Here is a 72,089-nt window from a genome sequence, read left to right as displayed (position 1 = left end):
TTTAGGAGGTGTTAAAGCCTGGTTTTGACAGCTGAGTTTTGCCATAAGAGGCTGCTGTTGACAACCTGCTTTAGGAATTCACGTCATCCTAATACACTGCACAAATTCCAGTCCTGCCTAAGTTGTGCTTGCCAGAATAGAAATGTCAAAATTGTATATGCCTATTACTGGAGCAATAATTCAAATCCAACTAAACTCACCAAATATTTATTGAGCATTTACTCTGTGACAGACCTCACATTCACAGCTGGGGAATCACAAGGGTCAGATATGGTTCTGACCCTGAAGGAGCCCACAGTCTTGTAGGATCCACTGAAGAAAAAAAAATGACAGTAGAGTGATGGAGAGTATATGTGAGCAGAACAGGGGGAAAAAAAGTTAGGAATGGCAGAAGCAAGGGAAGCTTCTAGAGAGTGGCCAGGCTGCACCATGATCTGCAGAATGAAGAGAAGGTCTAGAAGCCCACCAGGCGGTGGTTGGGGGAAACAGTGTTTGCAAAATCAGCTATATCTTCACCCTTTTTGTGAATTAGGTAGGCCCCAGGTAAGTAAGGGAATAGATAGGGGTGCCCACACACTATTCCATTCAAGGAAAGGTAAGACATGGGAAAGAGGACAGAGAAGTGGTCATTCAGGGTCATTCTCAGGCCGTTCTAAGGCACTTGGGCTTCATCCTGAAAGGAGGAAGGTGGATGCTTGGATGGAATTACGCTGGCCAGTGTAGGCTCTTCCTGCAGGTAAGGAAGTGGAGGACAAAAAGGCAAGCACCAGTGCAATGGCAGTCGACTGCCAGGAAGAGTTCCAGCCAGGGAGGAGGGAGAGGAAGGAGGAGGGGGAGGTGGGAGCCTCCTCATGCTGCTCTCCTGGTCCCTCCTCCGCTCTCCTGGTCCTTCCTCCTCTCTCCTCTGCTTTTCTGGTTCCTCTTTTGCTCTCCTCCTTCTGTCCAGCCCCTGCCAAGCTGGCTGCATGGCCATTTGGGGAGGCATCCGTGGAGTCCCCTCCTTCCTGGCCTGGCCTCCACATGGCAGTATCCAAAACTTGGAAATAGGCAAGCAGTATGCAGGTGTTGCTCCATTCATGATGGTTCGACCTCCTTCCTGGCCTGGCCTCCACATGGCAGTATCCAAAACTTGGAAATAGGCAAGCAGTATACAGGTGTTGCTCCATTCATGATGGTTCGACTTTATGACAGGGCAAAACAGTTCAGTAGAAAGCAGGACCATAGGGCTGGGTGTGGTGGCTCACGCCTGTAATACCAGCACTTTGGGAGGCAGAGGCGGGTGGATCACCTGAGGTCAGCAGTTCAAGGCTAGCCTAGCCAACATGGGGAAACCCCGTCTCTACTAAAAATACAAAAAATTAGCTGGACGTGGTGGCGGGTGCCTGGAATCCCAGCCACTCGAGGCTGGCAGGAGAATCAGTTGAACCCAAGAGGTGGAGGTTGCAGTGAGCTGAGATCGCACCATTGCACTCCAGCCTCAGTGACAGGGCAAGACGCTGTCAAAAGAAAGAAAGAAGGAAGGAAGGAAGGAAGAAAGGAAGGAAGGAAGGAAGGAGGGAGGGAGGGAGGGAGGGCGGGAGGGAGAGAGAGAGAGAGAGAAAGGAAGGAAGGAAGGAAGGAAAGAATGAAAGAAAGAAAGAAAAAGAAAGAAAGAAGGAAAGAAAGAAAGAAAGAAAGAAAGAGAAAGAAAGAGAAAGTAGGGAAAGAAGGAAGGAAGGTAGGAAGGAAAAAGAAAAGAAAAGAACCATAATCGCTGCAGGCTGGACAGTCATGAGGGTAAGCAGCAGACACCCTAAAGGGTACGGTGTTGCCGGTGTTTTTGTCCAACTGCAGGCTAAGGTAAGTGTTCCGGGCGTGTTTAAGGTAAGCTAGGCTAAGCTGTGATTGGTAGCTTAGGTACATTAAATGTATTTTAACTGAGGATATTTTCAGTTTATGATGGGATTATCAGGATGTGGTCCCATCATGAGCTGAGCAGCAACTGTTACGGGTGTTTTCTCTCTTCCTGCTGGGCCAGCCCTCCACTCCTGGTGATTTCGCATTTTCTAGACCTGTGTCCTTTGTCCAACTTTCTATTTTCTATTGTTCTGGATAGTTTACAATTCTGTGAGGGTAGAGGTTACATTGTAGAAAACTGGGAATAGGTCAGATGGTTCTTGTCCAGCAGCAGGGTAAATCATTTCCACGGGGTAGAAAAGCTAACTCCGGAGGGTGGAATTTGTTGCTTTATATCTCTTAATGCCTCGGTTTGTTTGCATCTTTTAGGAAATTCATTTCAGTGTTTGTTTGACTGAAAAGCTCTAAAATGTCCTCCTCGAATTCTCTTTTGAATCAGGATTAACATCTCATTAGTTCTTTCATCATTTAAAGACTGAAAATTTTGGACTCAGTTTCATTTGATATCTGTATGAGAGTCACGGGTTTGGTTTTGTTTTGAAATTAAAGTTACACACTGTCTTCTTGAAGCCAAAGAGGAGAATCGGAATTCCTTATCATCATACATAGCCAAGTATTTAGCGATTGCCGCCTCTGTTCAGTGGTCTCCCTCTCCCCACCATCCCCAAGCGTCGTAGCCTCAGCTGTGACTCAGCTGGGAACTGGTTCCTCAATCAGCAGGAGTTAAAACACATCCTGTGATCTGACATTGCCTAGCAACTTTGTAAGCTCTGTCCTGGAGGATTTCAGGGAAAGGTAGCCCTTTCCTTTTCCTAATGTGTCCAGGCCTGAACAGGTGCCCCTCTCCCTCTTCTCCCACTCCCTCTCATCCTTCTCCCCTCCCTCGTTGTAAACAACACTATAGGAGACTTTCATTTATCTCCCTGTGCACATGTGTGAGGCTTTCTCTGGGAAAATATCAAAGTTTGAAATTTTTAGATCTATATGTGGACATTGCCATTATTTTATATTGCCGACTTGCTATGCAAAGTAGCATACTCCTGTATTAGTCGGCTCAGACTGTGTAACAAATACCATGGACTGGGTAGCTTAAATGATAGACGTTTTATTTCTCATAGTCCTGGAGGCCAGAAGTCCAAGATCAAGGTGTTGGCAGGTTTGGTTTCTCCCGAGTCCTCTCTTCTTTGTGTGTTGATAGCCGCCTTCTCCCTGTGTCCGCACGTGGTCTTCCCTCTGTGTGTGTCTGTATCCTAATCTCCTCTTCTTATGTGGACACCAGTCATATTGGATTAGGGCCCACCCTAAAGACCTCATTTTAACTTAATTAGCTTCTTAAAGACCCGTCTCCAAATACAGTCACATCCTGAGGTCCTGGGGGTTAGGACTTCAACATATGAATTTTGTGGCGTACACAATTTGACCCGTAACACTCCTCCATCCTAAGTTCCTATTTTTCAACATCTTTGCCAACACATAATTTTGTCAGACTTTGTAATTTTTGCAAATCAAGTGAATAAAATAAATAAAACCTAGATTATTCTGGGTTTAATTGGCATGTTGTTAAGATATAAGAAAAAAATACTCAGTTTTTCCTGTTACTCTCACAACAATCAACACAGAACGCTTCACCTCTCTGGTCACCAAAATATGTGTGGGGATTTCTCCTTACCGGCAACCAATCAATTCTGCGGCAGACACCAGCTGAGTGTCCTCTAATTTAATTCTGTCACTGTCTACCTAGACATAGCATCAGCTCCCGCAGGCTGAGGGCTCAGTCCCACAAAACTACCCCCACTTCAAATGCCAGTCACAAGTCTAGACTTCCATAACTTCTGACCCACCGGCTATAAATCAGACTTCCACAGTCCCCCCTCGGGTTCGATTAATTTGCTAGAGCGGCTCACAGAACTCAGGAAAATACATACGTTCATTTACAAGTTTATTATAAAGAATATTACAAAGCACACAAATAAACAACCAGATGGAAGAGATGCATAGGTGAGAAAAGTGGGGGTGGTGAGGCTTGGTGTTTCCATGCCCTCTCCGGGGGCACCACCCACCAGAAACCTCCGTGTGTTCTGCTCTTCAGAAGCTCACCCAAACCCAGCCCTTTTGGGTTTGTATAAAAGTTTCCTCATGTAAGCATGTTTGATTAAATTACTGGTCTTTGGTGATCAACTCAACTTTCAGTCTTCCCCAAGGTGGGAGGGTGGGGCCGAAAGTCACAACCATCTAATCCTGCCTTGATCTTTCCAGTGACCAGCCCCATCCTGACGCTACTTAGAGGCTGCCAGCCATCGTTCAACTTGTTAGTGCACAGAAGACACTCTTAACGCTCTGGAGATTCCAAGGATTTTGGAGCTGTAATCAGGAAACAGAGAAGGAAGATAAAATACATATTTCTCAATATATAACATCTAACATTGAACTACTTTTCTGTTTTGCCCATTATTTTATTGGGTGGTTTATATTCCTCTTATTGGCTTATAGAAATTTTTAATGTATCCGGATACAAACCATCTGCCAATTGTATATGTAAAAAGAAAATAAAATTTCAGAACCTTCCAAATATGCCAAGGAGAAAACTAGACACTGAGTCACATGAACAAACTGTTCCATGGTGTGTGATCATTGCTTCCCAACTTTTGTGTTGACATTTTTTACATTAACTATACTCCCTATCCTCACACAAACCCAGACTAAATGCCATGGAGATCGCCACCCCTGTGAGTGCTATGTCTTTACAATAGAATATTCAGCAACTCCCTTAGAGTGGAATCAATGGTAGCCAATCAAATCTTCTTTGTGTATGTTATCCTTTGTATGAAAAATGCAATTCTGTTTACCACCTTCATTTTTTGCCTACATTAACAGTCTTCATTTTTCCCCACGCTTTGGGCTTGAATGAGCCCTTTTAATTGGCTCCTGAGCCTTGTGATTATTGTAAGTTGACGTGTGTTCTGCATTTACCTTCTACTAATCTATAACTGACCTTTCCACTTGTTAACTGGTGTCTTTTAGTGAGCGTAAGTTTAAAATATTAATATAGCCAAATGTATCTTTATGATTTGCTCTGTCTCTGTTGTATAACTAAACGTCCCCTGCTTAGAAGTATTAAATGTATTCTCTATGTTTCTTTCCCCATGGATTTTAAAGTCTTGCTTTTTATATTTAGATATGTAACCAAAGTACAATTAATTTTTATGTGTGATGTGAAGATCCCATTTTCCCCCATAGGAATAACCAATTGCTTCAGCTTTGCTTATTACATAGCTAACCACCTCCTTTCTGATTTGCACTATCATGTCTTACACACGTTTTCCACTTAAGTTTTATGAGCAAAATCGATTTCCAGTTTCTATTTTCAATTTCTTTTCCACTGGTTGACTTTTTGTCTCTGCATCAATGCTATCTCGTTGTTGTTGCTGCTGTTTACTGAGGCTTTGTAAGTCTTTATATCCAGAACAACTTTATTCTTTGTCTAAGCAATCTTTCGTCTAGTTCACAGGAACCCCCGTGGAGATTCTGATAGCCATTATTTGGAATACACAGATAATCTGGGGAAGAATTGACATATTTACACTGTTGATTCTTCTTATCCACCAACCTAGGAATTCGCTGCATTCATTTAGGTCTTCCTTAATGCCTTTTGATAAAATTTCTTTTTTCTTCTTTCTCTTTCTTTAATACCAGTCTCACCTTGCACATCATTTTTAAGATTAATTCTTGGGTACTGATAATTTGGAGGTTCTTACAAATGTTGCCTTTTTAATAACATTTTATTTTCTAAATAATTGTTGCTGTAGTATAAAAATACAATTGATTTTCTTTAATTTTAGTTTATAGGCAATCCCCTCGCTAAATCTCTCTCTTTTTTTTTTTTCTCGAGATGGAATTTCACTCTTGTCACCCAGGCTGGAATGCAATGGTTCGATCTGCAACCTCTGCTTCCTGGGTTCAAGCAAGTCCCCTGCCTCAGCCTCCCGAGTAGCTGGGATTATAGGCACCCGTCACCACACCCAGATAATTTTTGTATTTTTAGTAGAGATCGGGTTTTGCCATGTTGGCCAGGCTGGTCTCAAACTCCTGACCTCAGGTGATCCACCCACCTAGGCCTCCCAAAGTGCTGGGATTACAGGCGTGACCCACCACGCCCAGCCACTAATTCTCTATTTCTAATAATATGTGTGTAGATCCTTTAAAGTTTTCTGTTTAAACAAGGATATTGTCTGCAAATTGATAGATTTATGTTTTCTATAACAATTCTTCTGCTTTTATTTCCTCGTGCCTTATTGAACTAACCAGGACCTTCCATACAAGATTGCAGAGAAGCAGCAAAAGTAGACATTCTTTTCTTATTTCTGTCATTCTGCATTTAGAAAGATGTAAATGATTACATAGATAATTACTACTTTTCAGGTTACAGAAGTTTCCTTCTATTTCTAATTTTAAGAAAATATAATTTTTAACTTATTGATGCTGAATTTTATCAAATGCTGTTTGCCCTTTTTTTAATCCATTGAGTTGATTATATATTTGCCTTTGGTTTCTTAATATGGTGAATTTTATTTATATATCTTCAAGTGTTAAATCTTATGGTATTCCTGGGTTAAGCTCAATTCATATTATATTATTTTTCAAATCACTGATGGATTCATGTTGCTATTATTTTGCTTAGGATTTTTGCATCTAAGTTTGTGAAGACTGGTCAGTAACGTTTTCTGTCTCATACTGAATTGAAATCAAGATTTTACTGGCCTTTTAGAAAGATTCAGAGAATATTTTCTATGTTTTTATTCTCTGGAATATTTTTATAATATTGGAATGATTGTTATTTGAAATTTTAGAACTTGCTACTTAAAATCCTCTGTGTCTGTCTTCTCAAGGAAAGATTTTAAATTACTGATTCAATTACATTAATACATATGAGGCTACTGAGGTTTTCTATTCCTTTTTAAGATCATTTTATTTTTTTCTAGATGTTACTCATTTCAACTAAATTTTCCAATTTATTGGCACACAGTTCTTTATAGTATTTCTTATTTATCCTGGTACTTAAAAAAATTTGTCTATCTATCTTGAAGTAAAGCATATATACATACCAAAAAGCACAAGAATAATAAGTAACTGCTCGATGGAAATGTGCAAAGCAAAAACATCAATATAGCCAACATTCAAGTCAAGAAGCAAACCATTCCTGGCAATAAGAAGATCCTTTCATTCTCCCCCGTCACCCCGTCTTCCTTCCTCCCCAAATATAATGATTATCCTAACTTTTTTTGTGTGAGACGAGGTTTTGCCCTTGTTGCCCAGGCTGGAGTGCAATGGCACGATCTCGGCTCACTGCAACCTCCTCCTCCTGGGTTCAAACGATTCCCCTGCCTCAGCCTCCCAAGTAGCTGGGATTACAGGCATGCGACACCATGCCCAATAATTTCTTTTGTATTTTTAGTAGATACGGGGTTTCACCATGTTGGTCAGGCTGGTCTCAAACTCTGGACCTCAGGTGATCCACCCACCTCAGCCTCCCAAAGTGCTGGGATTACAGGTGTGAGCCACCAGGCCCAGCCCCTTAACTTCTAATATAATAGATCAGTTGTACTTGTTTTTGAACTTTATATAAATATTACCATGCAATATGTATTTTTGTATTTATTTTTTCTTTCAATATCATATTTGTGAGATGTATCCTTGTTGATTATAGCAGCAATTTATTTTATTGCTATACAGTGCTGCTCTATATGCAAACACTGCAATTTAATTATCCATTCTAGTATTGATGGACATTTGGGTGGTCTCCAATCTCGGGGGGGCAGGCATTAGAAATAATGCTTCTGTGAATGTTCCTGTGCATGTCTTTGTGCATGGATTGCTGTGTCATAGGTAGGAGTATATCATATTTGATATTGCTAATCTTTTAAGCGATAGGCATTTAGGTTGATGTACAGAGGCATCTAATTTGCTTTTGCTGTTTAACTAATGAGGTTGGGCATATACTCTCATGTTCACCGGCCTTTTTGAATTTCCTGTTTTGAGAAGTGTGTCTTTCTATTGGGTTATATGTCTTTATCTTACTGGTTTTCATGAATTTCCTTTGTCAGTTATGTCTTGCAAATTTCTTTCATTCTGTGACTTGCCTTTAATCGTTTTCCTTGTTGAACAGAGGTTTATAATTTTAATGTGGCCTATTTTATCAGTATTTCCTTTTTTTCTTTTTGGTTAGTAGTTTTTATTTTCTGTTTAATCTCTCCCTAGATCTAGGCCATGAAGACATTCTCCAGTGATAACTTCTAGAAGCTTTGTTGTTTTACATTTTGTATTTAGACCTATTATTCACCTAAATTATTTTATACGTGGTATGAGACAGGCATTGATGAATTTTCTCCACATGAATATCAAGTGATCCAACATTATTAATAAAATGTCATCCATTCCTCACTGCATTACTGAGAGCTTCTTGTCAAAAATTAAGAGAACATAAACCTTAGAGAGATTTTTGCTTTGTTTTGTTTTCCAGAAGCCAACACTGAAGCAGGGATTTGAGGACAAGTATATTGGGAATGAGAGACTGAGAATGGGAAAAAGCCAGTAAAGGATGTGGTATTAAACAAGTTACTCTATGAGCAACTGAAACTCGGTCCTGCTGGGAACGTTGGGAGAATGCATAAAACATACACCTCAGAGAGCGATGGAGCAGGGTGCATACCCACCATCTCCTGTCAGCCTTTGGCTGGGGGACACCTGGGAACATTAATCCCCTAAAGCCTCTGGTCTACCCCATGCACAGACAGAGCCGGTCAGGTGGCTGAAGAAAGTCTCTCAGCTGGTGGGAGTTAAGCTAGTGAACAAGGCAGTGATAAGCTGAGAAGGTCCAAGCGAGTACCAACACATCAGCTCTAGTGACTGATGACTCCCATGTTGACAAATCCAACAAGTGCTTGTTACTTTATCCTTGTCTCCCTCAACCTCCTAGCTGAGCTCACTCTAGCCAGCTCAGAGCATCTGCAAGCCTCTGGCTTTCCTCCAACCCAGAGGCTTTCAACCATGGGAGATGTTGCCCCCACCCCAGGAGACATTTGGCAATGTCTGGAGATATTTTTGGTTGCCAAAAGTGGGGAGAGACTACTACTGGCATTGGTGGTTAGATGCTAGGGATGCTGCTAAACACCCTCCAGCTCCCTCAAAAGAATTATCCAGCCCAAAATGTCAACAGTGCCTAAGTTGAAAACTCTGGCTCCCATCTCTCTACTGATCTCTGTACTCCAGTCTCATCCTGTGCAATGCTCCCTCCTACATCAGTCAGAGCCCAGCTGGGATGAGGGTGAAGCACACAGGACATGGAGGGCACAAAATATATGAGAAGCTATTAGGCTATTTTGCAATTAAACAATGCCTGCAGGATGCTGTATGTTGCTTGATTTTCTTAAGTCATGCAGTAGTGGTTATGAAAATGTTAAAGTTAACAGAACTATTTTTGAATAATATAATTTTCTATAACAATCTGGAAGGCTTTACTGTGGTAATGCCTAATCTGTTTCACTGCCGTTCTAGGTACTGTTGTTCTTTGGAAACCTCCGTTTAAGCACTATCTTAACTTTAGAATCTCACGACATTGAAGTGGAAGGGGTCTGTCATGGACTAAATTGTGTCCCCCAAAATTCACATGTTGAAGCCCTAACCCCCAGTCTCACTGTATTTGGAGACTGGGCCCATAAGCAGCTAATTAAAGTTAAATGAAGTCCGAAAGGTGGGACCCTAATCCGATGGGACTGGTACTCTTATAAAAGGAGGAAGATATACAGGATCTCTCTCTCTCTCTCTTTCTCTCTCTCCCTCCCTCCCTCCCCACCATGTGATGACACAGTGAAAAAGTGGCCCATCTGAAAGCCAGGAAACAAGCCCTCACCCTCACCAGGAACCAACCATGCTGGGACATGTAGCCTTAAGAACTGTGAGAAAAGAAAATTACATGTTTAAGTCACCTGTCTGTGATATTTTATCATGGCAGCCCAAGCAGACTGGGGCAGGGTCTCATGGGTCCTGTAGCCAAATTCTCACAGTTTGCCCATGAAGCAACTGCTCCAGGACACTACTTGACTTTCTCAGGGCTGCATGGTGACTGCTTGGTAAATACATGGTTCATAGTTACTTCCCACTGCTACACACCTGATTCCACCATCCCCATCCCAAGTTGAGTGCTGGTGTAGAGAAAGGCCACACAACCCACTGACAAGGACAGTCCAAACCATCACAGTGGGGCAGCAGAGAGGGGTGTAGGGTGGCCTCTAGAGCTTCTCTAAGACCTTGTCAGGATGATGTCTAAGCCATAATTGTCTTTCTTGCAAATCTAACACTGGGTTCTGCAGATCAAGTTTCAAGAAAGAATGTGAACGGGCAGAGGTAGTCGGGAGCCTTGGGTATGGTGTGTCCTGCACTGCTCCATGCTCTTGGTTGTCTGTGATGTGAGACGCATGGGGGCAGAGCCAGGAGGGCAGTATGAGACAACCCAGAGGGACACTGGAGCTTCCTGAAGCACAGACAGGATACTCCCTGGCCCAGGTGGCAGCACTGCATCACACCCCCATGGGTAGGTGCCGGTGGACTCTACTGGTACCTACCCCACATCTGTCCAGCAGCCACTGAGATGATGACTCTGCTCTGCTTTGCACCTGAGCTGACTCCCTTCTGTCAGCTTTCACGTGGAGGTGTAAAGAAAAATCACATTTTGCCTATCCTAATGCCTAGACCTTAAAAATCCCTTGGCAAGTCATAGAAATTCCAATTGTTTGCTTTCAACACAATTGAAAGCAAGCACAAGGATATTATCAGCTTATAGATCATTAGAAATTCTGTGTGATTTTTGACACAGAAGTTTAAAAGAGTTGAAATAATTGAATAACATTACTTGAAAAACACTTCTCAGTTCCAACTAGTTAATTATGTGAACAGTTTCTCAGGGCTTACTTCCATAATGAAGAAAAATAAACATTTAAAACATAGGTAATATTTAACCATTGATAGATGAACAGATAGAAAAAAAACAGCTCAAACCTGTGTATCTCATTAAGAAATACATATTCGTCCAGGCACAGTGGCTCACACCTGTAATCCCAACACTTTCGGAGGCCCAGGCAGGTGAATCATGAGGTAAGGAGTTTGAAACCAGCCTGGCCAATATGGTGAAACCCCATCTCTACTAAAAAATACAAAAATTAGCTGGGCTTGGTGGCGCATGCCTGTAATCCCAGCTACTTGGGAGGCTGAGGCAGGAGAATCGCTTGAACCCGGGAAGCAGAGGTTGCAGTGAGCCAAGATCACACCACTGCATTCCAGCCTGGGCAACAGAGACTCCATCTCAAAAAAAAAAAAAAAAAAGGAAGAAATACATTTTCACTAATATTTTAATGTTTTGGGTTTAATAAATATTTAACAAAAGGAATACATTTATGAATGAATGTTGAAAAAAATTGAAAAAATTCAATACCTATTCGTGATTTTTAAAAAATTTCTCAGAAAAACAGGCATTGAGGGAAAACCTCTCAACTTGAGAGAGAATCCAAAAAGTTTACAGCTAACATAGTTAACAGTGGAAGACTGGAAGCTTTTCCTCTCAAATGTGGAACAAGGTATACATGTCAGCTCTCTCTACTCTTAGTCATAACAACACTGGACATTCTAGCTCTAAGGCAACAAAATAGAATTAGAAAGCACACCAATCAGAAAGGAAGAAATAAAACTGTCTCTATTTGCAAGTGACATGATCATCTACACAGAAAGCACCAAAGAAGCTACACAAAACTTCTACACTAATGAGTTCAGCAAAGCCACAGGATGTAAGATAAACATTCAAAAATCCATTGCTTTTATATACTAACAAAGAACACATAGAAACTAAAATTAATAATATAATGCCATTTACAATTGCTCAAAAATAAAAGAAACACTTAGATGTAACAACATGTCTAGTACTAGTATGCTAAAGACTACAAAATTCTGATGAAAGAAATAAAAGATCTAAATAAATGGAGAGATATACTGCATTCATGAATTGGAGGACTCTATATAGTAAAGATGTCACTTCACCCCAAATTCATGTACAGCTTTAATGCATTTCCTATCAAAAGCCCAGAAAATATTTTTTATTAAATATAGACAAGATTATTTTAAAATTTATATGGAACAGCACAGGCCCTAGAATAGCAAAAACTATTCTGGAAAGAATTAAGTGGGAGGACTCTCTCTATCTGATATTAATTCCTACTATATACTATGGTAATGAAGAACATGTGGTATGGGCAGAGGGATAGACATAGATCAGTGGAGCAGAAAAGAGAATTTATAAATAGACTCACACAAATATGCGCAACTGATTTTTGACAAAGTTGCAAAAACAATTCAGTGGAGAGGAATAGCCCTTCCAACAAATGATGCAAGAGCAATTGAATAGCCATCAGCAAGAAAAAGACCTCAACTTTAATCTTATAAAAAAATTAACTCAAAATATAGCATAGACTTAAATATACAGCTTTCATAGAAAAACAGGAGAAAATTTTAGTAATCTAGCACTAGGCGAAGTGTTGTTAAACCTGACACTAATAGCACTATCCATTAAAGGAGAAAGTGCTAAATTAGACTTAATCGAAATTTAAAACTTTTGCTCTGCAAAACAGCCTCAGAGAATTAAGTGCCAAGCTACAGGCTGCAAGAAAACATATGGAAACCACATTTCTGACAAAGAATTGGTATCTAGTATATCTAAAGAACTCTCATAACTCAAAAGTAAAAGCCAAATAATCAATTTGAAAGCATGTAAAAAATATAAACAGACATTTTACCAGAGAGGACATAAATATGTCAAACATGAAAGGATGCCCAATATCTTTAGCTATTAGAAAAATCCAAATTAAAATCACAATATGATATCATTACACATTATTACAACAGCCAAAATACACATTAGTAATATCACGAAATTCTGGTGAGGTTATGGAGAAACTAGATCTCTTACACATTGCTGATAGGAATGTAAAGTAGTACAGTTACTCTGGAAAAGGGCCTGGAAATTTCTTGCAAACCTAAACATGCAACTATTACGTTTTGTGTGCTGTTACAGCCCAACAGTTGCACTCCTGGGCAATCTCAGAGCAATGAAAGTTTGTGTGCACACAAAAACCTCTACATAAATGTTCACAGCAACTGTATTTTTAAGCCAAAAACTGGAAACAATTGAGGTGCCCTTAAGTGGCTGAGTCGTTAAATACACAGTTATATTCATGATAGGGAATACCAGCCAGCAGTAACAAGGAATGAACTGCTGAGACTCACAACTTGATTGAATCTCAAGAGAATTATGCAGAGTGATAAAAGCCAATTTCAGAAGGTTGCATATTGTATGATTCCATTTATATAGCACTCTTAAAATGACAAAATCATCAAATGGAGAACAAATTAATAGTTTATCAAAATGGAGAACAAATTAGTAGTTTATCAAAACAGAGAACAAATTAGTTGTTGCCAAGAGTTAAAGGAGTGAAAGAGCAAGTTGGTTGTGAAAATATTAATAAAAGGGGAACCTGAGAGGTACTCGTGTTGATTAAAATGTTCCGTATCTTGTCCATATCAATGTCAATATCCTGGCTGTGCTACTGTACTTAATTTTGTAAAATGTTACTTTTGGGGGAAACTGTTAAAGGGGCACAAAGGAACTCTTTGTATTAATACAATGGTACATGAACATCAAATTACCTCAAAATTATAAGTTTAATAAAATAAATATCAAAAAATTATTTGACCATATATGTCTGGGGTTTTTTTTCTGGACATTCTACCTATTCCATTGATCTATTTTAATGCCAATACCACACCCAGGCTCCTCCTGGCATCCCCATCCCTGTGCCATGGCCTGGAAACTGTTGAAGGGCTGTGAACTTGGGCAGTCAGGGGCTTATCTCTCTTATTTTCTGCCTCTCAGAGATCACTGTCTTACATTACTTGATGTCTGATATAAGACAATGGCTTGAAAATCAGCGTTGCATACATTTTATCTGGTTTTGTTGTTGTTGTTGTTGTTGTTTTGGTGTGGGGGTGTTGTTTGTATAGGAGAGTAGGCTGGTCTTTGTTACTCCATCTTTACCAGACACGGAAGTCTTTCCATACATTTCCAGATGGATAAATGGTGCATATCTAAATGCTATTGTATTCCTATTTCATCAGATATGTTTGAAAATGATGTCACAGTTTTACTTTAAAATGTTAATATTTACATTACTCCAAAAATTACATTCTTTGCAATATTTAACCTTATGATGAATGTTTTTATATGTCAACCTAAAAAAAATTCTATCAATATTATTCTGAGAGTACATAAACAAAACCGTGTGAAGTCCGTTGTTTTAATTACTCAAGTGGTGTGTCAGTTTCAAACTAGTGACATTTAGAAATATAATGGTCACATAGGGGCTGCTGGAGGTCTTAGGACCTGCTGGACTTGAAGTCCCATTTAAAGTCCATATTGTATGTCATAACAGGACCTGCCTTGTCCCAATTCCTTCCTCTTAGTCCAGGCTGTGTCTTGAATTTCATGAAAAGGAAGTCTGCACCTAGGGTCACCAGCAATACTGCAGTAGGTGTCCGTTTTCCCCTTTGCTTTTCCTGTATGCCGTTGGTGATGGAATGCTGATGTTTGCAGAGCGAACATTGGAGATTCGTGCAAGTTCACATATCTTGGTCTTGGTCCTGATGTACTTAGCTGCACACTCATGATGGATGAGTGTAAGCTTAGATCATGTTCAGAATAGTTGCTGCAGCAAGGCACAGTGAGATGACATGTCCAGTGTCACCGTTATCAGCAGTAGATCCAGAATCGGAGTCAGAGGCATCTGATTCAGCATCTCCTGTCTCTCCTCCACACCAGAGTCTTTAACCTAAGTGGTACAAACAACCCCATGACCCACCTACCCCATTATTCCTACTTTCATGTAAAGACAGAACTTGAGTAAAAATTGTCACTGCATAAATTAAATTTTGCCAATAAGTTATTTATTATTTATGTTGTATCAATAAAAGATGATTCATAGTTGATCTGTGCATAAGTCTTTAGTCTACTTATTGAAAAATAAACCAAAATGAAGTTGATACAACAATGCACCACTATATACTGTAAAGTTAACCAAACAAATGTAAACAAATTAAGTCAATAATCATGTAGCAATATTTTTAGTAATTTAAATTTTAAAAACAAGAATATCAAAGATGGGCATGGTGGCAGACTCCTGTAGTCCCACCTATTCAGAGGCCAAGCAGGGGAGTTGCTTGAGCCCAGGAGTTCAAGTCCAGCCTGGCAACATAGTGAGACCCTATCTCAAAAAAAAGAAAAAATCATGAAATTCATGACCAACATAAACTGGCAGTTATTATAAAGCATTATTTCCTCAACTTTTAGTAATTTCAACCATGCGCGTGCACACAGAAGGAAGCGTGCATCTATTTAGGAGAGTTCCTGTAAGTGCCCACTAAAAGAATGAAAATTTATAGAATTTCACGTGATTTTTTTTTCTGTGAGAACCAAAGAAAGACCTAGAAAGTAGGGGATTAAAGAGGAGTTTGAATTTTGACTCTGGTGGTGTGGTGGATTCAGTACCCCAAATGACCTTTCTGACCGAATCAACTAAAATACTAGATAAAATATAAAAATGAAAAATTAAAATTAAAGCAACAATAGCATAAGTTGGGCAGGGCTGATACGCAATAAAATATTCTAAAGTCCTTGAATTATTAGGGTGAAGGTAATTAATGTTGCACTGTAAAATTAAGTATACATGTTAATATACCTGGCATAGCCACTTAAATAAGAGGGACAGAACACACAACTGCCAACCTGGTGGTAGGAAATAAATGGAACCAGAAAAAAAAAAAGAAAGAAAATCAATGAAAATGATGGCATGAAAGAAGGAAATAGAAAACAGAACAGACCAAAAAAAAAAAAAAACTTAAGATGATAAAATTATATACAAATATATAAGTAATCAAAATAAATGTAACTATATAAACTTCAGTTACAAGACAGAAATGTCAGACTGTGCCTTTTTAAAACAAGCCTAACAATTTTTCACTTTATGAAAAGACACAACAAAAACTTCAGGACACAGAGACAGTTAAAACCTAAGGATAGAAAAAATGTATATTAGACAAATACTAACCAGAAGAAAGCTGATGCAGTTATTTGAATATCAGACACATTAGTTTTTGAGAAAAGTTTCAATTTAGCAGTAAGATATAACATCTCTAAGCTTGTAAGTGCCTGATAAAATAGTCTCGAATTGTACACAGCAAAAATTGTCGGGAAACTAAGAACATTTGACAAATGCACTATCAAAATGGAGGATTTAAACCACTTTTTTCATTAATAGGTAGATCAAGCAGGCCAAAAACTCAGCAGAAATGTAGATCTGAACAACAAAGTTAACAATCTGGATCTGATAAACATTTATAGAACATTGCACTTAGCAATTACGCAGTACGCATTCTTGTTAAGCACTAGCTAACTTCAATAAATTCCAAATGGTAAAACCCATTCTCTGACCACAATTCAATTAAGTTAGAAATCAATAGCAAAAAGAAAATGAGAAAAACATCACGCATTTGGAAATAAAACCTCATACAATATCTGAATTTATGGACAAAAAAGGAAATAATGAGAACAAGATCATATTTAAAACTGAGGGAGGATGAGAATGACATTTATCATAATTTGTGGGTTGCAGTTAAAATATGACTGACGTGGAAATTTATAACTTCTGTGCTGACTTAGTAAAGTTGAAAGTGCACATATCCCCAAACAAGGTCCTTCTCATCCTAGCTCTAGACGCCAGACACAGAAACTCTTGCACATGCGCTGCACCAGAAATTATCTTTAAGAAGGTTGTAGAGGCCAGTTCTCTCCTAGAAAAGTGTGATAGGTAAAAGTGGTTGTGGTATTTACAGTGACGAGAGACAATATTTAACAACTTGCATGGTATAAGTTATTAATACATAAATCTAAGTAAAAATTCCCTTTTTTAGATAGAACAATATTATATTACATAGTGCTTACCAAGCAATGTAAATTAGACTGCAAACTTTTTATCAACTCTAATAATTTCTAATTGAAAAACAAATTTTAATTGTGGTAAAATACAGATAGCAAAAGTCACCATCTTAACCCTTCTCAAGGGCACAGTTCAGTGTCATATTATTGTGCAACCATCACCACCATGCATTTCCAGAATTATTTACATCTTGCAAAACTGAAGCTGTGCCCATTAAACACTAACTCCCTAGTCTCTCCTACACCCAGCCCCTGACAAACACCATTCTACTTTCTGTTTCTGTAGGTTTCACTACACTAATTACCTTACATGAGTGGAATCATACTGCATTTGTCCTTTCATGTCTGGCTTCTTTCACTTAGCATAATTTCCTTGAGATTCTTCCACGTGCTTTCAGTTCTTCTGGGCATATGCCCAGTAGTGGAATTACTGGATCTTGTGGTAACTTTATTTTCAATTTTTTAAGGAATTGCCATATTGTTTTCCACAGCAACTGCACCATTTTACCTTCCCACCAATAGTGCACAAGAGTTCCCAATTCTCCACAGCCTCACCAACACTTGTTATTTTCCTCCTGTGGTTTTTGTTTGTTTGTTTGTTTTAATAGTAGCCATCCTAATCGGTGTGAGGTAATATCTCACTGTGGTTTCTAATTTTTTAAATAAATTATTTGTTCAATATTTTGTCTGCTGAAGCTGTTAGAAGCAAAATGGTGCCATGATTTAACTTGGAAATTTTTCCAGCTCTTTCACTAATTTCCCCATTAAGTTGGTAGCCATTAGGTGACTTGTAGTTATAAATAGTAGAAATTTTCTCTTACCATCAATGAAATTACTTATGGTTCTGAATAATTTCTCTGTTTCTGTGGCATAATAACTGTAAAAATGACATTATACTTAGTAAAATAAGCCTGGCACAGGAAGATAAATAGTGCATGATCTCACTTTTATGTGAAATATTAAAAAAAAAAAACTCATAGAAACAGAGAGTGAAATGGTGGTTGCCACAGGCTGGGGCAGCAGGGAGCCAGTTGGGGAGATGTTAGTTCAAGGGTGCAAAGTTTCAGTTCGACAGGAGGAATAAACTCAGACATCTATTGCACAGCATGGTGACTACAGTTAATAGTAATGTATTGTCTACCTGAAAATCAGTAAGAGAGTAGAAAATATTCTCATCATGAAAATAATAAATATGTGAGGCGATGGATATGCTAACTAGCTTGATTCAATCATTCCACAATATATACGTATGTAAAAACATCATGTTTTACATCATAAATATATACAATTCTGTCATTCATCAATTTAAAACAATTAAATATAATTTTTTAAAATTCCAGTCCTTATATAACTGCCTGTGATTTTTGTATATCAGTTTGTCTTTTATCAGCTAAGTCTTCAATATCATTATTGAAATAGTATATCTAATTAGCTGATTTTTGTTAGTTTTTGTTAACTTTCAAACGCAAGCTTGACAAGTCTTAGAATTCATTACATTAAATATCTTAAATGTGTATTGTATTTTTTTTTCCTTTTCTCATCAAACAAAACCTGTATTTACCTATAATTTATTAGGTATTTGAAAATGTTATTTTGGATTTGACTTTTTTTTTGTTTCAACTGGTATTCTAAATACCAGTGGTGGCTGGGGCCCAGCTGGCTCCAAGTTGGCCTCATTCTGGGACCAATAGCCCTGTCTTCACACATGGGTGACTGACCTGCAGCAAGACCAAATGCACAGTTGCTATAGGCACAGGTGTGGAGGGCTGGAAGAGACACAATGTCCCTAAAAGAAGCAAGTCGCACAATAATCAATACAGTATGAGTCCATCCAGGGAAGGTCAAAAGCAGGCAAAACTATACAACATGCTGCTCAGGGACTCAAATACAGGGATTCAAAAACTATAAAGCAAAGAAAGGAAAAAAGATTAAGACAAAATTCAGGAAGCTAGTTAGCTCCATAGAGGAAGACAGTGATGTGACTAGGGAGACCTAGAAGGGGTATAAGGGCATATCTCACATTATAGAATCTTTTGTAAAATAAGATAATCTCTGCAGGTCACCATGCGCGTGCCATGTCCGTGCTCGAATGTTCACTGCCCTCCCTGTTTTATAGCAGGGCCCCGACACTGACTCATTTATTATCTAGATAGGACATTTTCACTCCTCCTGACTACATCCTACAAAAGGAGGGATTAACTAAGTTATTTGGAATTATCATGATTGGCTTAGCTGGCATTACCAATGTAGGGTAATTAAAGGCCAACAGGGAATAATAATGAATGAGAAATGTTAAAATTTTCTGAAGCCGTAGGATTGCTTCACCAATTACATTGGATTATTATTTTTAATTTTTTGGAGCTGTTTCTGTTGCTATAGAAATAAACAATAAGGCACGTGATTGTGCCCTTTGGAAGAAGTCTTGCCAGCAGCCTCATTCTAAAGACAGCATCTCATCTCTGGAAGACAGCATTTCTGTGGGCATCAAGGGTCTGGAGGAGGCATTTTTCTCTTTCCAGGGCAGCACCAGTCACCTCACTATGGTTTCCAGAGCCGGTAGCTGGTGCCCGTTTTATGAATGCAATCTGGACCCTAGTCCCACCTCCTTCTTGTCCTGTGCAACCTTGGGCAGCATGCTCACCCTCCAGGAACCTCAGGAAAAGCCAGTAAACATGGCAGGAGGAAGTGAACAGTGAACCTGGGCTTTAGTGCCTTCTTAGCTCCCAGGAACACTTTGGAGAGCCCTGAATCAGTAGCCAGTGTTTCACGTTAGTTCTGCATCCAAATTCCTCATAACCATCTTCCTAGCTGATTGTGCAATGTTAGCATTTGTCTCTGAACCCGACCCCATGGTGGGTTCAGAGCACAGAGTTACAGGCACAGAGCTGAGCAAGGCACAGTGCTGAATTACAGGCACAGAGTTACAGGCACAGAGCTGAGCAAGGCACAGGCTGTGTGTTAGGCTATTCTTGTGTTGCTATAAAGAAGTGCCTGAGGCCGGGCGTGGCGGCTCACGCCTGTAATCCTAGCACTTTGGGAGGCCAAGGGGGTGGATCACGAGGTCAGGAAATCGAGACCATCCTGGCTAACACAGTGAAACCCCGTCTCTACTAAAAATACAAAAAATTAGCCAGTGTGGTGGCGGGTGCCAGTAGTCTCAGCTACTCGGGAGGCTGAGGCAGGAGAATGGCGTGAACCCGGGAGGCGGAGTTTGCAGTGAGCTGAGATCGCGTCACTGCACTCCAGCCTGGGCAACAGAGCAAGACTCCATTTCAAAAAAAAAAAAAAAGAAGTGCCTGAGGATGGGTAATTTAGAAAGAAAAGAGGTTTAATTGGCTCATGGTTCTGCAGGCTGCACAGGAAGCATGATGCCAGCATCTGCTGAGTTTCTGAAGAGCCCTCAGGAAGCTTCCAAGCATGGCCAGTAGAGTCAGGAAGGCCCCCTGGAGGTAGTGATGTTTGATCCAGATGTTGTCAGATCCACATCTAGTCAGATGAGCAAACAGGGCATAGGGAATTCCAGGCAGAGTCAACCACATGAACAAAATCAAGGAGATGTGGAAAAAAACACACAGTGATTTCCAGAATTTTCCATTTTTACGTGGTTGGAACCAAGGCACCAGAGGTGCTTGAGTGGATCTTTTTGGGCCCCATATGTGACAATGTTCATGAGGACATATTTGAAGGCTCCACTGGAACATACAAGACAACAGTTTTGCCTACAGAACAGCTGGATTTGTGTCCTGGTTTTGTCACTCACTAGCTTAATAATCTCAAGCACCCATTGGTTTTCTAAGTCTCATTTTCCTCCTTTGGATGGAGATGTAATCACCCCTCCCTTCCCAGCTCCCAAGGCTGTTGTGAAGATTGGGTAAGATCGTGCATGTTTTTGTGTTGGGGAAGCATCCCACTACAGAAAGACACAAATTGCACATTTAACTGGATCTTGCTGCACGTGAAGACATCTACACTCACATATACATACACACACTCACCTAGGCACATGTACATGCTAAGCCACATGTTCCATACATGTGCACAGGTGACCAGGCAGACACACACCACAAGCACACACGTGCACTGCAGAGTATGATTGAGCATTAAAAGTCATTATTTGCAATGAGAACTAACAAAGAAATGTATTAAAATGTTAGGTGGAAAGTGTAGGCTTCAAATTGTATCAAAAATGTGATAAAAAATTATGTAAAAATATGTGTTGTGGAATGAATTGTGTCCCCTCAAAAATATGCAGTCTTAACTCCTGTACCTGTGAATGTGACATTATTTGGAAACGGGATCTTTGCAGATGCAGTCAAATTAAGATGAGGTCATGATGGATTAGAGTCGGCCTAGTCTAATGACTTATGAGAAGAGAGAGATTTGGAGACATGCAGAGGTGTGGACACATATAGGGAGAAGGCCCTGTGATGAAGGAGGCAGAGATTGGAGAGACACATCTACAAACCAAGGAACACCAAAGACAGCTGGCAACTGCCAGACCCTGGAAGAGGTGAGGAAGGAACTGCCCCTGGAGCCTCCAGAGGGAGCATGGCCCTGCCAACACCATGATTTTGGACTTCCCAGCCCCTACAACAGGAAATAAGAGTCTGTTACTTTAAGCCACACAGTTTGCGGTCAATTGTTAGGGCAGCCCCAGGAAACTCATACAATAGAGAAAGAAAAAGCAGTCTGCCACCTGTGGTCCCAGCTGCTGGGGAGGCTGAGGTGGGAAGATCGCCTGAGCCCAGGAGCTCGAGGCTCCAGGGAGCTTGGATGGTGCCAAATAAGGAGTTAGACAAAGGAATTAACCAAGTAATAGCTCCTGTTCTTTCATCTCTGAACCTCTATAATCATAATTATCTGAAATATCAATATTCAGCTTCTTCTACTACTTACATTTTTCAAACCCAAGCCAGATGGAACTGGCCATGCTCTGAGTGCTTCTATCTGCCCAGAAGAGTCCTGTGAGGCCAGTCCGGATGTGACAGTCTTGAGTTGGAAGGAATTTTGTTGTGTTCGGAGCTCTCAGGTAGTCCTAGTTAGCCAGCTTCCTGGGGGCGATGTTTCCTCTTTGGTCCAATGCACGTCAAAGATGAGGCTTAGATACTGTCTGATGCTCAAGCAGTTTATTCTGGCATTGCTCTTACAAGATGGATATTGGGAGCAGGCTGATGCCTGGGCTAGATTCAGTCAAGGGTCAGATGACCAACTGACTGACAGGGTCTCTGTCTGCAGACCATTCTCTGAGTTTGGGGTAATCTCCACCTCACACCTTTTTTTTAAGAGGTGGGGTCATGCTATGTTTCCCAGGCTAGAGTGCAATAGCACAACCATAGCTCACTGCAGCCAAGTTCCTGGGCTCAAGAGATCCTCCTGCCTCAGCCTCCCAAGTAGCTGGCACTACAGGTGTGTGCCACTATGCCTGGCTTCTTCCATCCCCCTTTTTTTTCTGGGGGGATGGAGTCTCACTCTGTCGGCCCAGGCTGGAGTGCAGTGGCATGATCTCGGCTCACCGCAACCTCTGCTTCCCAGGTTCAAGTGATTCTCCTGCCTCAGCCTCCCAAGTAGCTGGGACTACAGGTGTGTGCCACCACATCTGGCTAATTTTTTGTAGTTTTAGTAGGGACGAGGTTTCACCATTTTAGCCAGGATGGTCTCAATCTCCAGATCTCATGATGCACCCACCTTGGCCTCCCAAAGTGCTGGGATTACAGGCATGAGCCACCATGCCTGGCCTCTTCCCCCTTTCTTAAGCCTGTATTCAGTCTGGGTCCATTACCAGGTATTTCTTTCATAAAGGCAGCTTAAGCTATTTCTGTAAGGGTAAGATTTGTTTCAAGGTTTATGAAAGCTTCATCTGTGCTGAGGTGGCCTTATCTCCTAGAAATCCTGGGGCCAGGGTTGGAAATCCCCAAGCCAAGTTGCCTCATACTGCTAAGAAACACATAGCGTCAGCCCCGCAAGATGTTTCAGTGGGCCTTATGGCTATTGTTAATCTTACAGCCACAATATCTCTTATAGTATCCTACAAATCCACCAAAGATCTTTACAAACAAAAGCATAGACCTTCCTGTAGAATAGAAGGTCTAGGAAGGTCTAGGAAGCACAGACCTTCCTAGTCTAGTTAGGGAAAGTGCAGGAGGTAGCTGAGTGTGGTGGAAGAAAACGCTGTCTGAGAGTCCCAACTGAATGCTCCCAGCCCAGTCTATACTGCTGGCAGGTGACTTAGGCCGTCACCCAGCTCCTACCTCGTCCTGCTGGGGTGCCCCTGTACCTTGCCCACATGTCCCCAAGTCCCTCCAGGACCAGTGCTGTTCCACAGAGAGGTCTGTCTGCAGTCACAAGAAACTTACCAGTCCTCTTCCCATTGTCTGACTCTCTTGGCAATTTCACCTAATGAAAATTATACCAAAGGAGATGAGAATAAATAAAGCAGGGTGGCCAATTACAAACCGAAGCCATGGATACTAAATCAAAGACAAACTGAGAAATTTCTTTGCATTTAGTGAGCCTTAAAATTTTTGTGATGGTTAATGGAATTCTGCTGAGTTGAAGGCACTGTCTTTGATGCTTAGACCTCATGAAAATTCATTTGTGTGCTCAATGACATTAGAAAATACACTGATCTTTTTATGGGGTGTGCTTTATACAGATCCATAGCTGGTCGGACACAACGTCCCTGTTCCTGCAGACTTGTACCAAACCACGCATGGCGATGATTCTTTTAAAACGTCTTACCTAAGAGTGAAATGACTGCCTTTTCGTTGTATTTTCAATTTATTTCTGCCTCTTCCTTTTATGGTTTCTTTTGTTCAAAAATCAGCATTGCCTACAGAATAGAAAGATGCAAACATTGGCATTGTGAAGCACTGGGTTCCAGTACCAGGCAAGTCTGAGCTCCCATTATATCACCTATGAAAAGTGGCAAGAAATAACCGTGTATTTGAGGGAGTTTTGTAAGCCTCGCGGGAGGAAATGCCTGTACAGCGCCATGTCCATGCATCTGCCTGAGGTTCTCCTGCCCTTTTTCCCTTGTCATTTTTGTCATTTTTAAACAGGAGATGGTCACCCTCATCTCCTTTCACCCCAGACAAAAGAGACGATACAGGAAGAGGAGGACCAGATAGGAGCAAATTGGAAAACAGTAAAGGCTGAAAGAGGAGCGCACCAGGCACAGTGACGCGGCCAGTGCGCAGCTCTGGGGACTCCCTCAGGCTGCATGGAGCATGGCGGGCCTGGTGCAGAGGAGGCTCCCAGGAGAGGCAAAGGGGTGTTGTTTTGATAAGGGCAGGGGTTTGGGGGCAGTTGCCTGGAGGGAACTGGAGGGGGAAGGGGAATTCAGCAGAGGCTGGACCGGCTCCCGCTTGCTAGCTACGCGCAGGAGGCTGTATCTCAGTTACTTGGAAGATGGAAGGATTGGCGAAGAGGCTGGAGGAACGCTGGGCTGCGTGCACCAGCCATCTGGAGCAGTAGCTATTCTGGGCCTGAAGCTGAAGAGACGGGGAGCAGGGTGTCCCCAGAGCCATGGAAGAGAGGGTGCTAGCAAGTGGAGGAGGTTGGAGGGAAGGGGCAGAGGGGCGGAAGGCGGAGGCTCCCGGGGCTTGGAAGCAGATGGGTCGTGCGGAAAGGTAACCAGTGTTTGTTGGTTTCTGCGGAGGTAGCCTGGTGCAGCCAAGTCCTACCGAGGCCCCGCATGGTCACAGCATCCCCACCAGGCAAGAGCAGGGCCTGTGGAGCCTCTCCTGCAACTCCACAGCGACGAGAGTGCTCCCTCTACCTTTGGGACGCGGAAGGGCTGGGGGAGGGGGTTCTGCCTTTTCAATTTATAGGAAACACATTAAATGCCCCTGCCCGTGGCAGCCCTTTGAGGAGAGGGTCGGCCATGTGCTGTCCACGTGCTCAGCGCTGACACTGACCCAGGAGAAAACAAGACCAGGGAGTGGCAGCGGCGGCGCCCCTGCTGAAGAAGTCCCTGATGGTGCCGCAGCTCTGGCCCATCTCAAACTCCACCCTTGTGCGACCAGAGAGCAGAGCCTGCTATTCGCCCTTCCTATCCCATCTCATTGCCTTCTGATCACCACAAAATAAAAAAGCAAATAAAATGAAGTTGAGCCTTCTCAGAAATAGCAGATTAGAAGATGCTGTTAAAATAAAAGCTTTAAATACATGAAGAAAACAAGCTTAAAGATTCATAGTGAGTGATGTAAGTGGTTTAAATTCCATTTTTATTTAAAAAAATACAAAGAAATGCAGCTTTCTGCATGAAATGTCACAGATACTCACTTTCAAATCTTCATTTAAGTCGTCTCTTCCCGAAATACCCTGTTCATACTGCTACCTGCATTGCAGTATTATGTTTCTGGATGAGCAAATTCCATAAAGATATGCAGTCTTTCTGAATTAGCATAGAGATTTAATGCAATTGCACTCCAATGGAATTTATTTGAACTAAAAAATGTGCTCCTAAAATTCATCTGAAAGACTAAATAATGAGATTGCTGAGAAACTTTTAAAAATGAAAAGTAATAAGAGAGCTCGTCCTTTACAATAACTTTAAATGATTAGTTAAAAAACCGAAAAGACCTTTTTTTTTAAAAAAAAAAAAATAGCATTTAAAGACTCTCAGTTATGTCCAGAAGGGTGCTGCAAACCTCTGCCTCAGGAAGCAGGTGTGCATCTGGACTCCCTCCTCTGCGTCTGCCTGGTTGTAAGTCCTGCCTCTTTAGTCCCCGATGGCGAATGTCCTCTGAGTGGTCATGGATGCCGGAGTGTCCAGATGTGCCCCATAGACAAGATACAGCTGCTGTTTCCCTTGATTTCAATGCAAATGCACCCTTGTATTCACACTGCTCCCTACTGTGCCTATTTTAAGGTGGGAGGTTGTCCTTATGGACAGAATGGAGAGGTTTCAGCCTAACTTTTGAGTTCCAGAAAATTCCTTTGAGTTTAGTATTCTGAAAACAGGTGATTTGGAAACAAAGCCCTATCCTCACTTGCCCTGCCAAGTAGGATAGTCTTTCCATGGTTGGACAGAGCTTTAGGGAACAGATACTGAGCTGTAATTCTGATTTCCAATCTAAGGGGGGGTAGTGTTAACATTAATTGTGTCCAGACAGTACCCTAGTCATTTTGTCACTGTTACGGTGACTGTGTGAAACGTACATACATGTTGAGTGGTGTTGGATGTTTGGGCTCTGGGCCTTGCAGGATTTGCCACAGGGCATCAGGGGGAAAGGGTTAAGTATGGGGTCCAGAATGTGCCATTGCCTTGAGGAAGGAGTATTCACCTCAACACTTGGGAACCCTGCTTTACAAGAGACCTGTCCTTTCTCACCCATCTATTCATTTACCCAATCATTCACATCAGTGTGGACTCAAGGTTATAAATATTATACTTTGGATTAAAGCACATTATTTATTTTGTTGCACAAGTTGTTGCAGCATTGGCCATTGGGAACTCTTTTGGAGTCTAGAGTACTAGCCACTACACCGTGGAACCTCACCATTGGGAGTTATTTTAGTTGGCCCCTGTGTCCCTTTGACATGCCTCCATTGTTTTTCTTTGTTTCATTTTGCTTTTTGAAGCATTTCCTTGATTTTTCAATGCAAGACACTGCAGGAGAATCTTGTATGTTCCCTGCCCCAGCCCTGGTGTCATCCATTCCTTTAAGGATCCCTGATTGCTTTTCCTGAAGAGTGATATCAGAAACCAAGAAGTGGGCACTGGGTGTGCTTGTTGATAAAGAGGTATCATTGCTTCTAGACCTTCTTAGGAGACAGAGCTAGGAATCATGTGTGTGTAATCCATGCACACACATGTACACATGCATCCATCCACATCTTTCTTAGGCTAAACAAGAGTTCATAATTATGTCTTCAATTTTTGTGCAGTACCACTTGGCTTATTCTAACCATCTCCCCCAGCTTTTCAGGGACATCTAACTCTGTAAGAAGTCTGCTCCCACCATCTACCATCCATTGACTTAATTCTTCAGGTCTGGTGCCCATGTGTAGTGGCTTTAGAACTGTTAACCCATGTCACCTTGTGAGAAACAACTGCACCAATTAAAATGCCATCCTTATATACAGTTCCTTTTGACTTTAGCCTTACAAACTTCTCTCATTTCCAAAGTTTCTTAGATAGCACCTTTGCCCCACTCCCTTCAGTGAAGTTGTTTCAAACATTTGTAATCTAGCCAAATGATTATGTCATATTCTGCACTTCCTCCTGGGGAAAATACACCTGAGCTGTGATCCAATATTAGAAGCCCACTGCTGTTACTAAAGTCCTGCCTCCAAATATCCATAAAGCTGGTAAAAGGACCCTGGACTACTGCTATTGAAAAATCTCCCATTTTTTGCCAACAGAAACAGCTGAAACAAAAGAAAGAGGACCCCTGAATTTCTTTTGTACCTTGCATGAATGCATCTAATTGGTGGAAACTAATTTGCACTTGGAACAGGTGCAAAGCAATGTAAAAGTTTAATTTTTGCTTCCCAGGCTCTGTAATAGAAGAAGACATACCTGGCAAGAATTGGAATGACTGTGGGTGTCAATTCACCATCTCCACCACAGGTAACCAATGTGTAGTGGGAACTCCAGGCAGGAGGCAATTGTAACAATCCAGGTGAGAAATGATGGTGGCTTGGAATAGGATGACGACAGCAGGTGCAGAGATAGTGAACAAATTCGAGAATTAAGTTGTACATTGTAATCCTAGCACTTTGGAAGGAGGATCACTTGAGCCCAGGAGTTTGAGGTTATAGTGATCTATGATTGCACCACTGCACTCCAGCTTGGATGACAGAGCAAGACTCTGTCTCTAAAACATAAAATTAAAATTTAAAAAACTCTCCAGTTGGCAGGTGTTGCAACTCTTGAGTCTAAGATTTTATCACTTTAGACACTTGTTCTATTGCCCAAGTCATGACCGTGTGCCTGGAGCATGCACCTCATTCCCAGCTCAATTGTGCTTTGGCTCCCACAAGACCAACAAGAAATCTCATATATATCTCGGTGATTCCTATTTCAAAGATGAAAAATGTCTTGTGCAACTGAGTAAGGATCCTTGGAGTCTGCCTCTGGAAGTTTCATACCTTCCCATGCTTGCCTTTGCTTCCTTCCTCCCACAGTATCCTTTAACTTCATTTACAATACATGGAGCCTGCTAAGTCCTTTCAATGATCTAACGCCATGAAATTGCAGCACCTGCAGTTAAGTTTCAGTTGGGGCCACTGAATCTCTCATACAGGTGTTTTTTTCTTTCTTTTTTTAAACCTTCGATTCAAGGAGGGAATTGGGTAAGAGCAGAATTGAAATCCCTTTCTTCCCAGAAGGATCTCTTCCATACAAATTTGTTTATGTGTTTTGGGGGAAGGGGCCATTTAGTCTTATCTGTTAGCAACTAAGGCCCCAATTCCAAAGGAAATGTTGGATGATGGGGTGATAATTCACCCCCAGCAGGGTCTGAATCTCAAGCCCTTACACAGCAGAAGGTCCTGCTTCTCCATGTGATCAGTGGGGTCCCACAGGCAGTGGGATATTTAGGCAGATTACGTTTAGGAGGAACAAGGAGAACTTATAGCTGCTGATAAAATGATCTCTGAAGCTGGCATTTGTTGTGGCAAGTTGGCTATAAAGGGACCAGGAATCTGGTCTCTTCCATGTCCCACTGCTGATCTGGCTCAGGCTAGGTGTAAAAGATGATGCCAGGTTTTAGTGTCTGCAGCTGGTTATGGAGTTCAGTTTCAGGCTGCCATTTACTGAGACAAGAATGGCTGTGAGGGGGTAGGGAGCATAGGAAGGAGGTGTGGAGACAGCTAAAATTCAGAGATTAAGTGTGAACACTTATATGTGCAGTGTGTCTCAGGGTTCCAAGTGGAGATGGAAGAGTGGAGTCTGAAGTTGGGAAGGAGTTCAGGTAAGTGGTATAGATGAGTGTCATCATTGCAGCTGATAGTGTTCAAAGCCATTGGATAGTATGAGATCACCTGGAAGGTGAATATGGAAAGAAAAGAGAAGAGGCCTGAGGACTGGGCTCTGGGGACCTCCACCTTTTTGAGGTTAGTAAGTTAAGAAGAATCTAAGACATTGATAACGACAGTGTTACAAGTCCACCAGCTTTGTATGCCCACTGCCCAGTAACAAACCAATACACCGAGACGGCAGGATTTGCAGCAGAGGAAGAATTTAATGGTCATAGAGCAGCCAAACAAGGAGATAGGAGGGACTCTCAAATCCATCTCCTGGGCTGGGGACAGTGGCTCACACCTATAATCCCAGCACTTTGGGAGGCCAAGGCAGGTGGATCACCTGAGGTCAGGAGTTCAAGACCAGCCTGGCCAACATGGTGAAACCCTGTCTCTACTAAAATACAAAAATTAGCCAGGTGTGGTAGCACACACCTGTAGTCCCAGCTCCTTGGGAGGCTGAAGTAGGAGAATCGCCTGAATCCAGGAGGTGGAAGTTGCAGTGAGCCAAGAAAGCACCACTGCACTCCAGCCTGGGTGACAGAGTGACTCCATCTCAAAAAAGAAAACAAAAAAAAAGAGAAATCCATGTCTTGGAGGAGTTCTGGGCTGGGGGTTTTAAGAGGGCAAGGGGCTAGAAGATTGGAGTCATTGTTGGTCAGGCTATGGGGAATAAAATCATCAGGATGTGGAAACTGCGTTGTTTGGTGAGTCAGCTCCTTGTGGGGTCCTTCAGACCACTGGTGTCAGTAGTTTCACTATTATGCAAGACCTTGAAAGAATATCTCCTTGAAAGAAAACTTCACATTTCACAGTGCTTAAGTTGTTATGTATAGGGCAGTTAAGGTGAACTCTAATCTCTTGAGAGGGTCCTCATGATTCTGGGGCAATGGGCACTGAACAACCATGAGGAAGCAGGTCAGAGAGCAGGCTGACCTATGGATTAATGCTGAATGTGCTGCAAGCTTGGTTTATTTTTATTTCTTCCCCTCTTTCTTCCCTGATTAATCTTGTAAAGTTTATTGGGATGGTTTCAGTAGTGCAGAGGGCAGTGATGGTGGTTCAGCAGGTTGTGTGCTTCTGAACTTCGTGGTCCTGGAAATGGGACTGAGACAAATTGATTCATAATCTAACAACTTTATTACTCTCTCATTATGTCCCACAGCATGTGAAGAACCCTCCAAATTGAGTTACATAGGAGTCTTTCTCGTAGCTCTCTGATCATAATTTTTTCCATACTTGAATGAATTTTTAAATACATGCAATAAAAAGCATGGCTTGCTACCAGACACTGGGAGATCAGCAGACACTGGGAGATCAGAATTATATTTTTGAGTCTGCTAACATAGACTCTTGGGGTGATCCGTTAGCTTTAATTTTGTCTCCAGACACCAGACACCTCTTCCTCCACCCTGCAATACACAGCTAATTCTTTAAATTACATCTGTTAATCTGAGATGATTATCACAACTGGTTAAAATGATAAGGAGTTATCCTAATGAAAGTAAATATCCTGCCAACAATAGTTTCCTTCTTTGAATGCAGTGCTTGGTTTTCCCCTACTTGGATTTCACAGTGAGGATTGGCCTGTTTGGAAATCCAACATGGCAGGGGAGAAAATTATTTTGGGTCAAGTGGTATCTACCCTGTGCATGGCTGTGTCCAATTGGGAATCATTTCCAGTAACACAGCCATGCTAACTTCCATAACTGGAAAAGGGGCACAGGAAAGCACAGATGTTGTATAGATGCTGTGTAACAGAGGTCTCACAGACTTGAAAATAAGTGTCTAAAGAAACCAGCCCACAACAATGTAGCCCTTTGGAATGTGTCTCCTGAAATAAACAAGCCATGAAAAAAATAAAATTATAATTACAGAATCTGTGCTGGCCAGAGAGGTATCTTGAGAAATTAAATTTTGAGTGAGTCCTGAGCTACATCACGATGCTTCTGTAGACTCGGGGATGGTAAGTGTGAGAAGAAAACTCTGATTTTAGGCAGCTCTCTCTCTCACTTTCCTGCCAGCTCCTTTAGTGGGAACCCCATGTCCTCCCGGGTCTGAAATGCCAGAGGTGTGGCTGGTTCCACACTCCATTGCCACTGGCCGCAGAAGCAGCCTGGCCATTTTCCTCCATGTGCTCTCCAGCGCATCCACATAGACCAAGCCAGGGTCTCCTACCTTGTTCAACACACTCTTCTCTATTGTTGCAACCCAGGATCTATTTGGACTGCTCAGCAACTTCCTCTATGGGGGGACCACACATAAGCCTATGGTTCATGGAATTTTCTGCTGTTAAGCCACACCTATTCTTGCCCATGACCATGTGATGCTCAGGGCCCTGGTCCTCAGCAGTGAGATCAGGGTATCAGGACCAGGAGTAAATCTGGGCTTGCTCCAGGGTCTGGCTTCACCTGTCTACTGCCACCCCAGGTTACACAGATGGCTTATCTATAGAGTGAAGTGCTTGGGGTTGATAGCCCCTAAGTCTCCCTCCTGCCTTGATCTGCCAGGCTGGAGGCCATGCTCAGGACCCAGGGTTGAATGATTTGGTGGCCCCCCTCCACCATCCTCCTGCACTGAGCTCCGTATGATGACCACTTGGGGATCTTGCCATTTCCTGAATATGTCTTGTTCTTAAGTCCTGCCACCTTGGCTTCTGCTATTCTTGCTGCCAGCATTGCTATTCCACTCACCTTTGTTCTGATGAAATTTTACTCTTCTGCAGAGCCTGGAGTCCGCAGCAGAGTCATGCTTTATCCCTTCCATGGATCCCATTGTCATGGGATCCTTGGGGTGTTGCTTTGACAGCCAGAAACCTCTGTGGCCGGCAGCACCTTCTGCCTGAGTATTCCTCACACCTGCTGTGCCTGTTCCTCCCACTCAGCCCAGCAGGCTGCACTCGGCTGGAGCTACTGGCCTGGATCGCATACCTGCCAAGGGCGAGCCAGGTAGAGTGGTGAGGGGTGTGTGGGCAAGCAAGTGCTGGGTCAAGCCACAGGCATGCCAGCTGCTGTAGGAGGGCAAGCAGCTCCAAGAGCCAGCACACGTACTGGCTCCACGTAAGGCTGTGGCTGGACCAGATGTACTGCACACAACTTCTGCTGCAGGCACCCCTATCTGGATGAGAGGAACGCAGTGGTACCTGGAAGCTTGGAGCCACCAGGAACCACAGAGCCCCAAAGAGGATGTCGCAGCCCTGGCTCAGGGAGGCCCTAGGTCTAGGCTCCCTGAAAGGCCGCAGCTCTTCTCTCCTTCTTATCACCTGAACGTGCTGAGGTGGCAGAGTGAGGGAGGGGGGTATTCAGTCCTGTTTGTGTTACAGCTCTTTCAGTCCTGCCATTTGGTGGGTCCCAAGTTCTTGGCCCGGGTCCAGGAAGAATGAGGTACACAGACAACTGGAAGGTGAGCAAGGCAGAAAGGAGCTTCATTGAGCAACATAACGGCTCTCAGGAGACCCAAAGTAGGTAACCTTTCCACAGGCAGGTCATCCCAATGTCTGTAGCCCTCAGCAAAGAGGAAAACCAGAGATAGGTAGCTCCTATCCACAAGCAGGTCATCCCAACATCTCTGTGTATCTGGCTGGTTGGGGTCGGGGGGTGGTTGGGGAGGTTTATGGGCCTCAGAAGGGAGGAAGTGTGTGCTAATCGGTCTATGGGTGGCCATGGGCGGACCTGGAAAAAGCACCGTAAGTTCTCACTCTGGGCCGCAGACTCCATGGGGAACTAACATCCCAGCCCCCATGCTTCAGGCCATCCCTGGCCTGAAGGTGGGGCTTCACCGGAAACCCACTCTTTTCTTTTCTTTTCTTTTTTTTTTTTTTTTTTTTTGAGAAGGAGTTTCGCTCTGTCGCCCAGGCTAGAGTGCAGTGGCGTGAGAGATTCACGCCATTCTCCTGCCTCAGCCCCCTGAGTAGCTGGGACTACAGGTGCCCGCCACCACACCCAGCTAATTTTTTGTATTTTTAGTAGAGACGGGGCTCACCATGTTAACCAGGATGGTGTCGATCTCCTGACCTTGTGATCCGCCCGCCTCGGCCTCCCAAAGTGCTGGGATTACAGGCGTGGGCCACCGCGCCCGGCCGAAACCCACTCCTTTCTACCCAGGAGCCTGTCTGACTCCTGCCGCCATCAATCCTGTCGTCCATGGTACCCAGGCTGTTCGTTCTGAGGGGCACCTACAGGCCGGTGAGGAGCCTCCTTCAGTTCCTCTCGGCCTTTCTCCCATGCTTGTCAGCGCCCAAAGTCTGGAGGAAGCCAACGCAGCAGGGGGCTGGCGTCTCAGCACCACCCCAAGTACGCGTACACCTGGCAGGATCACAACAGTGCCCAGGCTCCGCCTCAACTTTGCTCCAAAATCAGAGCCGCAACCGGGAGTGAGGAGAGGCCAGGCAGTGGGAGCAGGTACTTCTGAGCCTGCAGGGGGAAGGGGTGCTTCCTGGGTCCCCCAAGAGTACAGGGATGCCCAGGTCCCCAGCCTGGGCTGGGTAGCTGCAGTTGCTCCCGGGAGGGCGGGGCTCCCAACCCGCCAACTTGGAAGGAGGCGGGGCTCTGACTTGTTCCTGGCTCCCCCCGCCCCGGCTCCATGGAGCACACAGCCCTGGCCGCACCTTCCCCACTGCAGCCAGCATCTTCTCAGTGGCTGCTCCAGACGGGCCACCGCTGCCGTCATCACTGTGCCCTCCATTACTCATTCATGGGACTGCTTCCTCTACATGCTTAACCACATGGGGACAAGTTTTTTGTCTTGTTTTCCTCCCTGCTTCCAGCATAAGGCTTGGTGTTCATCTCATGAACTTGAGATGAGTGAATGAAGGCACGAATAAAAAATAAATACTAACAATTGACTAGTTGGCACTGTTTATCTTGTCCAGGAAAGCCCAACCACTGTGAAGGTATCAGAGGTTCAGAAGCCCTTCTTCCTGTCATGACCCCAACTTTGGCCTCCTCACCTTTAAAATAGGGATAATAATCCCTGCCTTGCCAGGTGCCTTAGGGATGAGTGGTAACGTGAACATCACCTGGTTCTTGGCAGGTTACTCCAACCTCAGAAGAAACAGTAGAGGAAAGGGAGTTGCTATCATAATCTTGTGGGGCTGAGATTGTGAGAGTCACCCATGGCCTCAGAGCAGCAAGAAGGCTTACCGACCCACAGAAACCCCCAGAGACTTGCTTCTAAGACCAACACTGGGCTCTATTTTAGTAGCAGGAATCTGAAGGTACTGTTTAAATTGCTGGTGAGCAGAAGTCACAGATCCCCTGGAATTGTTCATCTAAAGCTATTTTTCACAGGAAGAGATGAGAGTCTTCCTCGAAGCTACTTGTAAGCAGTGCCACGGACAGCTTCCTGGACTTCTGAATTCCTGCAAACCCATTCATCTAGATGTATCTTGACTTGTCCTTTCATGAGACCTTCCCTGAGCAACCACTGTATGAGCTCTGGGGAGCCACAGGACTCAGCCTTGTGGGTGAGGGTAGGTTTTCCACCTGTCAGAGGCCTCTGGGGGCTCTGCCTGCTGCCACTATATGTACAGAAGGTAGGGTCCCTCCTCCTTAGCACTAATTGTTACAAGGAAAGGAAAAACCCCTGCCTCAGAGAAAGGGTTCTCCTTGAGTTTGTGTTGGAATGATACAAAAATTATGAAGGGATGACATGAATAGGGTGGGGCTCAGAGGCAATACCAAGGTGTAGAAGCCAAGATTGAGACTGGTACATGCACTAGAATGAGATGATGACAAAAGACTCTGCCCTCCTTTCTGTAAAGGTAGCACATCTCAAAAAGAAACCTTAGCATTTCACAATGCTGAAGTTGTGATCTATAGGGTACTTAAGGTGAAGTTAACTTGTGACAGGGTCTGTATGATTCCAGGGCAATAGGCACTGAACATCTATGAGGAAGCATAGATGTTCGCAATCCCATTGGCATGTCGACTATTATCTCAGAAGATTAATTTCTCTCGATCCATTTCAATAACTGTAGACTGAGCACACGCTCTGGGGCAGCCATTGTGTTGAGCATTCAGGGATGCAAGATGCATAAGACACACCCTGTTCTAATGAAAAACTCTGGATTCCAGGCTTAGCCTGAGGGCTACAACTGTGCCCACTACAGTAGCCCCAAAGCCAAGCCTCTGGCAGCTGTTGACCAGGTACATGACCTAACCCTGGCCAATCAGATAACTTGAAAATGGAGGCCAGGCACAGTGGCTCATGCCTGTAATCCCAGCACTTTGGGAGGCCAAGGCAGGCAGATCACTTAAGGTCAGGAGTTTGAGATCAGCCTGGCCAACATGGTGAAACCCTACTAAACTCTACTAAAAATCCAAAAAAATTAGCTGGGCTTGGTGCCAGGTGCCTGTAGTCCCAGCTACTTGGGAGGCCTAGGCAGGACCCGGGAGGTAGAGGTTGTGCCGAACCAAGATGCCAAGATCACAACACTGCACTCCAGGCTGAGTGACAAAATGAAACTCTGTCTCAAGAAAGAAAGAAAAGAAAGAAAGAAAGAAAGAAAGAAAGAAAGAAAGAAAGAAAGAAAGAAAGAAAGAAAGAAAGAAAGAAAGAGAGAGAAAAGGAAGGAAGGAAGGAAGGAAGGGAAAGAAAAAGAAAGAAAGAAAAAGAAAGAAAGAAAGAAGAAAGAAAGAAAGAAAGAAAGAAAGAAAGAAAGAAAGAAAGAAAGAAGAAAGAAAGAAAGAAAAAGAAAAGAGAGAGAGAAGGAAGGAAGGAAGGAAAGAAAGAAAGCAAGCTGGGAAAAAGGAGATTTTGATGTGTTGGTGGCAGTGTTGTTTTGCCTGTGGTTCAGCTTCCTGCCCTCCCTTTGCTTCTGTTTATTTCCCAATCTGCCAAATATCCTTTCAATGAATCCTTGTCTGATTGAATCAGAGTCAGTTTCTGTTCCTTGCAACTAGGGCCTCATCTCATTTAGGACCCTAACTCATACAACATATTCTCAATTAACCCTAGTTTTCCTTAAAGCTTTGGTAAGAGCCACAGTTGTTCTGGGGAAAATTGGGAAAGTATGCACACACTTCAGATGAAGTGGCAGAGGAGAGGACTGTGTCCCTTTGTCAAGGGAGCATTCATCCACAGTCTCCAGAGATGGCAGATAGACCCTAAAGAGTGGTCATATCATAGAATCTTTAGACATGGAGCAAGAAGAGGAAGCCATGGTGGGCCATGACTCCCGTGGGATACTTCTTTGTCCTGGTGAATGGTCTAATGCCTAAGTATTGGATCCAAGACCAGGTGTCTCTCTCACAGGAAACTTGTTTATGCTGGCAGGCTTGTGGCTCTTGTCTTACCTGTGTCCAGTTAATTCCTACCAAGATAGCCACTCTCCAGGAAAGCCTTGACCAGAGAAGAAGTTATAGTTGGGCAATTCATCAAAACACACAAAATAACAGAAGCAGTTTATTACTTACAAATCTAGAGAGAAAAGGGCAGGACACATCACCAGGACTGATGGGAAGAAGAGAGTCATTCAGGAAACACACACTCAACCTCTGGATGGGGAGCAAGAGAGAGGGACTTGTGGGCAGAGGCTTTGGGGTCCAGGACATTACCAAGGCAGGTTTCCCAAGGGGAGTCCTAATTGAGTTTAGAGAAAGCAAGCACCAGCTCCATGGAGTCACACTGCGACTGAGAGGTGGTCATTGTGACATATCTGCACAGTCCATACGTGGTGTGGGAGTCATCAGGGTGAGTCAGGTAGGTTGCATCCAGCTGTCCCACAGGGAGGTGGTCACCAGGAGGGGGTTACATACGGCAGAGGTCTGGATTGATCACTTTGAGAAACTGGGAGGAGGTAGAGAAATGGAAAATATGTCAAGAGTTACTTTTTGCCAAAAAGAAGTCCAACTTATATTCAAAATGAATGCCAGGGCAACATATAATTATAGGAAGTCTCTACAATAAGACGGCTGACATGACTATAGAAATATCAGACAAAATAGGCCTTAAGGTGAAATAATTGACTAGGCATGGTGGCTCATGCCTGTAATTCCAGCACTTTGGGAGGCTGAGGTGGGTGGATCACTTAAGCCCAGGAGTTCAAGACCAACCTGAGCAACATGGTGAGACCCCTCTCTACAAAAAATACAAAAATTAGCCAGGCATGGTAGCAGGCACCTGTAGACCTAGCTACTTGGAATGCTGTGTGGGAGAATCACTTGAGTCCAGGAGGCAAATGTTGCAGTGAGCCAAGATTGTGCCACTGCACTCCAGCCTGGGTGACAGAGTGAGACCCTGTCTAAAAAAAAAAGATGAAACTTTTTATGAGGAATAAAGGGTCATTTTACAATGGTGAAAGAGTGAATTCATCAGGAAGGTATAATAATTACAAAAATATATGCATTTAACAGAACCCCAAAATATGAAAAAGTAAACCCCAATGGAACTCAAGGGAAAAAATAAACAATTCAATAATAATATTTAGAGACTTCAATACCTCACTCTCAATAATGGACAGAACAACTAGACAGAAAACCAAGGATACAGGAGATTGGTGCAACTCTGTCAAGGAACTTCTTCTCAAGCACACACAGAGCAGTCTGCAGAAAACACCATGTGGTAGGCCATAAAACAACTTGGGAGCAATTGCAGAACCATCTGCTGCTTCACACCAGTGAGGTAAATAAGCAAATGAACAACAGCAACAAGACTATGGAGGCCCCAGTATGTAGAAAGGTCTACAACTTCCCTTCCACACTGCTGCTTGGAGTTTCTAAACTCAGGGAAGACTTAGGTCCTCCTATTAAGGGCTTGCAACTACTTAAATCAGATCTACCCAGAATAGTCTACCTTTTGATTAACTAATGTCAGCTGACTTTAATTACATCTGCAAAATTCCTTCACAGCAGCAGCCGGATTAGTGTTCAACTGAATAATTGGGAGAAGGTGTTACAAATGGCTGCTTCCTCTCTTACCTCCTCCAGCTTTCACAAGGCAATATCCCTTATAGTCCACCCTAATCAGAAAGATACTAGAAAGGAACTGGGGAATGTAATATAACAGGTGAATACATTACATTAATAATTCAAGATATTCCCACAAGAAAAGCCCAGGCCCAGATGGCCTCATTGTTGAATTCAACCAAACATTTAGAAAATAAATAATACCAATTCTTTACAAACTTTTCCAGGAAGTAGAAGAGGAGAAAGTAGCTCCCAGCTCATTCTATGAGGCCAATCTGTGAGACATCATAAGAAAAGACAACTGTGGGAGTTCAGTCAGGCTGGTAGGAAAAAATTTAAGATGAAGTTAAAGGACATAAATACAAACCCTCTTGGAAGGCCTGGAGGTTTGCATAAAGTGTTTGGCTGAAGGCAGCAAATCCACTTAATAGCTTAGGGCATAGATACATAGGAATGTAGAGGAGTTTATCTAAAGAGCTTGTTTACTCATGTGGTCCTAAAACTAACCTTTGATCACTCACCGGCAAGATAGCTCTCCCAGGGTGGAGGCGACCAGATTAATTATCCACAGGTGTGTTGACTCAAAGCCTTTGTCATTAAATCTGTGCTGAATAAATGCCCACAGGGCCAGCTAGTCAGGGCGTTGGCTGCTGACTCTTTACAGCATCTTCCTTGGTGACTGTGAGTGACTCAGACTCCTAGCTGCTTTCTCACTGAATATCGGTGTCCGGGTACATTATTCATCTGTCGTGCAACCTGGGATCTGCAGGACAGACCCCCCACAGACAATTATAAACTAACATTCCTCATTAATATGGACACAAAAATCCTCAACAAAATGTTAACAAACCAAATCCAGAAACATATAAAAAGGATTATATTCATCATTGGGTGGGCTTTGCTTCAGGAATTCAAAGTTGGTTTAATAATTAAAAATCAATTAATACAGAAAATAAATAGAATAAAGCAGGGGGAACCCATGATGCAGAGAAAGCATCTGACAAAATGCAACACCCACCTAAGATACAAACTTTAGACAAACTAGCAATGGAAGGGAACTTCCTCAGCTTGATCAAGGACATTTATGAAAAGTCCATCGCTACCTAGATGATGGGTTGATAGGTGCAGCAAACCACCGTGGCTCACGTATACCTATGTAACAAACCTGCACATTCTGCACATGTATCCCAGAACTTAAAGTTAAAAAAAAAAAAAATCCATCACTAATACCATGCTTACAAATCAAGGAGCAAATGTTTTCTCCCTAACATCAGGAAATGGCAACAACATCCAATCACACCACTTTTATTCAACATTGTATAGGAAGTTCTAGCCAGTGCATTAAGGCAAGAAGAAGGAATAAAAAGCACCCAAATTGAAAAAGAAAAAAGAAAAACTGTCTTTATGCACAGATAACATGGTCCCATATGTGTAAATCCTAAGTAATCCACACCCCACAAAGAAATCCCTATAAGACCTAATGAACAAGTTCAGCAAGGTTGCGTGATACAAGATTGCTATATAAAATTCAATTGCATTTTTATATACTAGCAATAAAGAATATAAATGAAGTTAAATTTCTATTCATAAAATCATCAAAAACATTAAATACTTAGGAATAAAAATGTAAAAGAAAGTATAAGACTATAAATATTTCTGAGAGAAATTAAGGAAGACCAAAATAAAAGAGGAAATGCTCTACGTTCATGGATTAAAAGGCACAATATCATTAAGATGGCAATTCTTCCCAAATTGATCTATTTATTTAACATAAACCCTATAAAACCCCAAGAGGCTTTCCTGTAGAATGAACAACTTAATTCCCCAAAACAGCAAAACAGTCTTGAAAAAAAAAAAAAAGAACAAAGAGGACTATGCTTCCCGATTTCAAAATCTACTATAAATCTAAATCATCAGTACAGTGGTACTTGTATAAGGATAAGTGTGTCAACCAATGAAACAGAACAATAGGGTCCAGATAATCTACAGAACAGAATAAAATAATGAGCCTTTATAGTTATGGTCAGCTAACATTCAACAAAGTTGTCAGAGTAATTCAGTGGAGAAAGGAATTTGCAACAAATGATACTGGAGAAATTGAATGTCCACATGCAACAAGATAAATCTAAACTCCTACTTAACGTCATACGAATAAAGTAACTCAAAATGTATCATAGACTTAAGTGTAAGAGCTAAGCCCGTAAAACTTTTGACACAAAACAGGAAAATCTTCATGACCTTGGGTTAGGCAGAGAGGACTTAGATATGTCACAAGCATGATTTATAAAAGAAAATAATGGATCGATTGGACTTCATCAAAATTCAAAACTTTTTATTTCAAAAGACACCATTAAGTAAATGAACCACAGATAATTTTGTTCAGTCTGCGGTTTATTCAAATGGTTTGATAAATTGGAGCAGTTTATCAAACCATTTGAATAAACCACAGGCTGAACAAAATTATTTGTAAATCATCTATCTTATAAAGAACTTCTATTCAAGATATTAAAAGAACCCTTAAAACTTAATAAACACAAAATAAATACTCGGGCTTCAAAACTGCTGCCGCCGCCACCGCCGCCTGGGAACCAGGGCCTGGGGTTTGTGGGGCCCTGCATGGAGCGCCGGCCCCCCGGAACTGCGGACATTGCCAACGCCCACCACGCAGCGCGCTAGCACCCGGGACGGCATGAGCGCCCCCCAGCGGGGGCCCCATCTGTGACTCTGGCAGTTTCTGCTGCAGCTGCTGAGCCAGGCAGTGGCCAGGTTATCTCCTGGACCTCCCGGGATGGTGGTGAGTTCAAGCCGGTGGATGTAGAGGGGGCCGCGCAAGAACAAGACTGACACGAATTCCAACCAGCTCAGCAGGGCCTCGCGGAGCTGTTATGACAAGAACATCATCCACAAAGGGAGCGGCCAGAAGCTCACCCACAAGTTTGCATCCCCCGCCGAGGTGGCAGGGTGCTCCACTGAGGATTGCCCACCCCAGGCCAAGGTGCCTGTCACCTCTGCCATGGCAAATGTGGCCCAGGCTGACGTACACACAGCCCTGGGGACACTGCCTCCTGACAGCCATGCACACCCAAGGGTGCAGGAATGGCAGGCCTGGACGGGGTGGCGCTCCTGATACTGCGAGGGCTCCTCCTCCGCCTTCACCATCCAAGGACATCCCCTCATCCCTGGCCTGCCTCAGTGCTCCCCAACACTGCTCCTGCAGAAGCAGCAGTGCCCCTTGGGGAGCAGGGGCACCACCGTCCAAGCCCCTGTAGGCCTGCCTGGAGGCGGAGGAGGCAGCCTGCCTCTGGCCGCTTTGAGCTCTGTTTGTGGTGGGTTGGGGATTCTTGAGAAGGAGGACCTTTCCCTAACTCTCCCATGGAAAACCCTCTTCTTCCTTCTTTGTCAACCCTCCAGTAGCCGCCTTTATGCCCGTACGGGTTTCCTATTTCAGCGGTAGGGGCAGTTTTTTGTTTTCATTTTTTGAAGGCCGCTAGAAGGAGCCTGGCCCAACCCTTTTAGAGGGGTGGTTGGGACATCTCCTCCACCTCCCCACTTTTTCCTCAAGATGAGACATGCAGGGTCTGACTTGAGAAGGACCTTTATTTCTCAGCCTTCCCTTGGGGAGATGAGGAAGCCCTGTCTCCATTTCGCGGTGCTAGTAGAAGAGCTAGTTCACTCTTATTCACGACAGATGCCTTCCCAGACCCCCGGTGGATGCCCGAAACCACGAATAGTACCAAACCCTATATACACTGTTTTTTCCTATACAATAAAGTGTGGGTACAGCATGGATATGCTAGACAAAGGGGTTATTCATGTCCTGGGCAGAACGGAGTGAGGCCGCCTGAGATTTCATCATGCTACTCAGAACAGTATTCAATATAAAACTTATAAATGGTTTATTTCTGGGATTTTCCATTCAGTATTTTCAGACCATGGTTGACCATGGGTAACTGAAACCACAGAAAGTGGAACCTTGGATATGGGGGAACTACTGTATAGAGAGGAAGGAGATTGTTGTTGGAATAAGGAATTGACTGCAATTGGGCATGAGAGATGTTTTTGAGCTGATGTAAATTTCTAAAATTAGATCGTCGCGATGGTTTCAAAGCTCTGTAAACTTACTAAGAATCATTGAATTTTACGGTTGGTAAAGTTTATGGTATGTAAATTAGACTTCAATAAAGTTGTTTTTAAAAAGCCTCTGTGACCAATTTATCAAGCAGTTTGAACATTCCTCAACTGCTTTGTTTTCCTCCAAACACAGCCTCAAACATCCTCTTCTCTTCACTGCCTTCCCCAGGTCCCCACAACATAATAGCTAAGGGAGATTCCGTGGCTGGAAGAGTCTCGGTTGGAAATTAGGACTCACTCTCTCACATTGAAAGCCTGATCTCATACAAATCAAAACCAACCCAATATCCAATTGCAGGTCTCCTTGTTCCTTCTGCACTGTCCTGAGCTCTGTCACAGGCTCCTGCTCTGGGGAAGAAGGCCTGGTTTCTCGGGCCACCTCCCTCCACCTCCTTCCCATCTTCCTCAATGGCTCCCAGGTCTGTTTTCCTCCCCAACATGTTGGGAGGAAAAGGAGCCAAGCTCTCTGCTGTTATAAGAGGGGTTGTTGCCCAAGCCACGCCAAGAGGCTTCAGATGCCACGCAGAGGAACCATAACCGGAGAACCTGCAGGAGGAGAGACCAGGACTTTACTCTCCAGGATGGGGTTGAACCACGCAGACAGAGTCATTGGGGGAACTCAACCTAAGATACTGCTTATCTCTTGGAAAACTCTGAAGGCAAGAGGCAGCTTAGAACAACCCATGATGCCTGGTGAAGAAGGGGCTAATCTGGAAAGAAACAAGAGGTATTACCTAAGAACATGGGTCTGTGAACTATGGCCCCATGGGCCAAATGCGGCCCACACCTGTTTTTGTATGACTCACAACCTAGTATTATTTTTACATTTTTAAACAGATTGATGAAAATTAAAAGAATAGTCTTTCATGACACATGAAAACAATATGAAATTCAGATTTAAGTCTCCATAAAGTTTTATTAGAACACGTTTGCCCCATTTGTTTACACTGTTTTGCAGAAAAGGTTGGCCAATCAGTTTAGAACACTGATGGCTATGGGCTGTCTGGTTACTCAGGTGTTGGGCACGTTAGGCACCGGCTCAGGCAGGCCGAGTAGCACACTGGAGGCAGGCACTGGCTCACTCCCCGGCCATGTCTACCTCCGGAGTCATGAAGTCATTTTGAAGACTTCATTACTTACACCCTGTGATATTATTCCTAATGCCTCTGGCCTCTCCAGTCATCCTAGGAAGAGTGTTATCTGTTTTCCAATATGTGGTCTTCCTGATGTCTGATCAAAATTCCCTTGGCTTTTGTAACCCATCATCTTGGCTGATTCCACAAAGCAGAGATTGCATATTAACTTATCCTGCAGGACCGCTGTTAGTCCAAGTCCAATGGGACTCATTGTGGTTCTGCTTACAGGATCCATTTGGACAGGACACTTTTTTTTTTCCGTGCAAACAAGTGTTTATCCTCATGACATATGACAGGAAACAGCTGTGCATTTTATAACAATTTGCTGTTAAGAAAATTGCGTTTTGCAACTACACCAGATGATAGTTTGACTCCTATTGTGTTGTTGGCCCTGTATGAGGTTCCTACCCTGAGGGGCCCCTGGTCTGACGGAGGAGAAGAGGCATGAACAAAAATAATTAAAACACAAGCCCAAAGATCAGCGTCCTCATGCTTAACACAGGGTGTGGCTCAGAGAGTGAGTTTTTTTTAATATAGATCAATTTGTGCAGAATTGCCCTTTAAAAATGTGTTTTCCAGTCCAAGATCATATTACACCTCTACATTTATTTCAGTACTTTTCAGTGATTTCCTGCCTATTTCTAGTGATTTTTTTGTAATTTTTCTAATAACAGTATAGAACATCTTCTAGATGTTACTTTATCCTTGAGTCATTCATATTTTTTAGTGTAAATAGATTTTTTCATGTTTACAAATGAATAAAAAATTTATTTCACAACAGGTATGTTGCTAGTATATAGAAACAGTTATTTCTGTATATTGATTTTAATTCCAGCAATATCACTAAGCACTATTATTAGTTGTCACACTTCATTTAAGACTGCTTCATATCTTCTACATACACACTCCTATCATGTATGAATACTAAAAGTTTTTTAAAATTTATTTACAGTCCTTATAACATTTATTTGCTTGCTTGTTTATTCATTTGTTTCTCTACTTATTTTTGGCTTTGCTGTTCTATACTGGCTGGGGACCTTGGAGCCAAGAGCAGCACCTCGGTCCTTTAGAAGAATTGACATGTGGGCTGGGAGGAGGTGTAGACAGAGGGATAGAAGAAGGATGGTGTGCAGCTAGGAGCTCTGGGGTCCACCTGAGGCCCCATACAGGCCCAGGGATCCCCCAAAGTAAATACAGACCAGGCTGGGCCAGTCTATGCATTAACTTTGTATGTGGATTATTTCTTCAGATCATTTTCATTTCAGTAGGAACAAGTACTTTGGCCTCATTTAATTATTGTGGTACCCAAAACATTAAACATGACGGCTTCTGAACCGGGCATCCACCATGGAAAGAGTGCAACCCCTGCTGATACTGTTGGAGCCCAGGAGCTGCCAGGGTGACCGTGGTGGGCAGAGCAACCTGGGGCCCGAAGGACCCATGGAAAGTCCAGCTCCTTGTCAGAGATGTCAGCTCATTCTTGAGTCCTACACCCACAAGGTACAACAAATCATTCCCGCTCTGTCATCCGCACAGTGGAGGTGAGGATGAGTGTCTAACAGGGCTGAAGTCCACGTCCTTGCCTCATTGCCAGGGTTAAAGCAGGAGCACAGTGTATCAGGGGTGTGGCTGGCATCCTGACTCATGGTAGGAGGCGGGGGTGCTGGGATGTGTTGGTGTCCAGGCAGGGAGGGGTGCTTGCCAAGCCCAGTGTCATCTGGGCAGGGGCCTCAGGATGCCCTCGGGAGCATCCAGGTGTCTATATGTGGCAAGCAGAGTTGGGTGGGGGAAGGTCACTAGAGGTCTCGGCCAAGACAGGGGTTGCTCCCCGGGGGAGTGGGACTCAGCATTCCTCCTCATCCGCACATCTCAGGTGCCTGATACCTGCTCGGGACATAGAAGCCAGAGTTCATAGACAAAGACAGCTTCCATTTGTCATTTGTTGCTCTTTGGGATGAGGCAGGGGACCAGGTTGGAAGGCTCCATCCTGACACCTGTAACACCCTCTGGACCAGCCAAGCATGAGCAAATCTGGAACCCACAAAGGACCCCTCACCCCACGCCCTCTCACCTGCAGACAGAGCCTCAAGACAGGGCCCCTCAGCTGCTCTCTGCCCCAGAGGCCTGTGGTCCCTCCTGCTGCTCCCTAAAACAAGTCCTAGAACAGAAATCCCACCACCCTTGGCCACGCCAAGGCCAGGTCATCCCCTTGGGTGGGTAGGACAGTCCCCGTTGTGCCCATTTTGCAGATGGGCCACTGCGGCTCCATCCTGGGGCTAGACTCCAGGCCTCTTCTCCCATGGTCAGGGGCTCTGGGGGCAGAAGCAGGGGCAGCAGGTGCTTCCGTGGGAGAGGGGGGCAATAAAAATGGTGAGAAGCAGCATCAGCTCACTGTGGAATGGGGGGTGGTGGATTAGAGCCCGTGGAGCACATCTGGCCCGTGATAATTTTTATCTAACCAGCAGTGATATTATCATTATTACTGTTGCTATTATTTTTGAAGACCCTCTGAGGGGTCTCCCAGGCCTCTCCCCACTCACCCTGGGCAGCTGCCGACCCCCTCCCAGGTAGGCCTGGAGAACAAAAACCCAGAGCTGTGAGAGGGTCCTGCTTGCCCTCCTGCAGCCACATGAAGCCCCACAGCCTATAGGAGCAGGTCTTTTCCTACAGGTTAGACCTAGAATGAACACGTTTTATTTTTTGAAAGCACAGACTATTTCCACAGTGGACATTCTGGTCTCACTGGGAAGAGTTGCAACTACTTCTCGGCTGTGAGACCACCTAGACAGTCTCAAGCTCTCCTGGATCCCAGAAATTGGTCTCTATCTGCAGATAAAAACCTAAGCAATGAGGAGGACCCTAGGCTTCTGCTACATAGCCAGAGAATGAGCCTTCACTAATTTTTCCAACAAGAAAAACAGGGTTCCAGGGTCCCCACAACAGCCAGCTCAGGCCTCCACATCTGGGTTCGAGGGAACTGCTCCGTGCCAGGTGCAGCACAGGCTCCAGGTGCCAGGATGGAATCGGCAGACGTTCTGAAGTTAGCTGAGCAGATAGATATGTACACAGCCCCCTAACAGGCTGAGCTGGCAGGTAACGTAGCATCAGGGCTCAGAGTAGGTGGGGGTGAGTATGAAGGAGGGGCACCAGGTGAAGGGGCACATCTTAGTTCATTTGTGCTACTCCAGCAAAATACCACAGACTGAGTCATTTATAATGAGCATAAATTTATTTGGCTCACAGTTCTGGGGGCTGGAAAGTCCAATACCAAGGTGTCTGCATCTGGCAAAGGCCTTCTCTCTATGTCATCCCATGGCTGAAGGTGAGAGGGTGAGAGAACTGAACTCGCTTTTATAACGCACCCACTCTCACAATCCCACTCCTGCTGTAACCTTTAATCCATTATAAAACCTGATCACCTCTCACTAGGCCCCACCTCCCAGCACTGCCATGTGAGGGATGAACACATGAGGCTTTGGGGAACACATTCAAACCATAGCAGGCAGGATGAGCAGTTGTGGCCTCGCAGGTTCCCCTCTTCAATTGCACCACAGGAAGGCTGTGAGCTGCATCCAGCTGGCTCAATCATCACTGGGCCCTTACAGCTCTCTATTCCTTTCTGCTCACAAACCACACAAGGCATCACCTGTGCTGAATGTAGTACAGCTCAGTGCAAATGTCCACACTGCTTCAGATACCAGGTAAACTAACAATTAAAAGCAACAAAAGGAAGGCGTGGAGATGGTCACACCCAGGGGACCCTCATGTCCACAGGTCTGAGTGTGTTCAGATGTCCCTCTCAGCTCAACCTTCCACCTTTCCATTCCCTACATACTTTACATCTCCTCATTTTCTCTCCCCTCCCCAGCCAGCCAGCTACTCCTGACCCTTGTGTCCCCTGCAGGTGCCAGAAATGCTGGGCCCCTATGCCATTCTCCTGGCTTCCCTTTGCCTGGCTGCCTTCCTTCTGCCATCTTCCATCTCCCTCTGCCTGCCCCAGGGAACATATACACCCCAACCACACCCTCCCCTGAGCCTCAAGCCCTGAGAACTGCCCTGATGAACCATTAAGACCCCACATGCTTGTGGGACACTTGCTGCTTGATGGATACAGGACAGTATCACAGGAGGGGACACCCCCTTTTCACCATGTGTCAGCCATGCAAGCCTGCCATGTGTCCCTGCCCTACCCTGGACCTCAGTTTCTGCAGTTGCAGAAGACAGTTCAGCAGGCCGAGTGCAGAGATCCCTTGTTGTGCTAAAATCCATGGATTATATTTCACAGAGACAGGCTTGAGCTGTGGGTCAGGAGCCCTGCATCACCTCTGGGCTCGTGCTGAAGGATCAGGGCCTCAGGACCAGGCTTCCTTGTGTGTTAGCTGAGGTACTGGCTCATGATATACTTTGTGCACAGACATCTCAGATATTCCTTAAGTGGGTGTCACTAACATTTCATCACTAAGAAAGACTGGAAAAATGTAAACTGGGTCACTTGATTTTAAACTAAGTGGTATGGTGGTTTAAGGATCCCCCCATCCTCACACACACACAAACAGCTTTTTCAAGCTACTGAGTGCTACTAAAATCATGACTCAGGGTTTGAGAAACATGACTGTTTGAATTATAATCAATTTATGCTTCAAAATACAATCCTTGCAGTGTATTTGTTTTGTACACAATTTCATCAGTGAAAACAAATGTAGGCACACATTTTTGTAAAGGAGCAGTATTTGTTGAAAAACAGGAGTCAGAAAACTTGAATGGAGAAAAATAGCCAGTCAGGTCCATTATTTTCTGACTGGACAGATCAGCAGCCCCTGCGAAGTGCATGGCCAGTGGTTGGCCAGAGTTCTTACCTGGCTCCCTTCTGCCCAGCTGGGTGTCCATTCACATCCTGGGCTGAGTCTTTTCCTGCGACCTCATGGAGCTGTGTGAAGCTGGCCGCTCAGTGCTTAAGTCCTGCAGAAAGATATGCAATGGGATGAGTTACACAGGAGAGAAGCTTGGAGGAGTGTGGCCCTGCCTAAGGAAAGGAAGGAGAGAGGGAGGGAGGGAGGGAGTAAGAAAGGGAGGGATGGAAGAGTTTCCTGGACCATGTGGGTAACTATAAAAGACTCTTCCATTAAGTACCGTTCATTCAAAAAGTGGATGGCGATTTCTCAAAAAATTGAAAATAGAACTAACATATGATCTAGCAATTCCACTACTAGGTATATATCCAAAGGAAATAAAATCAGTCTGTTAAAGAGATATCTGCACTCCAATGTTCATTGCAACATTAGCCATGTTCACAATAGCCAAGATGTGGATTCGACTTAAGGTCCATTAAAGAATGGATAAAGAAAATCTGGTGTATATATACACAATGGAATGCTCCTCAGCCTTAAAGGAGAAGGAAATCTGGCTGGACACAGCAGCTCACACCTGTAATCTCAGCACTTTGGGAGGCCGAGGGCAGGAGGACACTTGAAGCCAAGAGTTCAATACCAGCCTGGGCAACATAGCAAGACCCCATCTGTAAGAAAAAAATTAAAAATTAATGGGCATGGTGACATGTGCCTGTGATCCCAGCAGGAAGGACTTGAGCCCAGGAGTTCTCTTGAGGATTGCTTGAGCTCAGAAGTTCAAGGCTGCAGTAAGCTATGATCAGAGCACTGCACTCCAGCCTGGGTGACAGAGTGAAACCCTGTCTCAAAATTAAAAAAAAAAAAAGAAAGAAAAGAAAAGAAGGAAATTCTGCCATTTGCAACAACATGGATGAAGTTGGAGGACATTGTGCCAAGTAAAATAAACCAGGCACAGAAAGACATATATATGTGTCAAAACATCGCATGTATACCTTAAATATACACAATTTTTATTCAACAATTTACCTCAATAAAGCTGAGGGTGAGGGAAGAGGAGCTGCAAACTTTCTAAATCCAGTTGTAACCATATGACATATGACATACTGGGCTGGGATGGTTCATCTCTGAAATCTTCTCACATTGAGAAAATGGTGGTTTATTCTTTACATCCTCATAGACCCAGTTCTGAATACCACATGGATCTGGATTCTAATTTTTTTGGTATTCTAGTGATTTCTGGACCAAAGAAATATGAGCTGAGCACCTCTCTTTTAAAGTTATGCTTTTGGGGGAGAAGCCAAGATGGCCGAATAGGAACGGCTCCAGTCTACAGCTCCCAGCGTGAGCGACGCAGAAGACGGGTGATTTCTGCATTTCCATCTGAGGTACCGGGTTCATCTCACTAGGGAGTGCCAGACAGTGGGCGCAGGTCAATGGGTGCATGCACCGTGCGCGAGCTGAAGCAGGGCGAGGCATTGCCTCACTTAGGAAGCTCAAGGGGTCAGGGAGTTCCCTTTCCTAGTCAAAGAAAGTGGTGACAGACAGCACCTGGAAAATCGGGTCACTCCCACACGAATACTGCGCTTTTCCGACGGGCTTAAAAAACAGCACACCAGGAGATTATGTCCCACACCTGGCTCGGAGGGTCCTACCCCCAGGGAGTCTCGCTGATTGCTAGCACAGCAGTCTGAGATCAAACTGCAAGGCGGCAGCAAGGCTGGGGGAGGGGCGCCCGCCATTGCCCAGGATTGCTTAGGTAAACAAAGCAGCCAGGAAGCTCGAACTGGGTGGAGCCCACCACAGCTCAAGGAGGCCTGCCTGCCTCTGTAGGCTCCACCTCTGGGGGCAGGGCACAGACAAACAAAAAGACAGCAGTAACCTCTGCAGACTTAAATGTCCCTGTCTGACAGCTTTGAAGACAGCAGTGGTTCTCCCAGCACGCAGCTGGAGATCTGAGAACGGGCAGACTGCCTCCTCAAGTGGGTCCCTGACCCCTGACCCCCGAGCAGCCTAACGGGGAGGCACCCCCAGCAGGGGCAGAGTGACACCTCACACGGCCGGGTACTCCAACAGACCTGCAGCTGAGGGTCCTGTCTGTTAGAAGGAAAACTAACAAACAGAAAGGACATCCACACCAAAAACCCATCCGTACATCACCATCATCAAAGACCAAAAGTAGATAAAACCACAAAGATGGGGAAAAAGCAGAGCAGAAAAACTGGAAACTCTAAAAAGCAGAGCGCCTCTCCTCCTCCAAAGGAACGCAGTTCCTCACCAGCAACGGAACAAAGCTGGACGGAGAATGACTTTGACGAGCTGAGAGAAGAAGGCTTCAGACCACCAAATTACTCTGAGCTACGGGAGGACATTCAAACCAAAGGCAAAGAAGTTGAAAACTTTGAAAAAAATTTAGAAGAATGTATAACTAGAATAACCAATATAGAGAAGTGCTTAAAGGAGCTGATGGAGCTGAAAACCAAGGCTCCAGAACTATGTGAAGAATGCAGAAGCCTCAGAAGCCAATGCGATCAACTGGAAGAAAGGGTATCAGTGATGGAACATGAAATGAATGAAATGAAGCAAGAAGGGAAGTTTAGAGAAAAAAGAATAAAAAGAAACGAGCAAAGCCTCCAAGAAATATGGGATTATGTGAAAAGACCAAATCTACGTCTGACTGGTGTACCTGAAAGTGACAGGGAGAATGGAACCAAGTTGGAAAACACTCTGCAGGATATTATCCAGGAGAACTTCCCCAATCTAGCAAGGCAGGCCAACACTCAGATTCAGGAAATACAGAGAATGCCACAAAGATACTCCTCGAGAAGAGCAACACCAAGACACATAATGGTCAGACTCACCAAAGTTGAAATGAGGGAAAAAATATTAAGGGCAGCAAGAGAGAAAGGTCGGGTTACCCTCAAAGGGAAGCCCATCAGACTAACAGCAGATCTCTCGGCAGAAACTCTACAAGCCAGAAGAGAGTGGGGGCCAGTATTCAACATTCTTAAAGAAAAGAATTTTCAACCCAGAATTTCATATCCAGCCAAACTAACCTTCATAAGTGAAGGAGAAATAAAATACTTTACAGACAAGCAAATGCTGAGAGATTTTGTCACCACCAGGCCTGCCCTAAAAGAGCTCCTGAAGGATGCGCTAAACATGGAAAGGAACAACCGGTACCAGCCGCTGCAAAATCATGCCAAAATGTAAAGACCATCGAGACTAGGAAGAAACTGCATCAACTAACAAGCAAAATAACGAGCTAACATCATAATGACAGGATCAAATTCACACATAACAATATTTAACTTTAAATGTAAATGAGCTAAATGCTCCAATTAAAAGACACAGACTGGCAAATTGGATAAAGAGTCAAGACTCATCAGTGTGCTGTATTCAGGACACCCATCTCACAGGCAGAGACACACATAGGCTCAAAATAAAAGAATGGAGGAAGATCTACCAAGAAAATGGAAAACAAAAAAAGGCAGGGGTTGCAATCCTAGTCTCTGATAAAACAGACTTTAAACCAACAAAGATCAAAAGAGACAAAGAAGGCCATTTCTTAATGGTAAAGGGATCAATTCAACAAGAAGAGCTAACTATCCTAAATAAATATGCACCCAATACAGGAGCACCCAGATTCATAAAGCAAGTCCTGAGTGACCTACAAAGAGGCTTAGACTCCCACACATTAATAATGTGAGACTTTACACCCCACTGTCAACATTAGACAGATCAATGAGACAGAAAGTCAACAAGGATACCCAGGAATTGATCTCAGCTCTGCACCAAGCAGACCTAATAGACATCTACAGAACTCTCCACCCCAAATCAACAGAATATACATTTTTTTCAGCACCACACCTCACCTATTCCAAAATTGACCACATACTCGGAAGTAAAGCTCTCCTCAGCAAATGTAAAAGAACAGAAATTATAACAAACTATCTCTAAGACCACAGTGCAATCAAACTAGAACTCAGGATTAAGAATCTCACTCAAAACTGCTCAACTACATGGAAACTGAACAACCTGCTCCTCAATGACTACTGGGTACATAACGAAATGAAGGCAGAAATAAAGATGTTCTTTGAAACCAACGAGAACAAAGATACAACATACCAGAATCTCTGAGACACATTCAAAGTAGTGTGTAGAGGGAAATTTATAGCACTAAATGCCCACAAGAGAAAGCAGGAAAGATCCAAAATTGACACCCTAACATCACAATTAAAAGAACTAGAAAAGCAAGAGCAAACACATTCAAAAGCTAGCAGAATGCAAGAAATAATTAAAATCAGAGCAGAACTGAAGGAAATAGAGACACAAAAAACCCTTCAAAAAATTAATGAATCCAGGAGCTGGTTTTTTGAAAGGATCAACAAAATTGATAGACCGCTAGCAAGACTAATAAAGAAAAAAAGAGAGAAGAATCAAATAGACGCAATAAAAAATGATAAAGGGGATATCACCACCGATCCCACAGAAATACAAACTACCATCAGAGAATACTACAAACACCTGTATGCAAATAAACCAGAAAATCTAGAAGAAATGGATAAATTCCTTGACACATACACTCTCCCAAGACTAAACCAGGAAGAAGTTGAATCTCTGAATATACCAATAACAGGAGCTGAAATTGTGGCAATAATCAATAGCTTACCAGTGAAAAAGAGTCCAGGACCAGATGGATTCACAGCCAAATTCTACCAGAGGTACAAGGAGGAACTGGTACCATCCCTTCTGAAACTATTCCAATCAATAGAAAGAGAGGGAATCCTCCCTAACTCATTGTATGAGGCCAGCATCATCCTGATACCAAAGCCGGGCAGAGACACAACCAAAAAAGAGAATTTTAGACCAATATCCCTGATGAACATCGATGCAAAAATCCTCAATAAAATACTGGCAAACCGAATCCAGCAGCACATCAAAAAGCTTATCCACCATGATCAAGTGGGCTTCATCCCTGGGATGCAAGGCTGGTTCAATATACACAAATCAATAAATGTAATCCAGTATATAAACAGAACCAAAGACAAAAATCACATGATTATCCCAATAGATGCAGAAAAGGCCTTTGACAAAATTTAACAACGCTTCATGCTAAAAACTCTCAATAAATTAGGTAATGATGGGATGTATCTCAAAATAATAAGAGCTATCTATGACAAACCCACAGCCAATATCATACTGAATGGGCAAAAACTGGAAGCATTCCCTTTGAAAACTGGCACAAGACAGGGATGTCCTCTCTCACCACTCCTATTCAACATAGTGTTGGAAGTTCTGGCCAGGGCAATCAGGCAGGAGAAAGAAATAAAGCGTATTCGATTAGGAAAGGAGGAAGTCAAATTGTCCCTGTTTGCAGATGACATGATTGTATATCTAGAAAACCCCATTGTCTCAGCCCAAAATCTCCTTAAGCTGATAAGCAACTTCAGCAAAGTCTCAGGATACAAAATCAATGTACAAAAATCACAAGCATTCTTATACACCAACAACAAACAAACAGAGAGCCAAATCATGAGTGAACTCCAATTCACAATTGCTTCAAAGAGAATAAAATACCTAGGAATCCAACTTACAAGGGATGTGAAGGACCTCTTCAAGGAGAACTACAAATCACTGCTCAATGAAATAAAAAAGGATACAAATGGAAGAACATTCCATGCTCATGGGTAGGAAGAATCAATATGGTGAAAATGGCCATACTGCCCAAGGTAATTTAAAGATTCAATGCCATCCCCATCAAGCTACCAATGACTTTCTTCACAGAATTGGAAAAAACTACTTTAAAGTTCATATGGAACCAAAAAAGAGCCCGCATCACCAAGTCAATCCTAAGCCAAAAGAACAAAGCTAGAGGCATCACACTACCTGATTTCAAACTATACTACAAGGCTACAGTAACCAAAACAGCATGGTACTGGTACCAAAACAGAGATATAGATCAATGGAACAGAACAGAGCCCTCAGAAATAACGCCGCATATCTACAACTATCTGATCTTTGACAAACCTGAGAAAAACAAGCAATGGGGAAAGGATTCCCTATTTAATAAACGGTGCTGGGAAAACTGGCTAGCCATATGTAGAAAGCTGAAACTGGATCCCTTCCTTACACCTTATACAAAAATCAATTCAAGATGGATTAAAGACTTAAACGTTAGACCTAAAACCATAAAAACCCTAGAAGAAAACCTAGGCATTACCATTCAGGACATAGGCCTGAGCAAGGACTTCATGTCTAAAACACCAAAAGCAATGGCAACAAAAACCAAAATTGACAAATGGGATCTAATTAAACTAAAGAGCTTCTGCACAGCAAAAGAAGCTACCATCAGAGTGAACAGGCAACCTACAAAATGGGAGAAAATTTTCGCAACCTACTCATCTGACAAAGGGCTAATATCCAGAATCTACAATGAACTCAAACAAATTTACAAGAAAAAAACAAACAACCCCATCAAAAAGTGGGCAAAGGACATGAACAGACACTTCTCAAAAGAAGACATTTATGCAGCCAAAAAACACATGAAAAAATGCTCACCATCACTGGCCATCAGAGAAATGCAAATCAAAACCACAATGAGATACCATTTCACACCAGTGAGAATGGCAATCATTAAAAAGTCAGGAAACAACAGGTGCTGAAGAGGATGTGGAGAAATAGGAACACTTTTACACTGTTGGTGGGACTGTAAACTAGTTCAACCATTGTGGAAGTCAGTGTGGCAATTCCTCAGGGATCTAGAACTAGAAATACCATTTGACCTCCCATTACTGGGTATATACCCAAAGGACTATAAATCATGCTGCTATAGAGACACATGCACACGTATGTTTATTGCAGCATTATTCACAATAGCAAAGACTTGGACCCAACCCAAATGTCCAACAATGATAGACTGGATTAAGAAAATGTGGCACATATACACCATGGAATACTATGCAGCCATAAAAAATGATGAGTTCATGTCCTTTGTAGGGACATGGATGAAATTGGAAATCATCATTCTCAGTAAACTATCACAAGAACAAAAAACCAAACACCGCATATTCTCACTCATAGGTGGGAATTGAACAATGAGAACACATGGACACAGGAAGGGGAACATCACACTCTGGGGACTGTTGTGGGGTGGGGCGAGGGGGGAGGGATAGCATTGGGAGATATACCTAATGCTAGATGACGAGTTAGTGGGTGCAGCGCACCAGCATAGCATATGTATACATATGTAACTAACCTGCACATTGTGCACATGTACCCTAAAACTTAAAGTATAATAATAATAATAAAAAGAACTAAAAACAGCAAAAAATAAATAAATAAATAAATAAATAAAGTTATGCTTTTATAAACTAGACTGGACATTACAGCTTTCTATTATGTGAAATTCATGTGCCTAATGGTGTTTTTTTTTATTATTATTTTTAATGGAGTACAGCCACATTTTTTCAGTTGGGGATTGTGGATGAATCAAATATTCGCAGTATTTTATCTTATTTCCTCTAATGATGTTTTAGTTATATGTTTTTGGGTTAATTTTTAGTGATTGCTTTAGATACTAAAACATGTATCTTTACTTTATCTCAGTATGTTCCCAAAGTATTATACTAGTTCACAAACAATTTAAGAACTTTAAGACAATATATTTCTAATTACTATCTTCCCTTTGTTTCCATGGATAACTTATGATCACTTCTTATTATTTTTCTTTTAATTAGCCAAAGTGTTTACATATATATGTAAGATTTATTATATAAAGATCTTCTATATTTACTACTTATTAATTCTTTCTGGGGTCCTTCATTCCACCTTACAGAACCATGGACATGGCAGCACTCCTTAAGTCTTCAGGCTTTCTTTTTAACATTTTTAGCAATGGGTTTTGCCATAGATGAACTTTTCATTTTTTGTCTGTCTAGAGAAGTCTTTTTTAGCCTTCATTTCTGAATGATAGTTTCACTGATACAGACTTCTAAGTGGTCAGCATTTTAAACAAGTCATTTCATTGTCATCTGGAATTAATTTTTTTTTGTTTGTTTGTTTTTTATTTTTTGCTTTTTGTTTTTTGTTTTTTTGTTTTGAGACAGAGTCTTGCTCTTCACCCAAGCTGGAGTGCAGTGGTGCAATCTCAGCTCACTGCAACCTCCGCCTCCTGGATTCAAGTGATTCTTCTCCCTCAGCCTCCCAAGTAGCTGGGATTACAGGCACCTACCAGCATGCCTGGCTAATTTTTGTATTTTTAGTAGAGACAGGTTTCACCATGTTGGCCAGGCTGGTCTCAAACTCCTGACCTCAGGTGATCCACCTGCCTCAGCCTCCCAAAGTGCTAGGATTACATGCCACCATGCCCAGCCTGGCATTAACTATTTCTGATGAGAAGTCTGCTATTATATTTATTAGATCCTATGTGTGTGACATTTCATTTTTCTCTAACTGCTTTCAAACTTTTCTCTTTATATTTTTCTTTATGTTGGTTTTGGACAGTTTGACTGTGTTTAACATTAAGCTTCTGTGTGCTTATTCTTTTAACAGTTCTTTGATCTGTGGTTTATTATCTTTCATTAAGTCTGGAAAATTCTCATCATTATCTTTTAAACTATTCTGCTGCCCTATTCTCTCTATCCATTGTCCCTTGGTGACTCCAATAAATTATATGTTAAGTTCAATCATTTTATTGTGTTCTGCTGATCATGGATATTCTCTTTTGTTTTGTTCATTCTTTTTTTTTAATTTTATTATTATTATACTTTAAGTTTTAGGGTACATGTGCACAACGTGCAGGTTTGTTACATATGTATACATGTGCCATTCTTTATATTCCCTTTGTGTTTCAGTTTGGATACTATCTATTTACCAACATTCAAGTTCACTGATTCTTTACTGTATTACGTCCAGTCTGCCCACATGCAATAAGCCTCTTAAAGGGACTTCTTTATCCAATATTGTTTTCTCTCTTCTAGTATTTCTATTTGATTCTTTCTGTAGTTTCTGTCACTTTGATGAAATTCATTTGTTGATGCCTGTTGTTCACCTTTTCCAGTATCTCCTTTAACATATTAGCCATTGTAATGTTAAATGTGTATAGTAATGTTAAATCTGATATTAATATTCCAGCACCAGACCCATCTCTGGGTCTGGCCTCTTTGATTGTTTTGTCTCTTTATAAGTCTTATTGTCTTGATTTCATACGACTTGTAAACTTTTATTGTGTGTAAAAGATAGTAAACACTGAGATAAATACTATTTGTGCTTGAAAATGGGCATACCTCCTTTGTCATGCTATTAGTATAAGGGGTTAAATCCATGCAGTCTGTAGTTGAGCTGGATTCAAGTTTTCTTGTTTGTACCATCATTTTCAGCAAAATGCAGCCTTCAAATTCCTATCACGGTGAATGGCCACTGATGTAATTTGGCTCTGTGTTCCCACCCAAATCTCATCTTGTAGCTCCCATAATTCCCACATGTTGTGGGAGGGACCTGGTGGGAGATGATTGAATCATGAGGGTGGGTCTTTCTCATGCTGCTCTCATAATAATGAATGGGTCTCACAAGATCTGATGGTTTTAAAAAATGGGAGTTTCTCTGCACAAGCTCTTTTTGCCTGCTGCCATCCACATAAGATGTGACTTGCTCCTCCTAACCTTCCACCATGACTATGAGGCTTCCCCAGTCACATGGAGCTGTGAGTTCTCCATTAAACCTCTTTTCTTTGTGAACTGCCCAGTCTTGGGTATGTCTTTATCAGCAGCATGAAAACAAACTAATACAGTAAATTGGTACCAGTAGAATGAGGCATTACTGAAAAGATACGCAAAAATGTGGAAGCGACTTAGGAACTGGGTAACAGGCGAGGTTGGAACAGTTTGGAAGTCTCAGAAGACAGGATAATGTGGGAAAGTTTGGGACTTCCTAGAGACTTGTTGAATGGCTTTGACAAAAATGTTGATAGTTATATGAACAATAAGGTCCAGGCTGAGGTGGTCTCAGATGGAGATGAAGAACTTGTTGGGAACTGGAATAAAGGTGACTCTTATTATGTTTTAACAAAGAGACTGGCAGCATTTTGCCCCTGCCCTAGACACTTGTGGAATTTTGAACTTGAGAGAGATAATTTAGGGTATGTGGTGGAAGAAATTTCTAAGTAGCAAAGCTTCAGAGTGTTACTTAGGTGCTGTTAAAGACATCAGTTTTATAAGAAAAGAAGAGCATAAAATTTAGAAAATTTGCAGTCTGACAATGCAATAGAAAAGAAAATCCCATTTTCCAAGGAGAAATTCAAGCCAGCTGCAGAAATTTGCATGAGTAACAAGAAGCCAAATGTTAATCACCAAAACAATGGGGAAAATGTCTCCGGGGCATGTCAGAGGGCTTCATGGTAGCCCCTTCCATCACAGACCTAGGAGAAAAAAGTGTATCTGTGGGCTGGTCCCATGGTCCCTGTGCTGTGTGCGGCCTAGGACTTGGTGCCCTTCATCCCAGCCATTCCAGCTGTTGCTGACAGAGGCCAACGTAGAGCTTAGGCCATGGCTTCAGAGGGTGCAAGCCTCAAGCCTTGACAGCTTTCATGTGGTATTGAGCCTGCAAGTGCACAGAAGTCAAGAACTGAGGTTTGGGAACCTCCGCCTAGATTTCAGGAGATGTATGGAAACACCTGGATGCCCACGCACAAGTTTACTGCAGAGGCAGAGCCCTCGTGGAGAACTTCTGCTACGGCAGTGTGGAAGGGAAATGTGGAGTCAGAGCCCCCACACAGAGTCCATACTGGGGCATGGCCTAGTGGAGCTGTGAGAAGAGGGCCACCATCCTCCAGACCACAGAATGATAGATCCACTGACAGCTTGCACCACGCAGCTGGAAAAGCTGCAGACACTCAACACCAGCCCATGAAGGCAGCTGGGAGGAATGTGTACCCTGCAAAGCCACAGGGATGGGGCTGCCTGAGACCATGGGAACCCACCTCTTGCATCAGCATGACCTGGATGTGAGACATGGAGTCAAAGGAGATCATTTTGGAGCTTTAAGATTTGACGGCCTCACCAGATTTCAGACTTGCATGGGGCCTGTAGCCCCTTTGTTTTGGCCAATTTCTCCCACTTGGAATGGCTGTATTTACCCAATGCCTGTACCCCCACTGTATTTAGGAAGTAACTAACTTGCTTTTGATTTTGCAGGATCATAGGCAGAAGGGACTTGCCCTGTCTCAGATGAGACTTTGGACTGTGGACTTTTGAGTTAATGCTGAAATGAGTTGTTACTTTGGGGGACTGTTGGGAAGGCATGATTGGTTTTGAAATGTGAAGATATGAGATCTGGGAGGGGCCTGGGGCAGAATGATATGGTTTGGCTCTGTGTCCCCACCCAAACCTCATCTTGTAGCTCCCATAATTCCTGCATGCTGTGGGAGGGACCCAGTGGGAGATGATTGAATCATGGGGATGGGTCTTTCCTGTGCTGTTCTCATAATAGTGGATGGCTCTCACAAGATCTGATGGTTTTAAAAAATGGGAGTTTCTCTGCACAAGCTCTTTTTGCCTGCCACCATCCACGTAAGATGTGACTTGCTCCTCCTTGCCTTCTGCCATGATTGTGAGGCTTCCCCAGCCACGTGGAGCTATGAGTTCTCCATTAAACTCTTTCCTTTTTAAATTGCCTGGTCTCAGGTATGTCTTTATCAGCAGTGTGAAAAGGGACTAATAGAGCCACTAACTATTCTGTGTGAAGCCTGGGGTGTCTAAAGGTCCCCAGTGTCCTTGCTCCACTTCAGCTTCTGTAGTCCTACATCTGCCCTAGGAGCCACAGACCTGAAACTAGGAGCCACACACCTACAACTAGGAGCTGCACACCTATACCTAGGAGGTACCTACTTCTCTACCTAGCAGCCAGACACCTGTGCTAGGAGAGTCACACCTGCCCTAGGAGCTGCACATCCTGCACCTAGGAGGGGAACTCCTACACCTATAAGCTGCACAGCTACCCTAGAAGCCACACACTTGCACCTAGGAAGAGACCCTTATCAGTTTTTTTCCTCTCACAGAGGTCCTGCTGTTGTTTCTACTCAGTGCATAGCTTGTGGTGGGGGCAGTGTGAGGGTTTCTGGATCCTAAGCCTCTGGGTATATATGTCTCAGTATTCCTCATGGCAAAAAAATAAAAATAAAAATAAAATAAATTATATCTTCCTCAGGACAGGGCCTACAGAGCAGATAGGGCTTGCACCTCCTACCAGTAGTATCTAAATGCTATCTTGTTTCAGAACAGAATGCTGGCATATACAGATTTCCTGCCTGTCTGCCAGGGACAGATTTTTTTTTTTTTTTGGTAGAGACAGGGTCTTGCTTTGTTGCCCAGGGTGGTGTTGAACTCGTGGGCTCAAATGATCCTCCTGTCTCAGCCTCTCAAAGTGCTAGGATTACAGACATAAGCCACAATGCCCAACTAAGAGACATTTTCTCCAAGTGTCAGTGCAGTGTCTGGGACAGTCAACTTCTGCCTGGCATCAGTGCAAAGATAGGTTTCCTACTTCACCCCCAGCAATGTCCAGACTTTTTCTGGTGTCAGAGAAGGGTCAAGGGCATGGAATTACTAAAGGGAATTCTTTAAGCTGAAACAACAGGCTGCGAATTAACAACATATGGAAGCACAAAACTCAATGGTATAACTAAAACAGAGTCATATTCAGAATACTGTAGAACTGTAATGGACTAGTGTGTAAAGCAATTTCATCTCTAGTACTACAGTTAAAAGATGAAACTTTTAAAAAACTAAAATAAATTGTCAAGGATACAAATTATTTTTTTAAAATGTTAATTTTGATGGCAAAAACATAAAATGTATGTTATCACCTACTGGCTGATAAAAGTATAGAGTTATTGTATGCAATCAAAGTTAATTTATTATCAGCTTAAAATAGCCTGTTATAAGTACAAGATGTTTTATGCAAGCCTTATGGCAACCACAAGGCAAAAATCTACAGTAGATACACAAAATGTAAATAGAAAGTATTCAAAGCATACCACTACATAAAACCATCAAACCACAAAGGAAGACAAAAAGAGAGGAAGAAAGAAACAAAATATATGTAAAAAACTGGAAAGTAAATGGCAAAATGGCAATAGTTAAGTCCTTACCTATCAATAATTACTTTGGATATAAATGGATGAAATTCTCTAATAAAGACATACAGTGGCTGAATGGGTTTTTTTAAAAAATACCCACAAGACCCAACTATATGCTGTCTACAAAAGGGTCACTTCATCTTTAAGGAAACACATAGACTTAAAGTGAAGGGATGGAAAAAGATACGTTATGCTAATAGAAATCAAAAGAGAACAAGAGTAGCTATAATTATATCGGACAAAATAGACTTTAAGTCAATAACTGTAAAAAGAGACCAAAAATATAATTATATAATGATAAAAGTGTCCATTTATCAGGAGGCTATAGCAATTACAATTATATCTACACCCAACAGAGCACCTAAACATATAAAGTAAATATTAAAGGATCTGAAGGGAGAAATAGCAACACAATAACAGTCAGGGACTTTAACACTCCACTTTCAACAATAGGCAGATCATCCATGACAGAAAATCGATAAAAAAAATCAAATGCGAATTACGTTTTAGACCAAATGGACTGAACATACATACACTGAACACTCCATCCAACAGCAACAGAATATACATTCTTCTCAAGTGCACACAGAAAATTCTCCAGGATAGATTACATTTTAGGCCAAAAAAACACAAGTCTGAACAAATGTAAGAGGACTGAAATAATATCAAGTATCCTTTAATATCACAATGATATGAAACTAGAAATCAATAATAAGAAAAATCTTGAAAAATTCACAAATACAAGGAAATTAAACAGCATGCTCCTGAACAACCAATGGATCAAAGAAAAAATCAAAAGGAAAAATGAAAAATGTCTTAAGACAACAAAAATGGAAATACAACATACCAAAACTTACAGGATGCAGCAAAAGCTATTCTAAGAGGGAAATTTATAATTCCTAATATTAAAAAAAGAAGATCAATGGGGTAGAACTTAATGTAAAATTTTTTTCTATAAAATTCTTAATGATTAAAATAAATAAACACTCCCACAAAGAAGAAAGATATCAAATAAACAACCTAATGTTACACCTCAAGGAACTAGAAAAAGAAGAACAAACTAAGCCCAAAGTTGGCAGAAGAAAGAAAATAATAAAGATCAGAGTAGAAATAAATAAGACAGAGACTAAAAAAAAAATAGAAAAAAATCAACAAAACTGAGTCTATTTTTCAAAAAGTTTTTTAAAACTTGACAACTCCTTAGCTAAATGAAGAAAAAAAGAGAGAAGACTCAAACAAATAGAATAAAAAATTAAGGTGGAGACATTACAACTGATACCACAGAAGTACAAAGTATTATAAGAAATTACTATGAATTATTATACACCAAAAAGTTAAATGACCTAGAAAAAATGGATAAATTTCTAGACACATATGACCAACCAAGACTGAATAATCAAGGAATCGAAAATCTTAACAGACTAATAGTGAGTAAAGAGATTTAATTAGTAATAAAAACTCTTCCATCAAAGAAAATCCCAGGACCTGATGACTTCACTGCTAAATTTTACCAAACATTTAAACAACTAATAACAATACTTCTCAAACTCTTCCAAAAAATTAAAGGGCAGAGAATACCTCCAAACTCTTTTCATGAGGCAGCATTACCCTTATACTAAAGCCAAACAAGGACATTACAAGGGGAAAAAATATTATAGGTCAATATCCTGATGAACATGATGCAAAAATCTTCAGCAAAATACTAGCAAATCAAAGTCAACAATATATTAAAAGGATCATTCACCATGATCAAGTGGAACTTATCCCAGGGATGCAAAGATGGTTCAATGTATGCAATCTATGTGATATGCCACATTAACAGAATGAAGGGCAAAAACCATACAAGCATCCCATTAGACGTAGAAAAAGCATTTGACAAAATTCATAACCTTTTCATGATAAAAACACTCAACAAACTAGATACAGAAGAAATGTACCTCAACACAATGAAGGCCATATATGATAAACCCACAGCTGACATCATACCCAACAGTGAAAAGTTGAAAGAATTTCCTCTAAGATCTGGAACAAGACAAGGATGCCCACTCTTATCCCTTCTATTCAACATAGTACTAAAAGTCCTTGCCAGAGAAATTAAGCAACAGAAAGAAATAAAAGACATCCAAATAGGAAAGGAAGTAGTGAAATTGTTGCCGTTTGCTGATGACATAATCTTGTATATAGACAACCCTAAACACTCCACCAAAAAATTGTTAGAACTAATAAATGAATACAGTAAGGTTGCAGGTTACAAAATCAGCACTCAAAAATCAGCATTGTTTCTATTTACTAATAATAAAATAACAAAATACGAATCAAGAAAACAATTTAATTACCAGTAGCTACACAAAAAGAACATACTTAGGAGTAAATTTAACCAAAGAGATGAAAGATCTGTACACTGAAAACTATGAAACATTGATGAAAGAAATTGAAGATGACCCAAATAAATGGAAAGATATGTCATGTTTATGGATTGAAAGAATTAATATTGTGAATCACCATCCTACCCAAAGCAATCTACAGTTTCAATGCAATCCCTATCAAAATTCCAATGTCATTTTTCACATAAATAGAAAAAGCAATCCTAAAATTCATGTGGAACCACAGAAGACTCTAAATAGCCAAAGCAATCTTGAGCAAAAAAGACAAAGCTGGAGGCATCACACCACCTGACTTCAAACTATACTACAAAGCTCTAGTAATCAAAATAGCATGGTACTGGCATAAAAACAGACATTGATCAATAAAACAAAATAGCCCAGAAAAAAAACCCATGTATTAAGAGTCAACTGATTTTCATCAAAGTTGCCAAGAATACACAATGAGAAAAAAGATAGTCACCTCAATAAAACGTGTTGGAAAAGTGGATATCCACATGCATAAGAATGAAATAGAACAAACTATATAAAAAATTAACTCAAAATGAATTAAAGACTTAAACATAACACCTTAAATGTAAAACTACTAGAAGAAAACATAGGGAAAAAATTACACAACATTGGTCTAGACTATAATTTTTTAATTTTATCCCAAAAGTTTAGGCAACAAAAGCAAAAATAGACAAATAGAATTACATAAAACAAAAAATTTTGTACTCAGCAAAAAAAAAAAAAAACAATAAACAGAGTGAAAAAAACAACCCATGGATTGGGAGAAAATATTTGTAAGCCATACATATGATAAGGAATTAATATCCAAAAATACAAGGAATTCAAACAACTCAATATTAAGAAAACAAGTGACTCAACTAAAAAAATGTGCAAAGGACCTGAATAGACATTTCTCAAAAGAAGGCACAGAAACAGCCAGCAGATATATGAAAAAAATGCTCAGTATCACTAGCCATTAGGAAAATGCAAATTAAAACCATAATGAGATATCACTTCACACCTGTCAGAACTGCTATTAGCAAAAAGATGAAACATAAATGTTGGTGAGGTTGTGGGGAAAAAGAGAATCTTTGCACTCTGTTGGCAGGAATGTAAATTAGTATAGCCATTTTGGAAAAAAAAAAGTCTATGGAAACTCCTCAAAACTAAAAATAGAATTACCATAGGATCCAACAATTCCACTTCTGGGTATATATCCAAAGAAAAATGAAATTGATACATTGGAGGGATACCTGCACTTCCATGTTCATTGCAGCACTATTCACAATAGCCAAGACATGGAATTAACCTGTGTCCATCAGTGAATGAATGGATAAAGAAAATCTGGTGAATATACACAATAGAATACTAGTTAGCCTTTAAAAAGAAGAAGATTCTGTCATTTGTGACAACGTGGATGAAACTGGACACTATTCTAAGTGAATTAAGCCAGGTACAGAAAAACAAACATTGCATGTTCTCATATGTGGAATCTAAAACAATTGATCTCATAGAAGCAGAGAGTAGAAGGGTGGTTACCAGAGGCTGGGGGTGGGTGCGAGAAATGGGGAGATATTGGTCAAAAGGTACAAAGTTTCAGTTAAGACAGGAGGAATAAGTGATAAGCATTTGAGGTGATGGATATGTTAGTTAGCTTGATTCAGTCACTCCACATTGTACACTAATTTCATAAAACCACTTGCACCCCATAAATACATAGTTATAATTTACAAATATACAATAAATTTTTTTAAGTGGAAAGATGTGCAACCCAGGGAAAAGATAGTTACAATAAAAACTGCTGACAAAATATATAAAGAATAACAACTTAATAAGGAAAATTTCAACCTTCAAAAGAAAAAAAAATGAGTCAAGGAAATAAATAGGCAATATACAAAAAAGCAATACTTAGAGTGAGCAAATAATCAAGAAAATTCCAGTTGAGACTGGGCAGGGGCCAGCACAGAGAATCTGATGATACCAAGCAATGGCACAAATATAAGAAAAACAGAACTCGCAGGATTGCTGTGGGAGTCTAACGTGCTACAACCTTTGGAGAGCAACTTGGCCATATTAGTGGTAAACATTCTGTGATCTAGCAATGTCACTAGGCAACACACTCCAACTCAGAGGATCGTGTGCACAAGCAGCCACACGATTGGGAGAAAAATGCACAGCAGAGGTGTTTTTCTGGCATGATTTATAGAAGTAAAATTTCTTAAACAAGTTAATTGCCCAACAATGGGAAAATAAACAAATAAATTATGTACTTTTAAATAATTATTCATTTTAAACAAATGAATATATTCTTTGCTTTTCTGCATTTGAAAATTTTGTTATGACCAAAATGAAACAAAGAAAATTACTGGGGCTCCTAGAATCCACAAACCTGGAAATTTAAACACATGAGTTTATTTGGTAGGCACAGACTGGCTGAAGCTGGCCTTTGGGATCACTGCGAATTCAGAGCAGCATGGGTATCATGCAGGAATCACAGGGCTTGTTGTCCTGCTGCTAACAACGGTGTTCTCCAGGCTGCCTCGCCAGGGCTGCAGAGAAGCCCAAACACCCACCACGCATGGCCATGCACGGCCTCATGCACATGTGTACACACACACACATATACACAGGCACACATAGCCTTATGCACACACACAGTTTCATGCACACAGCCTCATATACATGTGCACATATGCACATGCATATACATGCACAAATGTGTATGCACACAGCCTCATGCACACACATGCATGCACATGCATAAACATGTACATGCACATATGTACCCACAAAGACTCATGCATGAACACACACAAGCACCCTCACATCCACAGCCTTTTGTACAAACACTGCCTGTTCCCTGAGCACCAGCAAGGCACCCTTGGAATACTGCCTTTTTTAGAACTGACATCACCAGAGATGAAGATTTCTGATGGTGATAGGAGGAAGACTTGCCAGAGGCCAATCATCGGTAAGTAATCCCACCAGCTTTAGAGCTCCCCACTCTTAAATGGGAGGACAGCCTCCACGGGAAAGATCAGCAGGCAAAACAGAAAACTAGAGAAAGTAGAGCAATGCAGCAGATAGAAGGGATAGAATAGAACCTGGAAAAAAAACAGAACAAAAACAAAAGCCCTCTTTATTTTAGATATCTTTGTATCCAAAGAAATAAATGGGAAGGGTGTCCAAAAGAGGATAAGCAGGACAGGACTATGTTGGTGAGAAGCATAAAGCCATTAAAACGTTAATTCCCTTTTCCTTTGATGTTCCAACTGCTGGGAATTTGTTCTAAGAAAATAATACCAAACTGTGAAAAATCCACATGCTTCATAGCTGATAATCATCAGCATTAAGACTCAATTTAAATGGCAACAATAGAAGGTTGGTGAGGCAAATCATATCCCATTCACTATATAAATTATCATAGTAATTCAAAATGGCAATTTAGAGACCAAGTCACAATTAACAAATATACATCTGATGCAATGACAGAAAATTGCATATGTGCCATTTGCACACATGTGACATGTGTACACCCAGGGACAAAAGCTGGAAAGGTACCTGAGAGACAAACACATGGCAAAATCATATGCAAAGTTTTTTAAATGAGATGGTTGTCACGTTGCTGATTATTCAATAGACTAACCGTTTAAAATCTGAAATACCCTAGCGACTTTTTTTGTGTGAGTTTAGTGATAGGGTCCCCAGATGGAAGTGGCTGCTTCACAAGTTGCTAACTGACCATTGGCTTCTGGGGGACCAGAGTCACATCAACAAACTGTCTAAACCAGGCTGTTCCTGGCACATTCCCTCGTGAAGCTGAAGCTCCACAGATGGTTTTCCACACTGTGTTATATTTATTAACATTTAGCCCAGACTTAATTGACAATACTAAACGCTGGTTCTTTAAACATTCAGTTTCATTATTTGCAGTGGTAATTTCAGTAAACAGTAGCTATTCCAAAGCTCTGTAGTGTGAAATTTAATTTTGTTGGTTAATTGATTGGAAGAATACAGCAACTTCATCCTGCTTAGAGATTGTGGCATTGGTGTGGCACTGAAATTAGGGATCTGTAAAATCACTCACAGTATAGCAAAGTCAAAACAATAGGCTAAATAAACTTATCAACTTTTAGACACCAGCAAGTACCAAGTTTCTTGGAACAATGATATTACAGAATTAACACACTGCATATTCATTAGAGGATATTTTTGACGTGTGTGCAGCTTTTAATAACAAATTCCTCACTCACTGTTTTGGGATCACTATACCCCTAAATTGTGTGCCTGGTCAGTATTTATCTATTAATATTAACACTGCTTTTGACAGAATATGAAGTTGGAGTGCTTTACCCTAGCAATGCTGAAAGGAAGAGCAGTTATTCCAAGAGTTGCCTTCCAGCCCAAATTAGTTACATTGTGTCAATAGTTTCTATTAGCTCTTATAAACCTTCCAGTTACAAATCATAACACAAAATACCCTCAAACATGGGCATTTTAAATGGTGACTTCAAAAGATAATCGCCACCAACTGTCTGACCTCCACTCATAGGCCAAAAACATTGCCGATTATAATAATGAGATGCTATCTTTTTGACCTATGGAATTAGCAAGGATTAAAAGTGTGGATAATTCCAGTGTTAACACAGAGGGTGAGAAAGCATCTGACACACTCTTCAAGAGGAGTAGAAATTGATCCATGTATGAAAGCAATTTGGTAGCAAGAGACATTGAGAAGGACTCAGGGGACCAAAGGGTGGCCAGAGAAGGACTAGCCCAGGCACACCCGACTGGAGATTTGCAAGTGCCCATGGACTGACTAGGCTCATCCACAGCCTCAATGCTGTGGGCAGAGGCCTCTGCCCAGGGCCCTTCTCTCAGGTACGCCATTACCCTTCCTCTCCAGGAAGCTCCCAGAACAAACTCCCTGGCACCTGTCACAACTATTCAGGGCTTTCACAGACCCCCTGCCTAGTAACCACTGAGATCCAAATGTGATTTTTCTGTGGCTTCGGAGAATGATAGTAAGAATTATAGGATGATGCAAAGGTGAATATTCCAAGGTTGGAGACCCCAGAGCTCCCAGGTCAGAGCCAGGAGGCAGCAGAGTGACCAACCCCTGACCACATAGGAGGTAAATGGTAGAGCCAGGGTAAGAGCCCAGGGGTCCCGAGTTTCCACATGCACCCCTCAAAGGTCTGGCCCTACCCCACTCCACTCAGGGGTGCAGTCTCCCAGCTGGGAGGACAGAATCCTAACTTTGATCACTCCCACCTGGCAGACACATTTACACTGACCAACCCTCTTACTGCCTTTGGGAACTTTTCACTTCCCCAGCTCTGCTTGATCCCTGTTCCCTCCTCCTCCCTACCCTGCGCTCCCCCTTTAACGTGCCCAGTCGTCTCTGTGCAAATCAGAGTAAAGCTGGGCTCTGGCCCCTGCTGTCAGCAGTTACTGAAGAGAACCTGTTTCATCTCTCTGCCTAATGTCTGTCACTGTTTATCTTTGACAGCAGGAATGTCCATTGTCAGGTAACAGAGCTGGGTTTTCATGGTTTCCTCTTTCCGCCAGAGCTGCCAGAATGGAGAGAGCCCCATTGCAGAGCTTATGCACTGAGCTCTTCCGTGGTGTCTTCTGAAACACGTACAGTGTGAGTAATCAGTGGACAGACAGGAAAGCAGGAACAACCCCACCAACGGCAAATGCTGCGGCAGAGACCTCTCCAAAATGACCTGCCAGTTTTCAGAACCTAGGCCATGGTCTGCTCCAAGTAGGAGCTCATAGGGTGTTGCGTTCATTGAGGAGGAGAAAGAATTCAGCACCCAAAGTTAAGAGAAGGAGAGGAAAGAGAAGAACTATGGAAGGAATGGTACAGAATCGAGGGACGATGACTTCCCCAGGAGCGCGGCATAAATCTTCCCAATCACCCTGGTGCTCCAACCCACCTGGGAAGCCAGGTGGGCATGGCTCATGTCTGTTTCTCTGGGTCGGATGTCACTCCTCTCAGGAAATCTTGAAAGTGATCCAGGTCCCAGGATCCTTTCATCCTGCCCTTTTTGAACTAAGCAACCCCGAACAGAGCTCAGAGGCCCTGTGCAGCGGGGAAGGCTCTTTGTCTAATTAACTTCCATTAGCACATAAGCCAGACTGGAGTCCCCAAAGACACACAGAACCAAGCAATGGAAGTTGTTTTTCCACCTTTGTGTTTTCAGGGGAGGCTCCTTCAGGAGGCAATTTGAGAGCATTTCAATTTGAGATTCGTAGTTAAGACCAGAAGTAGACATAGCACTTACATAAACTTTTATAACTAAAATGGATTTATCTGGGAAACTGAAGCTCTGAAGAGCCCTGTCTCAGCTTTCTCAACCCCTGCCTGCTTTGAAACACCCACTGGAGACCACCTCTGCCCACCTCACACTTTATCGCTTATGAAAGGTCTACCATTCCTTAGTGACTAAACCCCATGAGAGCAGACGTCACTCAGTTTTGCCCACCACTCTCTTTCCAATACCTGAAACACAGCCATAGACGCTTGCAACTCACTTACCTATTTATTTTACAAAAACAGCCTGTGTTCCATGAAGAAGGCTGTCCTACTAAGGCTCTGCATAAACAGCAGTGAGCAGGGTGCAGTGGAAGCCCAGGCAGGCAGTTCATCCAAACCTGGGGATGGAGAGGGGCCTGCCCCACGAAAGCCCAAGTGTATCATCCCAACTTCTGATCCCATCATCACATCATCTTTCTTTCTATGGCAGGCATCCTCAAGTTCCTCTGTAACTCTCTTCTGGATCTTGTGAATGAAGAGTCTTTGCTCCCTAAATTCTGTCTTCCCTCCCTCTGCCCATGATCAGGGTTCAGCTCAGCCCCCACCACCCCAGGTAGGCCTTGCCCAAATCCGTGGGATGTGAGCTCCACGCCCCACAGTGGCCCTGTGGGTGCTATCACTCCCTGTGTTTCTCGTCATTGGCCCCTTTGATGTACACAAACCTTGTCTCCAGAGACTGTAAGCATTTTATTTATTTATTTATTTTAGCTCCAGGGCCCCCTGTCAAGTAAAAAAAATCCTGCAAATGAGTCCAGTTCATCCACTTGTTAGTTCATTCATTCATTCAATGAATAAGGGCTGTGAGTCTGCTCTGGACCAGGCACATTCCTGATGCTGGTGGCACGCAGTGAATAAGCAGGCTGGGCACTGCCCTCATGGAGTGAGAAGAAACAGCCTGAAAACCAGGTCAATGTCAGCTCATGGGTTGTAGTAGATGGGGTCTGCTGAGGAAAACCCTGAATACTCTGTCGTAGAACAAGGAAGAGCTGGGCATCTCCTGAGCAGTTAGTGATGGTTTTATAGAATGTGAATTATGTCCATGATTGCACCTCTTTTCACCTTGGCTACTGGGAAGCTTGGAAATAAGGTAGGTATTTTTAGTCTCGTTCCAGAAACTGCTGGGTTTTGCCTTTATTGCTTTGCCTTCTTTGGCTTCTACTTCTGCTTTTGCTGTCTTACATACAGATTCTATGTATTTTATATTATCTCATCAGTAGCCTCAACCATTCTTGGAACATGTCTGGGTCTAAACTCACATTTATACAGACACATATTTTTACCGGGCATTCATAATTACATGCAGAACCTAATTTTTTAAAATTAACTTTCTTCTCCCCCAAAGAAGCTTTGATTCATTACTCCACTATAGCTTAGTCTACCCACCAATTAAGAGAAAAAGTAATCAAGGATTATAGCTTGCCTGCCTGCCTGTCAAGGAGGGTCTCAAAGCCTAATGAATACAAGAACTGTAAGGCAGTTTCTCCCTGTGGCAGCAGGGAGGGCATCTGCAGAGGTGGCTATCAGGTTAAGGATGTCCCTTCCTGGAGGGATGGCTCCAGGTGGTTGTGAGCCGAGGCTCCTGGGCCCCATCTCCAGGGTTAGAGCTTGACACCTCCACTTTCTAGCTGCCCGACTTCAGAGAAGCATCTTAACTGTTTACATGGTGTAGACAGGCCTGTGGTTGACCGCCACACTGAGTACTATGCTCGGTGGGCTCTGTCCATGCTGTCGGGTTTGTGCACACGCATCATTGCGATCCTCTTCTACAGGCTGCTATTCAGGTCAAGGGAGCACCATAGAAATGACAGTGGCTTCCGCATTGTCACCAGGACCCCTGCATGGCCTCCCCAGAACCACCACCTTCACACACTGAGACGATGGCATAACAGCGAGGACGAGAACAACTGCCCCTCAGAGAAGGATGAAATGTAGGATCTATGTATCTGGGAAATAGTAAATGCTATTACAAATGGTTTCCACATCCTGGGGATTTTCTAAACATAAGTACTAAGCTTCAGAGACAAGCACAAGAATAGTCTGCATCATCTAAATGACCAGTGCTTCCTTCAGCCCCGAAGAAAGTGCATGTTCGTTACATAAATATTGGGATGGGACAAAGCAGGTGACTTCATAGATTTATGAAATGGAGCCAAGAGCATCAAATTAATTTATGAACAGGGACTTCCAGGCATTGGTGCCTCTAATCAAACTCTCACTGCAAGTACATTTCATGCGGAAGACTGAGGCTCAGTGTGTTTTCTCTAAGGTCAAGCAGCAAGGCAGAGTGAG

The 72,089-nt window shown here is 42.5% G+C and overlaps 1 long non-coding RNA gene across 1 annotated transcript; it reads right to left on the bottom strand.

Annotated features, from left to right (window-relative positions):
* Positions 1–36,342: 36,342 nt before the first annotated feature.
* Positions 36,343–40,526, bottom strand: LOC129523868 (uncharacterized). Its single transcript, XR_008667529.1, has 3 exons — positions 40,404–40,526; positions 38,379–38,620; positions 36,343–36,739 (listed from the first exon to the last, which is right to left on the bottom strand). It is a non-coding gene; the product is annotated as an uncharacterized lncRNA (long non-coding RNA).
* Between the last annotated feature and the right edge of the window lie 31,563 nt (positions 40,527–72,089).

This window comes from Gorilla gorilla, chromosome 6, assembly GCF_029281585.2.
Source record: "Gorilla gorilla gorilla isolate KB3781 chromosome 6, NHGRI_mGorGor1-v2.1_pri, whole genome shotgun sequence".
Taxonomy (NCBI): domain Eukaryota; kingdom Metazoa; phylum Chordata; class Mammalia; order Primates; family Hominidae; genus Gorilla; species Gorilla gorilla.
Note: the sequence above shows the minus strand (reverse complement) of the source record. Positions and strands in the feature narration are given on the sequence as shown.